The sequence below is a fragment of the Ipomoea nil genome, unplaced genomic scaffold, assembly GCF_001879475.1.
Source record: "Ipomoea nil cultivar Tokyo-kokei standard unplaced genomic scaffold, Asagao_1.1 scaffold2694, whole genome shotgun sequence".
NCBI classification, from domain to species: domain Eukaryota; kingdom Viridiplantae; phylum Streptophyta; class Magnoliopsida; order Solanales; family Convolvulaceae; genus Ipomoea; species Ipomoea nil.
The window spans coordinates 488,389-560,477 of NW_017619122.1; the positions used below are offsets into that span (position 1 = coordinate 488,389).

Sequence of the window (72,089 nt, forward strand, 5' to 3'; positions counted from 1 at the left end):
ATCTGGTGGATTCGTATCTTGCTGAGGTAGGACCATGTTAACCTCAAGTTCCCAAAGTTCCAGGCCCTGGCTATTGCAATCCCTAATTTGGTGTGAGAATATTCATGTGACATTTTGTGGAGAAATTTGGTGTTGAGTAGGTTGGCGATACTCTAATTGTGCAATACCACTCTCTGACGGCATCTATCGTGCAATTGATGTATATCTAAAGGCACATCATTGGCTTGCAGATGTAGAAAGAGACAAATCTGCAGACTGATGAACTGTCAGATGAGAAGCTTTGGTTAGAGGCAAGCACACACGCAGCGCAGAATCAAAACGATGAGTGGCACGAGCAATGCAAGGGAGGGACAGGAATGGAAGACATGAGGCATCGCGTTGCTGATCCCGAAAAGAATGCCAAAACATGAGAGAAGAGGTGCTGAAGCTGGCCAAAACTAAGAGGGGTTTGGAACATTTTTTCAGACGAAAATCTCAGGGATCGGGTGAATTATTGTTGGTTGAACCGAAACGCTCGAGCAGTTGCGGAAGTTCCGGGTCACAGGAAGGAGACGCGAAGTGGAACGTTTTGATCTCTCTATCGGGTATCGGGAATGGTAGATGATCGAAGCATAGTTTGTGATTTTACCGCGGTGGTTGCCGGAGCCCGGAGGTGGAGGCATAGTTTGTGATTTTAATCAATGTCATATATCATATGGACATAGATGAAAGGTGGTATTGCAGAAATATTATGCTTTAGCATGTAGCCATGGCACTAACGGGAGTTCTGATCAAAGCTTTTGAACTTATGAGCAATGGAGAAATCTTTGGGGAGAAACGTGTAGGGGAAGTGTTCACATAACAGATTGAGAACGTACGTGGTTTCCAGGATCAACAAGGAGGACACAGTTGGATGTTGTGACTTGTGAGCGTCAGCATCGCCGCTGGTGAATAGCTTCGTAGCTTCGTAACCTAGAGATTAGATAGGATGCAAGCTGATGCTTCAGTTTCTTGTGATATTGTTGCCGATTTAGAGATTATCTTTGCAGGGAGGAGTCCGGTGAGAACCTTATCTCCGGGGGTGCCGTTTGTCCAGATTATTTGATCAATCTTCCGTAATACCTTATTCCCTGCCCTTTCTTGTCTTAGAATACACAGAAAACTCTTGCTGCTAATCCTCTCTTCTGCACATGCATTTATTCACGCAAATAATTATTGTCGCATTCATAATGGTTGGTGTCGGTTACTTCTCTGTGGGATATGAATTATGATTGAAAATCGCAAAAGACACCATGGGATGTTCCTAGAAACATTGACTCTAATCCCAACCGAGCTAGAGAGGAAGAAAGTTGAGGAAAATGGCAAAAGTTATTACAGGAGTTTGGAGAATGCATGTGGACATACATTTTTACAATATGTTTACATATATATAATAATATCTCATGTTAGTCAGTGGATCACTAATCCACGTGAAGGGGCTCTGAATTGTTTATCTTGCCTATTGCTAGGTAAAATAATCAATTCATCCTAGTGGCCATGCGTCGGTCTCGACTTTGACATTTTTTAACTTTTATTGCAAAATTAGTCCGAGTTTGATAAATTTTACCCTTTGGAAAGGCGAGAAGGGCCGAGACCAAGGATTTCAAACCAACTGTACATGCTTGGATCATTACAAATTGCATCGTCCAAGTCACTGCGCACGGGCCAATTCCAATTAAAAAAAATAAACAAAAACAAAAAAAAAAAATCCATATATTGCTCGCTCAATGCATTCCTTAAGGCCAGCATGGGATCCGTACCCGCTAGCTACTGAACGGAAGAACTGTTGGGAACATTAATGAGGCAAAGGCATAAGAAAGTGTCTTTACCAAGTATCCCACATTGGAAAGCTAGCCTATCTTTTCTCACATTTTAAACACCAACTCCTTTTAAAGGCTTGAAGTGTTATGGAGGGAAATAAGGGGAAACCACGCGCGCGCCGCCGCCCCCCGCCCGCTCGGCCTTGTACACACTCCACTCTTTTCGCTTTGTCTCTATGGCTGAGAGGGGTTGGGCGGTTATAGCTATAACCGCCCTTCCGTTGAAAAACACACTTTTCTGAAACGGAAAACACCACTGAGCTTTGTTGTTCTGTGCTAACCTGTCGAAAACTTGCGATTCCCTGGTCGTAAAGGTTTTTAAGTTAGTGTAACAACACGACACAGATACCTACATTCCCATACGATACAGCCATATTAAACTTACTGCTACGTACAAACATTGTTGTTTTCGTACAAAAATCCAACAATTAAAAACCTTTACTTTGCGAATTCAACAATGGCTCAAGAGACAAATCACGCCTCTGATGTCACGCCCATTCAACCTCTCACTGGAGGTCTGAATTACAGAAGATGGTCCGCGAAACTGATGATGCTGCTGGAATCAAAAGACGTCGATTATGTTATAATCGATGATCCTGCAAAATTCGTCGTGGCTGACGTGCAGTCCCCAGCATCATCTGCCCAGAAGGATACTCAGGTAACGGCTTCTGACGACTCTACTGATCCAAACGCGACGACAGCAGTGTCCAAGGATCCCAAGTCGACATCCACAGAGCCTTCCTCAGTATCCCAGGCTGTTCGTGTGAAATACGAAAAAAGACAACAAGACTGCTCGCACTGCCATACTCCAACGCATTTCAGATCCTTTGTTTGACATGTTCTCAAAGCATAAGTCAGCAAAGGTAATCTGGGACTTAAGGAAAAGTATGGTGGTGACGATGCAGGAAGAAGGAAATATGCAGTAGGACGATGGCTGCACTTCATGATGACAGATACCAAACCAATTGTTGATCAGGTACATGAGTTTGACTCGTTGCAGACTTGAAGGCAGAAGGAGGTGAAGTCAATGACGTTGTCCTGTGTGATTCACTAGTTGACAAGCTGCCCGAGTCCTGGGTAGACTTTAAGAACAAAATGAAACACGATCGACGCAACTACACCTTGCAACAGCTAATCAGTAGTCTCAACATTGAAGAAGAGAACCGTCTGGTTCACAACACTGTAGCCCCTACAGGTAATTTTAAAGCAAATGTTGTTGAAACTAATGCAGGCTTTAATAAGCCTAAAGCAGGTGAAAACAGTAGAAACCAAAGGAAGAATTCCAAAACCAACAACAACAATAATCGTGTCAAAAGTGGCCAAATTCTGAAAAAAGGGAAAGGTTTTGGGGAATGTTACGTTTGTGGTAAACGTGGCCATCGTGCTGCCCAATGCTACCACCGCAAAGGAAGCACGAGCCAGAACGCTCAAAAGCCATCCACTGAAGGACCTAAAAGCCAAGCTCACATAGTAGAAGATGAAGAAAACTCAGACAAAATTGCAGCAGTAATAACCGAGGCTAACACGGTAGAAGATCCAGACGAGTGGGTCGTAGACACAGGAGCATCACGCCATTTCTGCAATAATAAAAACCTCTTCAAAGAGTTCGAGCCAATCACTGGAGGTGAACAAGTGTTCATGGGAAATTCCCGCGTATCCCAGGTATGTGGTAGAAGAAAAGTAGAAATAATGCTCGGGTCTGGGAAACAATTAATTTTACAAAATGTGCTCTTTGTTCCCACCCTTCGTAGAAACCTGATTTCTGTAGGCCTGCTTAATAAGGCCAGAATTAAATTGGTATTTGAGTTTGACCGAATGGTCATGACCAAACGTGGAACCTTTTTGGGTAAGGGATACTTGCGTGGAGGGTTTTTTGTGCTAGATGTTACAGTAGTTAGAAAGCATTCTGATGTAATTGGTATTGAAAACCACATCCCAGCTTGGCATGTTCAAAACGTTAATAATAATGCCTCTTCTTCTGCTTACATTACTGTTTCTTTAGATATGTGGCATGGTAGGTTAGGACATGTTGGCACAAAATGTTTAAACAGAATGAGAAGCATGAACTTGTTGCCAAATTTGTCTAATGATGCATGTACACAATGTGAAATCTGTGCTGAAGCAAAATTTTCCAGAAAATCGTTTTCAAATGTGAATTCTTGTGTTACATCTGTATTAGAATTAACTAGTATTTTCACCCGTGCGATGCACGGAATGGAATTATTGTAATATATTAAGAATATTTAAATCGATATATAATTATTTAAAAGTTAATTTCACCAGAGGTCGCTTATCTTTCCTGACAATTCCAAATTTAATCCTAGACTATAGTTATTAATTATTACGATTTATTCTATGTTATAATTCTTAAGTTAATATTCTTACTATTATTATTAACACTTAATTACTTTTAGATATTATTATTACCACTTATATTATTATTATTAGATTCTTTTCAAGTTCTGTTAGTATATAATGACCGTGAGGCACAATAGTAATATAACCATAATTAAATATTCTTGTATTGTATTCCATGAGTCACAATAATAATATAACAATAATTACATATTCTTCAATTCTATATTCTTCTAGGATTTCTATTACCATCATTAATTATTTCCTAATTTACCATAATTAAATAATTTGACCAATTATAAAGAAAGATTATTAAATAATGCATGAGACAATTTTTTAATAAAAAATTTTAAAAATTCATTAATAAAATATAATGTTCTCATAGTTTTTTCTTATAAACTATTTAATAAAGCATTTTTTTTTTAGAAATTAGTGGGTCAAACCACCTACGGCAGTTTGCAGTGGATAGATCTCGAAAAAATACGCAATTTCAAAAAATATTTGTCCAAAAAGGACAACCGAGTCAAAAGTTATGTCGTGCCGAAGTTTTGACACATTACAACTTAAAAAAAAAAAAAAATTAATCACCGGTTCACCCGGAGAGGTGGCCACGGAAGAGGCCGATTCCCACCTTCATCGCCGCGGCCAGCAACGCGATTTTTGCAACACTGATATATAGTATAGATATAGATTAGAATAGGAATAGTTTGCAGAATTATTGTACGAATGAGAAAGTAGAAATCAATATATTTTATTAGGAAGAGAGATTTTTTAGGAATTGGGCGGGAAGTTAAAATTTCAGGATTTTGTTATTATATATAGTATAGATTGATTTATTACAATATGAATTGTATTGCACTATTTTATAATATTAGAATAGAATTTTAACGCAGAATTATTGTACGAATGGGAAAGTAGAAATCAATATATTTTATTAGGAAGAGAGATTTTTTAGGAATTGGGCGGGAAGTTAAAATTTCAGGATTTTGTTATTATATATAGTATAGATTGATTGATTACAATAGGAATTGTATTATACTATTTTATAATATTAGAATAGAATTTTAACGCAGAATTATTGTACGAATGAGAAAGTAGAAATCAATATATTTTATTAGGAAGAGAGATTTTTTAGGAATTGGGCGGGAAGTTAAAATTTCAGGATTTTGTTATTATATATAGTATAGATTGATTGATTACAATAGGAATTGTATTACACTATTTTATAATATTAGAATAGAATTTTAACGCAGAATTATTGTACGAATGGGAAAGTAGAAATCAATATATTTTATTAGGAAGAGAGATTTTTTAGGAATTGGGCGGGAAGTTAAAATTTCAGGATTTTGTTATTATATATAGTATAGATTCACACCGATTTAGCTGACTTCAAAACTACTGAAAGTCGAGGTGGAAAACGGTATTATATTACATTCATTGATGATTTCTCCCGATTCTCAAAAGTGTATTTACTATTTACTATGAACAAAAGATGAAGACGAAGGAAAATTTATAGTCTTTAAAATTGAAGTAGAAAATCAGTTAGACAAGAAAATTAAACGGCTCCGCTCCGATAGAGGGGGAGAATATGAATCCAATTCTTTGAGATCTCTGTGTGAATCCTCGGGCATTATTCATGAAATAACTGCCCCTTATACCCCGCAACAGAATGACATTGCCGAAAGGAAAAATAGAACACTCAAAGAAATGATCAACGCAATGTTAATCAGTTCTGGTGCACCAGACTCCTTGTGGGGAGAAGCTGTTCTAACAGCAAACCATATCCTAAATAGGGTCCCGCACAAAGGGTTTGAAAAAACCCCTTATGAACTTTGGAAAGGTCACGCTCCAAATCTCAAATACCTAAAGGTATGGGGCTGTTTGGCCAAAGTAGGATTACCATCCTTCAAAAGGCCAAACTTGGGACCTAAAACTTTAGATGCCGTTTTTGTAGGTATGCCGAAAATAGCGCAGCATACAGATTTATGTGTTTGGAAAATCGTGCTATGTGTGAATCTAGAGATGCCATATTCTTTGAAAACATATTTCCGTTAAAGAATGCTAATGATTCACCTGTTGTTAGAATTCAAGATACACATAATATCTTTCCCAGCTTTCCAACCAACTCTCAGGAGCCAAGGAGAAGCAAAAGGCCTAGAGTTGAGAAAAGCTTTGGCTCTGACTTCTTAACATATGTAACTGAGTTGAAAGATCTAAATGAACTTTGCGATCAGCTCATATGTCAATTAGTCCTAGAAGAAGAGCCCAAGAGCTTCGAAGAAGCAATGCACTCAGTAGATTCCACATTGTGGAAAAAAGCAGTTAAAAGTGAGCTAGACTCCATTCAGTCTAACCACACTTGGGAACTGGTCAATAGACCTAAGGGCTGTAAACCAATTGGCTGTAAATGGATTTTCAAAAGAAATTTGAGACCAGACGGCTTAATCGAACGGTTCAAGGCCAGACTAGTAGCCAAAGGCTACACACAAAAATTCGGTGAGGACTATTGCTATACATACTCACCAGTAACAAAAATAGCAACCATTTGTGTTCTATTTGCTCTGGTTTCTTCTCACAGGTTGATAGTTCATCAAATGGATGTAAAGACAACCTTTTTAAATGGTGAACTAGAAGAAGAAATCTACATGGAACAACCTCCTGGCTGTGTTGATCCAGGACAGGAAGGGAAAGTGTGCAGACTTAAGAAGTCTCTTTACGACTTAAAACAAGCCCCTAAACAGTGGTATGAAAAATTTCATAAAACGTTGCTACATTTGGGTTATTCTACTAATAGATCAGATGCATGCTTATACTCAAAAGAGATAGAGTCAAGCATTGTGATAATATGTCTATATGTAGATGACATGCTGATCTTTAGCTCAAATCTTGAGGCTATAAATGAGAATAAAAGAACTCTTTCTAACAAGTTTGAAATGAAGGACTTAGGGGAAGCCGATGTAATTCTGGGAATAAAAGTTACAAAGACTGGTAATGGCTATTTGCTATCACAAAGCCATTATACAGAGAAACTTCTGAAGAAGTTTGACAATTATGAAGTAACTCCGCCTAAAACTCCCTTTGATCCAAGTGTCAAACTGTCGAAAAATCTAGAGAATAATGTGTCTCAAGATGAGTACGCAAAAATAATTGGGAGTCTAATGTTTTTAATGAATTACACTAGACCTGATATTGCGTTTGCAGTAAACAAACTGAGTCGCTATACTCACAACCCTAGCACTCCGCATTGGGATGCATTGAGAAGAGTATTGCGATACCTAAGAGGCACAGTGGACTGGGGTCTTAATTACAAAGGACATCCAGCAGTGCTAGAAGGGTTCTGTGATACAAATTAGGTAAATGACAGTGAGGATGTAAGCTCAACTAGTGGATATGTTTTCACTATGTGTGGAGCAGCCATCTCATGGAAATCAACCAAACAATCATGCATTGCTAGGTCAACTATGGAAGCCAAATTCATAGCTCTGGACCTGGCAAGCCAAGAAGCCGAGTGGCTGAGAAACCTACTGGCAGACGTGACATTGTGGGGGTGTCCAGCACCGGCTGTTCCTATGCATTGTGGTTCACAAACTGCCATTTGTGTTGCACAAAATAGTGTCTATAATGGGAAAAGAAGACACATAAGAGTCAAACATGAGTCTGTAAGGCAGCTAATATTAAATGGTGTAATCACAATGGAATTTGTGAGATCTGAAAGGAATATTGCAGATCCTTTCACAAAAGGCTTAAAAAGAAAAGCCATCCTTGATACTTCAAGGGAGATGGATCTGAAACCCAATGAGGTAAGCAATTTGTGATGAACCACTTTGGTGGCCAAATAAAGTCACAGAAAAAACTTACTACAAGAAAAACTGAAAAAACAATACGTACTCTGTATCCTGTTATGGGTGGTCTATATCGAGATAGACTTGACAGAGTTGAGGTCTAGGTTGAGCTAGACCGTACAGGGACTCTTTAAGAGTTAATAAGTGCATATAAGTTCAAAACTCAGTAAACCGACGAGTTCAAGATTCAATTCACTCTCGGGCGACAAGTTACTTAAATGTCACTTCATGGCAGTTCAAGTTTCATACACTGACATGGAAATTAGCTCTTGAGCTGGCTCAGGTAATCTTGGGTATAGCTTTGCCCCATGAAATGTGTGGGGGATTGTTGGGAACATTAATGAGGCAAAGGCATAAGAAAGTGTCTTTACCAAGTATCCCACATTGGAAAGCTAGCCTATCTTTTCTCACCTTTTAAACACTAACTCCTTTTACAAGGCTTGAAGTGTTATGGAGGGAAATAGAGGGAAACCACGCGTGCGCTGCCGTCGCCGCCCGCTCGGCTCGGTTCGCACGCGCGGTGTGGTGGGGTCAAAGTTTTGCACCCCTCTATACTTTTTAACCCCTATTTTCGTGGGATAAATGGTCACCTTGTCCGCTCTTCTTTCTATTCTTCAGAATGTGAGCGCACAAAGCGTTGGCCTTGTCCACACTCCACTCTTTTTTGCTTTGTCTCTATGGCTGAGAGGGGCTGGGCGGTTATAGCTTCCAGTATATAGACCGCCCTTCCCTATCATTGAAAAACACACTTTTCCGAAACAGAAAACACCCCTGAGCTTTGTTGTTCTGTGCTAACCTGTCGAAAACTTGCGATTCCCTGGTTGTAAAGGTTTTTAAGGTAGTGTAACAACACGACACAGATACCTACATTCCCACACGATACATCCATATTAAACGTATTGCTACGTACAAACATTGTTGTTTTCGTACAAAAATCCAACAAGAACCTTTCCGTGGTTAAGCCCCCGACTCGGGCACGGAAACGTTAACATCACCCTAAGGGGGCACGAGGCCCGACCTCATTTACCACTCGATGGAGAGGTTTTGGACCGAAAGTACCCTTGGCTAAATAACTACACACTACGTAAAAAAAATAAAAAATAAAAAAAAATCATGCGAACAAAAATCTAATAAGCGATCCCGCATCGTAGGGAAAGCCCGCTCTCGAACGCAGAGGACTCGGATCACAAAGCTAAAAGCTTAAAAGGTGTTGGAATAAGCGAAATATTTTTTCAAGTTGACTTTGAAGCATTCATCCAAACATGGAGCCCCGAGCAGTTTCAATCGCGCCAAACGTTTACTCTCTCTTGTTGTCGACTTCTCGCAACTCAGAGAGTGGGCGACTGATAATGGATATATTAGAAATGGTCCAATAATAATAGGGACCCGGGGTCTGGGAATGTATAACCCGAGCAGCCCAAGAAGAGTCTTGAGCTCGGAGCCTGTCTCCGGACCCAGCATGATGGACTTTGACTTAGTCTCGTGGCCCACCGTATGGACCTGAGTTAATCTCCTGGCCCACCACGAATTTAGCACTAGTTGGTTGGGATTTCTTTTGTATAAATAGCTTATACTTAAGTTAGACAAGACATGTTCAATTATTTTATTACAATCCACTTGTAATATCCTACATCAATAGAAGGAAATATTATTACAATTATATTGTTCTTCTATTTTACTACTTTTATATTATATGCGAGATTATTAACCCGTATAATTATATACCGGGGGTCTATTTTCTCCATCACTAGCAAACACTTCACTAGCGTTGAGTTATCATACAACAACTTTGTAGGTTCCGTTCGTGATGTATTTGGAGAAATGAAATTTATTGAGGGGATTAATTTTAATGAATTTTTTTTTAGAAATGGATTTCGAAATCCTTTGGGAATGTAACTTATTGCGAGTTATCTCTTTGGGTGATACTCAAGAACTCGAGCATCCCGAGCTACACGATCATAAATACATGGGTGTAGGCCCGAAGAGTCGTATTTATTTTTTCGTATTTTACATACATGATTAATGAATTCTGCAATGGTAGCTATTTTTGAAATTTCTTCATTTTCTAGATTTAAAAGATTGATTCCAACAATGTTGTAGCCTCAACATCATTTCAATGCGTCAAGTGTGTCACAATGGTCTATTGATATACATTGACATTTTTAATAATGAGTTTTAAATATAGCTACGTAAGATAATGATCTAATTACCATTTACATATTATTATCAGCATAAAAGCATACCAGTCATGTAGGTGTTCTGCTTGAGGTACTTTTGGTTCAACCATTATGGTTGAATGAATTCTTGTGGATAGAGAAATTCCTAGTTTATTTAAGGAATAAGATTAGATAAGGTAGTAAAAATTTATACGTTTTAAATCATATTAATAAAGAAATACAATTTACATTTAAAGTGAACAACTGTGATCTAGTCCAAAGATATTATGTGGTAGTTTCCCGCTTCAATTTATTAGGTTATTTGAATGTCTTCTTTGTCAACAAATATTCCCCAAGTAGTTAAAGAAGACAATGAACAGTGTAGTGAATATAATTAATTAATGAATTTGAAGGTAAGGAATCTTTGCATTGTAGAAAATAAAGACAATATAACTAATGAAATTATACCTCTTTTAAATTTTTTTTGAAAATGAATAATTTTTTTTTGAATAAAGACATTGTAGACATCGAATTCTAAATTAAAGAAATGCATATGTATCATTTTTTTTGTTGTAGCTACTAATTTATTTAATTGAATAAGAGTAATAGAGTGTGGTACTTACTTTTCAATAATATACTCTAACATATTCGTAGTATATGTTCAACAATTATGCTAACTTTGATTGAGATGAGTTCGAAGCTAAGACCTTTCTTATAGAAATTAATGGGTAAGTAAAAAGATAAATACTAAAATCAAAATAATATGAATCATTCATTTTATCAAATAATTTGACAGACATTTTTTAGTTCCCGTTATAGACCTAACTTTATTGGCTCTTATTAGTATATAATATAATATATGATATGATAAGTACAATTTATATCTTTAATTTAGATTAGATTTTATAATAAATTAGTTTTATTTATTTTACATTATATTTATTTTGTGTTTTATTTTATATTTTTGTAATAATATAATAATTATTTGAATAATTAAGTTTAAATATTATTTTGGGCCTTTGGGAATATATATCATAGATGGGTTAGGTGGATTAAAATGGGCTCTTTACTAAGTTAACTTAATTTGATCCATTGTAGTTTATTTATTTATTTTATTGATTAAAGCCCAAGATCAAATTAAACAATCATTTTTATAATTTTATGTTAGTTTTCCTTTGAAGCGCAGCTCTGTATGTGAGATTGTCGTAAGGACCGCAGCAGCAGAAAGAAATCAAAACGGCGACTCGGTAGACTTCTGCGATGAAGACGAATTATCGCGAGGTAGACTCAGTCGACTACAGAGAAGGTTGTGACTTCTACGGTCAAGATTTCGTCTGCGCACTCCGTTCGTGTGAACTGCTTGAAGGATGTGGTTTCGGCGACTCCGTAGGCTGCTGCGCTGAAGATTTCGTCCGCAATTTTACCGAGTGAAGCAGAGGTTGGAGCTTGTTCTACTGATTTTCTATGGTTTCTTAGCATTTAGGAAAATAAAAATTATTTATTTTATAAATTTTGTGTGGTTGAAGAAATTGATTTTATTTGTGGATGTTAGGAAATTAGGGCTATTTTTGGAAGCCTGAACTAGTATAAATAGGACTGGATTTTGTTCAGTAGAAGGAAGTCAGTTTTGATAGAACAATTTTATTTACACTGTAAACACTTCTGCAATGTACTGCTGAGTTCGAATTTTCCAACTCAAGGATTATTGAAGTTTGATTCTACAAGACCAGTGAGATTTATTTAGCTTAATTTTATTCTTGCACTTTATTATTTATATATCTCCTGTTATATGAGTTTTAATTATTGCTTGATTAATTGTTGCAACGGGCCCATTATTTAATTGTCAAGTCATTAAGTTGCTAATTAGAACCTTGAATCCGTAATTGTTTAAGTGTTCTAAAGCTAATAGCAAATATCACAATTTGATTATGTATAGATTTTTGGTTTGTGTTATGAAGATATATAATCTAGCTTAAATGAACCATGCTTTTGAGTTTGTTGGCTAGAATTGGTAATCTTTCTAATTCTTTAATGCTGTTAGTAAATTAAATCCTAAGAGCATGTTTAGGATTGTTTATTAGCTAAGGAAGTAATCAAAGAGCTTGTTTTGATTATCGACAAAGTAAGGAAAGATAGGTTATTAGAGCTTGTTAATAACCATAACCAATTTGGTAAAGAGTAGAGCAATTTATTTTTGGAAATCAATGATCTGTCTTGTTAGAATTAAATTGATATTATGCCTTGAGTTGGATACTAGTTGCTATTGATTATTATTATTATTTGACATTTCATATTGTTTGCCTTTTTATGATTGCTATTTAATTTCCAATTCTCATCTCTTTCTTTATTAAATCTTTGATTAAAAATAAGTCAAACCAATCTTTGTGGGTACGACCTTACTCATCACTATCGCAAATTATAGAACAAGTAATTTATTATTTGTTGGTTTCGACACCCATCAAAATATATATATATATATATATATATATATATATATATATATATATATATATATATATATAATATACACCACACTTTTTCAATAATATACTCTAACATATTCGTAGTATATGTTCAACAATTATGCTAACTATGATTGAGATGAGTTCGAAGCTAAGACCTTTCTTATAGAAATTAATGGTTAAGTTAAAAGATAAATACTAAAATCAAAATAATATGAATCATTCATTTTATCAAATAATTTGACAGACATTTTTTAGTTCTCGTTATAGGCCTAACTTTATTGGCTCTTATTAGTATATAAATATAATATAATATATATATATATATATATATATATATATATATATATATATATATATATATATATATATATATATATATATATATATATATATAGAGTGTATTCAAATGAGGACAAGTATATTATAGAGGACTGTGAGGACAAATTAGTGTGTGCCATTAGCCGGTATGTCATGTGCATGGCCGAATGTAGTCGTGTGCCACAGTTTGTATGTCGCGTGCTAGATTTGTTAATTTATAGAGCCTGGGTTCGAAACCTGATGTTTACATTTATTCTTGTGTGCCATTATTTATTAAGTTGTGTGCCTGGTATTAATTTGTTGTGTGCCCATTATTTATCCTCACAGTCCTCTATATATTGTTGTCCTCATTTGAACTCAACCCTATATATATATATATATATATATATATATATATATATATATATATATATATAGGGTTCCAATGAGAACACTTGCTTAAGTGAGAACGTGAGAACAAATCGTGTGCATCCATCTAATTGTTTGCACACATTTAATTCGCGTTCGCACACACTTAATCTAATCTAGACCATTAAATAATTTTAGATGGATGCACACGAAATCTAGACCATTAAAAAATTTTAGATGGATGCACACGATTTTTCTCACGTTCTCACTTAAGCAAGTGTTCTCATATGATCCTATATATATATATATATATATATATATATATATATATATATATATATATATATCTTCTACTATAATAAAGCAGAACCTTTTGGTAAATAAAATTCAATAAATAATTCCCGCCCAAACAAAACGGTGCGTTTTGGGCAAGTGGTGGGTAAAACTGTTCTGATCAAATATATAATGAATACGCCGTTTCGAATTTCAATCAGATGGAACTTAATACACATAATTGTGGCTTTTCGATGGAACTGATCACCATTTACCAATGTAGAATTTATTGGATACTGTACTCAAATGATATAAAATAATAAATAATACAATATAAATAATAAATATATATATTGTAGAAATCAATCGACTGTGATTAATTATAAGATTAAAGATTAATAATTAATAATAAAAAAATTAAAAGATAAAGGAACCGAATAGGTACATTGGCACCCGGCCGGACAGTTCACTCTCCAATAACAATTAATATCTAACAATTATTAATTTAGCTATAAATAGTTCAAACATTTGAAATCCTGAAATGAAAGGTACTCCCAAAATCCTCAAAATTGTTTTCAAAATACCCCATCTCAATACATCCTTGCAAGTCAGTTTAGCCTCTCCATACAAAGAGAATAATTTGATTTGGCTGGCCAAAATCTACGAATTTCCTGAGATGCCTGGAGGCACAACAAGCAAAAGCAAATAATGCCTCTTTCATGAGAAAGAGGTAATGTTAGTATCAAATTTTCTGTAATATTTTTCTGAATCCTTATTATCAGTAACATTGTTTTCATTATTGCTATTGTTTTCATTATGTTCTGTTCAAAGTGTGAAAGAAAATGGCAAAAGGTACAATCAAATATAGGTTAATTGTCAGGATGCTTAATAAAACTGGTGATGCTACCTTCCTATTGTGAGACAGGGAGATCTCAGAATTTGTTGCCATGTCAGTAACTAATGTGCTGTCAAATTACAAACAGGTAAGAAATTTGTTTTCCTATTTTGACAGCTAGAGCTCTACATTTAATGAGAGTGTTAACTGATGAAAGATTGTTTCTACCTATTGTTCTGCCTTGGATGAGTATCATTAAAGAGACCTTTTGTTAAAAATGATCGATGAAGATGGAGAGGATGACTCAGAAATATTAAAACTAAAATTCTACAATTATGTACTTCTATATTATTTTTAGCTTTATTTGATATTATAACTATTTTTTAAAATGTTTTCTACAACTTTTAGGAATCATCACAAGGTGATGAAGTTAACCGTCTAAACAATGGATTTCAAGAAAGGACAACAGGGACAACATGATTGTAGTACACAGAACTTGAAGAAAGGAAAGATAGTGTGCATCTCGAACTGTTTTCTTATGCACAGAACTTGAAAAAAGGAATGATTGTGTGCATCAAGAAGGAGAAATTGCAACAGTGTCAATTGACTATGTCATGTTTTGTTGTTGGTATTCCTTACTAGACTTTTGGTTTTAATCCTACTAGATAGTGGCAACTTTTATTTGTTAAGTACATGAACTTATTATCCCTGCAAGCATTCCATGAATTAATGCATTGTAGGCAAAATTGAACTATTTTTGGGAATTATCATTTGCTATATCCTATGTTAATTACTGTTTATTTCTTTGTATGCCGTTTTCTGTGTTCTTACACAAAGAAACAGTTAGTTCAAGCAACACAATGCAACGTGGATAACCACAAGTGATAAGAACTGACGAGCAGAAGTCAACAAAATTTTGAGCATTATTACCATTTAACCACAAGTGGTAATAATTCACTGTTATAAAAAATTTTCAAACATTTCAAACATATATATGTCCTACGTATGTATGTAGAAATATATTGATTTATATGTGCGTAGAGTTGCATGTAAAAATCGACAAACTAGAAGTTTTTTAGGGGTACAAAAAAGATAGATCTATACATTAGATTAGTGAAAAAACCTTATAATTACAAGTATACAGTTTAGCAGAAAACCCTAGCTCTATAATTTTGCCTATTTTTCGATATGAACTCAAGTTGTACAACTGATTGGAATATCTGAAATAGCAAACCCTAAATCGACAGAAAATTATTGTATAACCAACAGAAAATAGGGAAAGATGGTAAAGAAGGTATCTACCTTGGCCGGAGACAACTGATGTACAAAATATGCCACCGGTAGCAAAAAAAATCACTTCGATATCTGGAAATTAAGGAAAAATATTCCACGGGTAGGGAAAGTGATAGACAGATGAACTATGTAACTTAAAATCCGTGGATGTCTCCTCGACAGTGGCGGTTTCATTGAAACGCCACATCACCAGAATTTTTTTTTGGTTTTGGTTGATATCGGGCAGGTTTAGAGAAGGACGTTTGCGATGCAGACGGAGGAAGATGAACCGTCCGCATAGTATGTTGGTGTTTGTTTAAGGTGATTTTTAGTTGTAGAATTGGGCTCGGGTTTTGGGCTTATAATTATGGGAATGAAATGGTAGGGTTATATAATTGAATTTCAGCCCAGCATTCCAGTTTGTTCATTTCGGCCAAAACTTATTTTAATTCATTTCGGCCCTACTTCTTAAAAACTCCCAGGTCGAATAGTGAAACCAAAGTTTTCTTAAAAACCATCTTCCTAGACAGAATATTCAAGAACGATGACTTTTCCATGCTACCACCATAAATGTGAGTAAAGCCTTTGAAATTAAACTCAGTGCACAATTTAAATATTTAAGATTATGTGACTGTAATATAGTATGTATCTCATCAAATAGTGCAATGTTTGTAACATATCCACAATAATAACACATAATGTTGTAAATTGACATGTGCATAAGTACACAATTTATAAGCTTTATATCATATTGATGATTTAATCACTTAGTAGTAGTACTAAATCAACACCTCTAACACAACAAATTCATAAAGCTAATACATGTGAATAATAACAATTCACTTATCTTTGCGTACACCGTTGTTAATTTTCTCTATAATATTCAAAGCACTCACCATACAAAATATGGAATGGTGATTTCTAAAATGCTTGTCACAATATATATTTCACGTTTCACATGCTCTCAAAAGATAATAATCAATTGGATGCAAAGATATAGGCAAACCATCTTCTAAATTATGTCATTATGATAATTTTAAGGGACATGGTCAATGCCAATAATATATGACTACTAATGCTCAAGACAATCATTTGCATATGATAGTCTATTATCATATATGTATGCATGTGCCATATTAAAATATGAGGAGGCAAACCTCATTGGCAAAACTGAGCTACTATGCAAAGAGTATACATGAATGATGACTCTTCAATTCCATGCTACAAACAAATTGCAACCAAAGACTTTGATATATACTTATTATATCTTTATACAAATAATTTCAGTACATGATTCAAATTTTTAAAACCATGTGATAAAGATATATAATTATATAAGCATCTCATATTCAATTTGAAGGAACAAATAGCCCTCACTAATAAATTAATCATGCATCACTTAAATTTATGTTCCCCAGTTATCCAACACATAATCAGTTTTTGATCTCATTTTGTGAAGAACATCATATATAACATTTTCGAACAACTCTAAATCGAAGAAACACATGCCTACACATAGACATAACAATATGCATGAGATATTGATCATCAAGATTAACCATTTATATCTTGGATGTTAAGAGTGAGAGAACATATTTAAGTAATATAATGATCTTGCTATTTCAATTCTTCAAGACCAATATGCTATAAAGGATAATTATGTGATATATCATCATCGATCATAACTATATCTGCTTGCACTTTAAATTCAAGAGCACAAAATTTAATAATGACTAAGTCATAATATATACAGAATATTAATAATTTTGTGTGCTGAAAAGCATGTAGCTAATTATCTCTTAGTTATGTCAATCCTCATGTTGTGCACACTGAAGAGAACAAACCAAAAGATGAAATATAAGGTGGTGATGATGTATAAAAGCATTTCTAACACCCATTAAATGAATTATCACGTACACATGTATTAAAGAAATAATACTTAGCTCAGAGTTCGACATACTGAAGTGGATCATCTTCTTAATCGCCCACCGGCGGTAGTTCAGACCGGTGAGAGGTTCGAGCTTGGCAAGGTCAAAGGAAGGCTTGGTTGCCATTGACGACATTTTCACAAGAATAATTTGCTTTTAACTGTTGGGTTTTTGTACCGGAAAATGTCGCAGAAGCACTGCTTTTTATATTGGTTGATTAGGGAAAAAGTAAGGGAATCCTGTGTCGTGTAAATACACTACCTTAAAAGCAAATTTCCGGTATAACCGGGTGCTTTCAATTGGTTGCACACAGACTTTCTACGAGATACCGGCACAGGTATTCGCAGTCACAGTGGAACCCGACTTAGAGCTCAGACAGAAGGCTCAGAGAGAATAGAAGAAGAGAAGAATGAATTGTGTGTTTTTAATGAACAAGGGAAATGCCCTTATATACTAACACAGGCTTCACTTCTCAGCCATCCAAATCCAAAAACAGTGCTGGACCACTCTGACAGGATAATGGGGCTGGCACCCGACCCGGATCATCAACAGGTACTTGACCCGGTACCCAGTGGAAACCCAACGGACAAAAGTCTAACGGGCAGAATACCAACGGGTAACTCCACTACCACTTATTGCTACCATTGAAGCCACCATTGACGAGAGAGAATTAAAGGCCTCAGCTCCTCATTTATGACCCACTATGTTACCGTTAGGGCTTAATATAAATAGAAGCTCTCCTCAGCTTGAGGGGACACATTCTGATTCTTGTACTAAAATACTTAGCAATACAACTATTGTTACTGATTTACACAAAATAATATTATCCAGTAACATATTTACCGTCATTGGTGCTTTCATTGAGAGCCTGAGTCCAACACTCAAGCAGGCGACTATACACACAACATATTCTCTCTTTCAACAGCAAGCTTGAAAGAATGGTGTCCGGCAGCTCCCATGGTTCCCGCAACTTGAACAACGGCAATGCCTCAGGGGACCTCCGAGACCAACTCACCAACAATCGTGGAGGGAACCTCTGAGAGCAGCTCAACAACGGGAGGCCCGGGGACTTTCGAGAACAAATCAATAATGGAGGAACAAACCAAGCCGTGAACCTCCAGGCGACCGCCGAAGCCATCCGGCAAGCGGCGACAGCACTAACTCATGCAGCGGCGGGACTGCAAGGCCAAGTGCCCCCGTCGCGGCCCCAGGAAATAGAGGTAGAGTCCCCACAAAGGGTAGAATGTCAGCAACAACAGGACACAACCCGTGCGGCGAGGGACGCAGGACGTCATACCAGGACGGGGGTCCAGAGGAGGGGACCCAGAGAAGTGGACCGGCCAGACAGCGACCAGGACCCTCCCACTCTGCCCTTGAACGATTGGGACACAGGGCGCCCGTGCGGCAAAGATTGGGATCACGGGCCGAGGGGTCCTCTACCAGAGGCCCTCGCCGACACGAAAGCAGACCAACACAGAAATCACTCACTGAGAAAATGGGCGAATCGGATGAGCCGGCCGAGCGCCGGCACTTTGATGAGCTAGCCCCGTGTCGGCATTTGGATGAGTCGGCCGCGCGGCGGCACTTTGATGGGTTGGCCGCGCGCTGGCACTTGGGTGAGTCGGCCGCGCGCCGACACTTTGATGCGCGCTGCCAATTGGATGAGCCGGCCGTGTGCCGGCACTTTGATAAGTCGGCCGCGCGTCGGCACTTGGATGAGTCGGCCGCGCGCCGACACTTTGATGCGCGCTGGCCCCGCGCTACCAATTGGATGAGCCGGCCGCGCGCCGGCACTTTGATGATCCGACCCCGTGCCGGCACTTGGATGAGCCGGTCGCGCGCTGGCACTTTGATGAGCCGGCCACGCCAACACTTGGATGAGCGGCACATCGATGAGCCGGCTCCACGCCGACACTTGGATGAGCGGCACGTCGATGAGCCGGCTCCACGCCGACACTTGGAGGAGCGGCACGCCGACACTTGGATGAGCAGCGCGTCGATGAGCCGGCTCCACGCCGATACTCGGATGAGCGACACGTCGATGAGCCGGCTCCATGCCGACACATGGATGAGTCGGATCCGCGTCGTCGTTTTGGTGAACTGGCCCTGCACCGGCACCCTGACGAGTCGGCCCTGGTCGAGAGGCTACAAAGAAGAATTGAAGAGTTAGCGAAGAAGGTGGAGGCACGGGAGCAATTGCCGGAACCCGAGGTACGGATGGTAGCGCCATTTTCCCCAAGAATAATGGATGTGCCTCTGTCGAGAGACTTTAGGATGCCCGCCATAAAAGCATACACGGGGACCACCGACCCACGTGTCCACATGACGAGATATAAGGCTGCTATGGTAATGATTGGGGCGGGGGATGCCGTCATGTGCCGAGCATTCTTGTCCACCTTAGATGGAGCGGCCCAAGACCGGTTCAACACCATCCTAGATGGGTCGATCCAAAATTTTGGAGAGCTATCCAAGAGCTTCCTGACATACTTCTCCAGCAACATACAATGTAAGAAACCCTTCTCTCACCTCTGCGTAGTAAAGCAAGACAGAGGCGAGAGCCTCGAGGATTTCCTAAACAAATGGAAAAAAGAAGTCAATAATGTCTACGACTTTGACTCCAAGGCGGCGATCCCGGTATTTATCCATGCCCTAAGGTCAGGGTATTTTCACAAGCAGCTGAACGCTCATCAACCCCGCTCTTACGAAGATTTGATGAGGACAGCCAACCGTTATGCAGAAGCAGAGGACGTTGATAGGAAGAAGAGGGATGAAGAAGATGGTAGAAAAAGTTGGAAGCCCGAGAAAGCTAGTCCGCCCAGCCAGGCACCACGTGCAAACCACTCGTCCGCAGGGAAAGACCGAAACCACGAGCGACCTCGCCTGGTCCCCCTACGTAATTTGACCCCGCTTACCCATCTTGTCAGTATCATTGTAAAGCAAGCTGAGGAGATGGGAATAGTAGAATTCCCGGAGGAGTGCATGAAGGTCTCCCCAAAGGCAGACCAAACAAAGTACTGCAAGTTTCATAGGCAAGCTGGTCACGATGCGGATGAGCGTCACGTTTTGAAGAGACAGATAGAGGAGCTCATTTAAAGGGGATACTTCACTCAATTTGTGAAGCATCCAGGGCAACAACAACAGCATCGTCAACCCATGAACAAAACATGTGGCGAAAGGGAAAGGGCCCTAAGTCATCCTCCTCAGACACAAAGAGGGGGTACAATCAGATCATGGAAGAAGGAGACAAGGAACTAGAGGGGGAGCCCGTGCAGCGCAAAAAACATGTTATTCGCTAAAACACGACAAGATCAATAATATAATTATTGATGTAACTATTGTTCATGGTCTGCCCTGATCAATTGTGTTGAATAAAAAAATTCCATGGAGCCCTTGTGTTAGTAAAGTAGGAGGTATGTTCTCATCCACCATAACCATGACAGGAAACAAATAAGGGAGGCCACGCGCCTCGACCTCTACCATGGTCCTCGGCCTTGGTAGCGGAGGCGGTGTATTAATTACCGCACTCTATTCCCTAAGGGCCAGCATGGGATCCGATCCCACTAGCTACCCGACGGAAGGGCGCTTTCTTGGCCAAGCTCATAGTTTGGTTACGAAAACGATATTCCCTAAGGGTAGTACGAGGTATGACCTCGCTCACAACTCTACGGAAGCGCCGACCTTCGACCGAGCCTGCGGCCTATCGAAGTAAGCTATGAACAAACACGCAAAAAATAAACTAAAATAAAATAAAATAAAAAATGAGGCCAAGGCACACGCCTCGATCGACATCAGCTGAGGCGCCCGCCTCAGTCATCATCGGTCGAGGCGCACGCCTCGGCCGAGGCGCCCGCCTCGGCCATCATCGGTCGAGGTGCCCGCCTCGGTCAACATCGACCGAGGCCCCTCGCCTCGGCAAGCATCGGCCAGCAACATCGGCTGAGGTCCCGCGCCTCGGCTAGCATCGGCCGAGGCCTCGCGCCTCTACGAGCATCGACCAGCATCGGCCGAGGCCCCGCGCCTCGGCCATCATCAGCCGAATCCCGCCTCGGCCGACCTCCAGGACTGGCGCACGCCTTGGCTAACATCGGCCGAGGCGCACGCCTCGGCCAGCATCGGCCGAGGTGCCCGCCTCGGCCATCATCGGTCGAGGCGTCCGCCTCAGCCAACATCGGCCGAGGCGCATGCCTTGGCCCACATCGACCAGGCGCACGCCTCTGCCATCATCGGCCGAGGCCCCGCGCCTCGGCCAGCATCAGCCATCATCGGTTGAGGCGCCCGCCTCGGCCAACATCGACCGAGGCGCACGCCTCTGCCATCATCAGTCGAGGCGCACGCCTCGGCCAGCATCGGTCGAGGCCCCGCGCCTTGGCTAGCATCGGCCGAGACCCCGCGCCTCGGCTAGCATCGGCCATCATCGGCCGAGGCCCCACGCCTCGGCCAGCATCGGCCGAGGCCCCACGCCTCGGCCAGCATCGGTCGAGGCCCCGCACCTCGGCCAGCATCGGCCGAATCCCGCCTCGGCCGACCTCCGAGATTTTGGTTAAAAAATGATGAGGATCTTTGATTTAGTCTCACTCCCCAGCTAACTCAAGCACATCTGTAGACTCGGGAGTAGGGGGACTGGTGACAGGATAATGGGGCAGGCACCCGACCCGGATCATCAACAGGTACTTGACTCGGCTCCCAATGGAAACCCAACGGACAGAAGTCTAACGGGCATAATACCAACGGGTAACTCCACTACCACTTATTGCTACCATTGAAGTCACCATTGATGCCACCATTGAAGCCACCATTGATGAGAGAGAATTAAAGGTTCAGCTCCTCATTTATGACCCACCATGTTACCGTTAGGGCTTAATATAAATAGAAGCTCCCCTCAGCTTGAGGGGACACATTCTGATTCTTGTACTAAAGTACATAGCGATAGAACTATTGTTACTGATTTACACAAAATAATATTATTCGGTAACATATTTACCATCACACTCATTCTTAACGAATGAGATTCACTCATTTGAGTGAAAAGTCAACAACCACCCAAAAACAATTGGACAAAGTAGCTTTGGACCAACTCATGAATTTTCCAACATCACTTATTTGAATGTTATTCCCAACAAACTTGACATACTTCCAATACTCCGCAATGGAGTGTGTTGACCACACAATCTAAAAAAAAAAAAAAAAAAAAAAACAGAATATCTTAGATATGAAACAAACAATTGGAATATTATCTTATTAAAGAAGATAATACTCACATCTTTTTAAATTCAATGAACTCAGGCAATTTTTCATTGAAGAGTAACTGGGTAGCATCATAAGAACTTTAAATCTTTACTTCTTCAGCTATTAAAAAAAATGCTTTGAATATATGAAAAGAATATAAACACTAAATACATATATATTTTTTTAAAGCTTACAAATAACTTACTGTTGACACAATGCTTGGCTCTACAAAACTGCAAAATAGAGTACTATAACAGGACCATTAATCTTAGATTTGAAAAATGGCCCCATGTGCACATTGTCCACATGGTCGTCGCACACTGTACATTTCAACTACTCCCTCTGTAAAAATTCAAGAGTAAAAATTTTAAAAACAATTAAGTTTACAGTACACTCATAACTATAATCAGATCAACATATTCAAGTAATCTTACTTTGTATCCTTTGTATCCTCTATGACAAAATCAATCAATCCGGAATGCTTGCATCCAATTAGTTTGTCCAGTGGAGAATAAATCTCCACAACCCTACCATTACATTTGTAAAAAAAAAAAAAAAAAAAAAAAAAAGAAGAAATATGTGACACATAACTAAGTACTGTATACAATTATACATAATGTACAAAACCTACCAATTAATTCTTTCTCGTCAACACCTCCTGGTGATTTCAATCTTACTATATATAATAGTCATACGCCTAGGGAACAACAATGGCAAAATCTCCCGCTCAATCAAAAGGAGACGTTTCACAAGGTACAAATACATAGTAGTACTGATGATATATGGAAGGTTGGATACGAAATACATAGTACCACTTATTACACATCTAGGAAGCGGTACACTTTATTTGTCATTTCCAATGCAAAATTCATAGCTACCTGCAAAGTGATCAATTAAATCAAATAATAAAAAAAAAGGTCCTGAACAGCAATAATAAATACAAATATATTGAAACCAAGCACAATACCACTTATTACTCCTCTGTCATTTCCAAAAAAGAAGTGATAGACTGATATATAGCAACCTGCAATATAAATAGCCTCACATAGAATATCACTTATTACTCATCCACATAGAATACTCTCACATAGAATACCAGCACATTAATCCGGAGGTAAGCAAGTTAAGAGATAATGAAGAAGTTAACGAGTTCTACCGTAATTGGCAAAAAAAGGAAACAACAATCACAGGACACAGGTATGTTCACAGTTTCGATTTCTATACGGTTCAAGTATATTATGAGCATGTTTGGTTAGTAAATTTTCAAAACAATTAAAATCCCAAACCTTACACACTAAACCTTACACATTTCTCCAGTTTATACCTGCAAAAAAGACTACTAAATAGCAATAGTGAAGCTTTAGACAAGAACATGCTAAATAACATTCAATCCATACATTAGATACAGATAGCGAATTTCTTAGGTACCTAATACATAGATCTGAAATCCTTATAGCATGACCTAAAACAGATAAAAAAAAATTGAGAAATTTCCAGGCAAATTAGGATTTGCAGATGTTTTCAGTAGTTATATCGCGAACCAAAAATCAAATACTGAGTGACGAACAAAGCTGCATACATAGATCTGAAACCCCAAAGCTATTACGTTTAGAATTTCTCACCGAATGAGGTACAACATCCACTGATAACTTTAGTCAATCGTGTAGAGTCTGAAATTTGAACATGCACTTCACTTTCCAAATTGAACAACAATTAGGGTAGAGCGTGAAATTTCTCATCATCACTGTAATCTTATAGCGATTGGTCAGTAGAGAAGACTGAAAAATTAGAAATTTCAGACAGTAAGAATTAGAACAAGAACACATAGATTTGTAGAAACAGCAATAATACTCAAGATATAGGGATTTCGCGTACTTAGATGGCAGTAGATGAATGCAGAACGATAATGGTTTCGTCTCACCAGGAATGAGATTCCGGCAATGGGAATTACGCTGATGTTCCATCCCATCCTTTATTCCGGCAATGGCAAAAGCTACACATGTAGTGCTGTTGTGATTTAAACAATACGCGTGTCACTGTGGAATACATATATACATTAATATGTATATATATATATATATATATATATATATATATATATATATATATATATGGATATATTAATATATTAATGTATATATGGAAAAGAAAATTTTATTTAATGTAAGTTATATTGGTTATGCATGGTACATTATTGTTGTAACACTGAATGATGTATATTATTCTCTTTGCTTAGGGATCAAAGAAAATTTCACGAAAGAGACAGTTAGTTTACATTGTACTACAACTCAAAATTGTATGTATGGTATATTTCAAGCAAATTATGGTACTCCTATACGCATTGTACATAATAGTAAGTGTCAATTGTTAAATACATTTGTTTTTAATTTTTTAAACATGTCGTAGTTCTAAATACGATTGATTTTTTTTTTTATGCAAGATGGGAGTTTAGTCAAATCGTCAATAAAGAGTGTTAATCAATTGGGTTCATCTTCAAGTAACATGCACTTGCATTGTACTTTGGAAAACATACCAAGTTTTCAAACCCCGGATCATACTATTGGACGTATTGGTTAGTAAAGAATTTATTCTTTTTTTGTAGTACCATTTGTTTTATTTTACGTTTTTTTAATGTTTAATTTATTCATGACTTAACATGCATTTTAATTTTAGTCTAACTTCTAATTGTTCTTTCATGCAGGTAGTGAAAGAAATGTTAAGAAGAGTCATTTCTTGAAAAATGTGCAAATGGACTCAAAATCACATATACCACTCAATTCAACTATTCCCTTGAGTGATGTTACAAATTGTATGTATCGATTTGAAAATACAAACCTCATAACTATACATATGCTAAGACGATATTTTATGGTTTTAAAGGATTGTTAAATAAACACAGGCAACACAAATGGAATATCTGGAACTCCAATACATGCTGGTGTGTCTAGGAAGCATTGATTAGTCGTTCTATCATACATTTCTTTGAGAAAAATCAAATATGTACATAATTTTTGTTTCAAACATCTGTAATTATTATTGTATACTTTTTAATAATTTTCAAACCAATTTTTAAATATTTCTATTAGATCACTAATATATATATATATATATATATATATATATATATATATATATATATATATATATATATATTTCCACATTTTAATACCAGCTGAACAGGTAATAAGGATCTTTAATAAAAAGTCTAAGAGGCCAATTGATTGCGATATGGAAGTTGGTGAACAATCAGCATTCAGTCGTAGAAACCTAACTCTTGATTTTGATGATGCTTCGCAACCAACAGAAATGGAAGAAAATAGTAATAATGGTCCGTGTTAGACTATACTTTTGTATTTGAGTAGTATTCTTTATTAAATTGGTAAGAGCATGCTTATTAAACGTAATAGTATAACTTTGTTTTTTTGTATATTTTATGTAGTACAATATGCAGACTTAGGCGATCCGGAATACAGCTGTGAGCATTGCAATGCCATATTTTGGTACGAAGAAAGGGTTAACAAATCAATAGTTTGCAGGTCACCTAAATATTCAGCATGTTGCGCTCAGGGGAAGATTAAGTTACCGTTAATGATTGCCCCTCCAAAAAAAATGTTAGACCTCCTTTTTGTGATAGGTGAAAAAAGAACAAGTTTCTTGGAACATATTAGAACATATAATAGTATGTTCTGCTTCACTTCGATGGGTGGCAAAGTTGACAAGTCTATAAATTGTGGGAATGCTCCACCAATTTTTAAGATAAATGGTCAAAATTTTCATTTGATCGGAAGTTTATTACCCACGGATGGTAGTCAACCAAAATTTGCACAACTTTACATTCATGACACCCAACACGAGGTCAACAATCGTATCAACACATTCAGGTGTTGTGTCATAAGAAGTTATACATAATTTTTAATAAAGTTTATGTAAAATGTTTAAGTTTTGGTATTTATTTTTTAAAGTACAATGTTTTGAATATTTTGTAGGAATGCGGATGGAAAAAGTAATATTCGTGTTGACGTTGTTGCAGACATAAAAGAAGTATTAGATAAGCATAATGTGTTAGTTAAATCATTTTGGATGGCTAAGGGTGAGATTGAATCTAACCCCCGTGTTGAGGTTAAGATGAGGCTTATTGGTAAAAGGAGTACTGATGCAAGAACTTATAACTTACCAAATGTTTCAGAAGTTGCAGCTTTAATAGTTGGTGACCTTGATCCAACGTTAGGGGAACGTGATATTTTGGTTGAGTCCAAATGCGGAGATTTGAAACGTATAAGTGAATTGAATCCATCATATCTTCCCTTACAATATCCTATTTTGTTTCCATACGGTGAGGATGGTTATCGAGAAGATATACAATTCTCTGTACCAAGCTCAAGTTCTAACGTTGGGCAGAAACGAATATCCCAAAGGGAGTTCTTCGCTTTTCGTATACACGAGAGGCTTAATGAGGTAAACACGTTGTTGTTTTCAAAGCGTCTATTGCAACAGTTTTTAGTTGATGCATACACTATGGTGGAATCCAGTAGACTCACATTCATCAGGCAAAATCAAAAGTCTTTGAGGTGTGAAGCGTACAAAGGTTTGTCAGATGCATTAACACGGGGTGAAGTTGATCCTACCACTCAAGGTAAACGAATAGTCTTACCATCAAGTTTTACAGGAGGGGCTAGATACATGATACCGAATTATCAAGATGCCATGGCTATTTGTCGTTGGAATGGATACCCGAATTTGTTTATTACATTTACATGTAATCCAAAGTGGCCAGAGATCCGACGTTACATACATAAACGGGGTTTGAAAGCTGAGGACAGACCAGACATAGTGTGCCGGATTTTTAAATTGAAACTGGATTCGCTAATTAGAGAAATCAGGGTTGGTCAAGTATTTGGAGAGGTCAGTTCAGGTTAGTGATTACTACTTTGTACTTTCTCTAAATTTTATATATATATTTTTTCAATTAGATGATGTGTACTAAGTTGGTATCTTAATTTCCACAGTTATATACACAATTGAATTTCAGAAGAGAGGTTTGCCTCATGCGCATATACTTCTCTTTCTGTCAAGGCAGAGTGCAATGTTATCCACGACATGCATGGATAATATTATATCAGCAGAGATCCCCGACAAAGATGGAGACATCCAATATTACAATGCGGTCGAGGAATTCATGATTCATGGCCCATGTGGTGTAGTAAATAAAAAGTCTCCATGCATGATCAACGGAAAATGTTCAAAGCATTTCCCCAAGAAATTTGTAGAAGCTTATACTTTAGATGATAATGGGTACCCAAAGTATAGGAGACGTGATGATGGTAGAACAGTGTTGAAAAGTGGTACACAGTTGGATAATCGATATGTTGTGCCTCATAATAAATACCTTCTTCTTAAATATAATGCACACATCAATGTTGAGTGGTGTAATCAATCAAGGTCTATCAAGTACCTTTTCAAGTATGTGAATAAGGGAAATGATAGGGTGACTGATGAGTTCTATAAGAGTACAGTTGATGAAAATTCTGCAGAAGTGATAGATGAGATAAGAATGTATTATGATTGTCGTTACGTGTCTGCTTGCGAGGCGACATGGCGACTGTTTAGTAATGACGTGCAATTTAGGATGCCTTCGGTGGAGAGATTGAGTTTTCATCTACCCGACTGCCAATCTGTGATTTTCGATGATGACGACAGTATTGAACATGTGCTAAGTCGTCCTACGGTAGCCCAAAGTATGTTTACTGCTTGGTTTGAAGCAAACAAGAAATACCCAGCTGCAAGACTTTTGACTTACATTGATATGCCAACTAAGTTTGTTTGGAAAAATACAGTCCGAGAATGGCATCCTAGGAAGAGGAGATTCTCGATTGGTCGTATATTTTATGTTCCGCCAGGAAGTGGCGAAATATATTACTTAAGGTGTCTTTTGAACATAGTACGTGGTCCTACCAGTTTCGAAGACATCAAGACCTTCAATGGTGTAACACACTTGACATTCAAAGATGCATGTTATGCTCGAGGGTTGCTAGATGATGATAAGGAGTATATTGATGCAATCAACGAGGCAAGTCAATGGTCTTCTGGTCATGCAATGAGAAAACTTTTTGTTATATTACTAACATCAAATTCAATGGTAAGACCTGAATTTGTTTGGAATGCTACATGGCAGTACCTTTCAGAAGATGCAGAATACTACCATAGACGAATAGCAAAATATCAATGTTTATTATAAATTTAGTGAAACTCTATTATTATTTTGCTAGCCATTTAGAATTAGTTTTCTTACATTGTTTTCAAATTTTTCAGATTTGATTTTGTCAGAGGAATCAAAGAAAAATTTTGGGTTGATGGAGATTGAGAAATTGTTACAAGTCTATAATAAGTCTTTGAAAGACTTTGCACCAATGCCATTACCAAACCTAGCTGATGTATCATTGCTAAGTAATAGGTTATTGTTGGAGGAACTTTCTTATGATCGTGAAGCCATGGCTAAAGAGAGTGAGATGTTAACTTCACAACTAACTGATGAACAACGTGTTGCATATGACACAATTTTGGGAGACGTGCAATGCAGTAATGGTGGTTTGTTCTTTGTATATGGTTATGGTGGCACTGGAAAAACATTTCTTTGGAAGGCTTTATCATCAAAGTTGCGGTCTAAAGGTGACATTGTGATTAATGTAGCTTCAAGTGGAATCGCTTCTTTGCTGCTACCAGGTGGGCGTACCGCGCATTCTAGGTTCTCCATACCCATAATAGTGAACGAAGATTCAACATGTAACATAAAGCAGGGTAGTCACTTAGCTGAATTGGTTATCAAGACAAATTTAATTATATGGGATGAAGCTCCAATGATGCATAAACATTGTTTTGAAGCTCTTGATAGGACGATAAGAGACCTCCTTAGATTCAATAATCCTTTAAGTGCTGACAAAACGTTTGGTGGGAAAACAGTCGTATTTGGTGGTGACTTTAGGCAAATATTGCCTGTGATTCCTAAAGGCACAAGACAAGATATTGTTGCCGCAACTATCAATTCTTCGTATTTGTGGAATAATTGTAAAGTTTTGCGGTTGACAAAGAACCTCCGTCTAAATAGAATAGAACATGATGTGCATCAGTCTGAAGTTGAGGAGTTTGCTAATTGGATTGCATCTATTGGTGATGGAACAATTGGGGGTCCAAACGATGGTTACGCAGAGGTTGTTATTCCAAATGATTTGTTACTGCCATGTATTGGTGACCCGATTCAGACAATTGTTGATAGCATTTTCCCGGATTTTATGAATGCTAGGTGTGACCCCAACTATATGCAAAGTCGTGCGATTCTAGCACCAACTTTAGAGGTTGTGAACTCAATAAATGAGTATATGAGTGACTTGCATACAGCTGAGAGTAAAACATATTTCAGTTGTGACACTGTGTGTAAAGCAGATTCAGACAACGGTATACTTAGAGATGTGCACACTCCAGAATTTCTTAATGGGTTGCGATGTTCGGGGATTCCAAATCATGCATTAACATTGAAAGTTGGATCACCTGTAATGTTGTTGCGAAATATAGATCACTCTTTGGGCTTATGCAATGGTACAAGGTTGGTCATCACAAGATTGTCCGAGCATGTGATTGAAGCCAAAATAATGACGGGTGACAATGCTGGGAGTTCGGTTTTGGTACCTAGAATGTCTATGACTCCATCAGAAACAAGATTGCCTTTCAAATTCCAACGAAAACAATTTCCATTGATGTTGTCATATGCAATGACAATAAATAAAAGTCAAGGTCAAAGACTCTCTCATGTTGGGTTGCTACTAAAGAAACCAGTGTTTGTACATGGCCAATTGTATGTTGCTGCGTCTAGGGTTAGCAATCCTATGGGTTTAAAAATTCTAATTTGTAATGATCTTAATAATAGTTGTACTTCTACCACTAATGTCGTTTATCACGGAGTTTTTAACAATTTGTAAATATAATTATAATTTTCGGACTTATTACTATTATTATGTCATGTATATTTTATTATTATCATATATACAATCCATTTTGTTTATTACAATAACACTGTAATTTAAAATTTTATTTGTAGACCGTGCATCGCACGGGTACAATACTAGTTTAGAAAATGACCTTAATCGATACATGTGCACGAGAAAGTTTGGACCCGTTTACTAACTGTAAATTTTCTCCTGTTTTCTGGAAAACTGGAGAATTTAAGAACAGAACACAGAAAACATGTTTACTAACACGGTTTTTCATTTTGAAAACAGGAAACAATTTTTCAATTTTCTAGAAAATTAGAAAACTATTAAAAACTGTTTTCTAAATGGAAAACAGAATCATCTATAATCTATTTGGCTATATGTCACTATAACCACATTTTCACCATTATCTATTTACGTATTTATTCATTACTATGGTTATATTCATTATCATCTTCTTTTATTTATCACCATCTTTTATTTTTTCTACTTCCATTACTTATTTAAACATAACTTAATTACTTACACTTAAAGTTAGTCATTATTCACATTATCAAAATTAAAAATTAAACATATGTAAGTCTATACAAAGTTTTAGATTTTAATTGAAATCAATTGATTAATGGTTTAGATATTCTTAATTATGTTATATCGTAATACAAGTTTGGTCCGGATATCAAATATTGAAATTTCACATATATTAGAATTCAAAGTAAAAATTATATATCTATATACATGTCTTTCAAATGAATATATCAAAAAAAAATATTTTAAAATATTAGCTCAAAAAGTATTAATATTATCTAAATTAAATTTTATGTGAACTTAATAGGTTATTGGTTCAGGTATATTTTTAGTTATATTATGTATAGATATAAATTTGATTCGGATATGAAATGTAAAAATCTTACATATTTAGAGTTAATTCCTAAAATGGTCCTTCGACTATGAACTTTTCTCAAATTGGTTTCTTGACTTTTAATTGCACTCAAAGTGATTCTCTGACTATTGATTTTTAAGCCAAAATGGTCATCTTTTAGTTTTGGTGTTAAATGAGTGTTAAAATGAAGGGTAAAATTGGTCATTCAGGTTTTGCACTTCAAATTTAAAGCAATTTGTCACCCTCACTTGTCTGTTGCTGGTATAAAATGTGGAGTAATCAAATTAGGATATATGGAGATGCAAAAGCTTCAACAAAAGTAAGTTTTTTTTTTTTTTTTTTTTTTTTTTTTCAACTTTGGATGGGTAACTTGTTTTTGCGGTTTTAGGATATTCTTTTAATTTATCTTTTTCAAAATGATCAAAATCCCATTTCACCAGTTGTAATGTTCTATGCCAAATATTGCAATTACTTTCTGCTTCAAAAACATATCGTAAATGATGTTCTTCAACACCATCAATATTAATTAAGACAAAATGAGCACTTTGAAGTTTGAAATAAGAAATCAATGGTAATATTACTGTTCGTCCTCTTCATCATTCTCAGCTATGTTGAAGTACCTCAATTCGTAGACACTTCTATCCTTGTTCGAAGATATAACACGCAGCCAATCACGACACATTGTTCTTCTTTAGATACTTCTTTGTCAAGTATTTCAAAAACCTCTTGTAAAAGTTGGAGTCTGCCGTGACGGTGATTTTGGCGGAGGGAGTATTATTTTTTTTATGTAATGAATCATATATTAATTAATACTAGTACAATATCACGCATCACACAATTGGATAAACACCCAATAAGACAAAGAATTAATAAAATTATAAATAAAAGAAATAAAAAAATAATTAGTACATCATCAACAACAAAATCTGAATTACTAGTTTTACTCTTCATTTTAACACTCACTTAACACCAAAACTAACGGATGACTATTTTGGCTTAAAATTCAATAGTCAGAGGACCACTTTGGGTGCAATTAAAAGTCAAAGAACCAATTTGAGAAAAAAGTCATAATCCTCTATTTTAAATATAAGGTCTAAAAATTACTCAAAATTAAACTTGGTTTAATTTTATAACGTCAATCTTAAAAAAAATTGAAAAAATAAGTTTTAGTAAACAAGTTTTCTAAACAAAAAACAGAGAATGAAAACTGAAAAATTAGAAAAAAGAAAACAGAAAACAGAAAACAGTTTCTGTTAGTAAACGAGCCCTATATGTTTTTGTACTCTTTAACTACAGTTGCATAATTAAATTTTATCATAAATCTATTATTGCTAGTATTATATGTATATAAGTTGGTGATAACTAAGAAATTCTTAATACAATAAACTTTTCCTTCCTTGAATCTAGACTGAAATTAGACATATGCTCCCTGAGAATATGAGCATGAATAAAGCTTCCATGTAATAAAGAAAAATGAGAGGAAATTTTGATAAACAATTTCAACTCTAACTTTTGCATATAGGTATATCTTTACACGAATTAACACAAATAAAAAATAAATAAATCATATTCACGATTACCTCTTGATCATGGAATACGCATTCTTTACATTTGATAGTTTCGCTGTCTCTCCTTTCTGGTATTTCATATGTACAAACACATCTAACTCTTATAGCAATGTTAGTTTTTAGAGGATAGATTTCACGGCACGGAATATATAGAGAGGCCATGATGATGGGGCTTTGAAGTTGTACTGTATTTGTAAATAATATATATCGTTTCCCGTCTCTATATTTGCTATGAACTGCACATTTTGTATACCTATAAAGGAAGTATTTATAGAATAGGTAATTAATTATAATCTCTTGGATACCAAAGAGTATGAATGAATGTGATAAATATACAACTCTCAAATAACCAAAGGTTGTATATGAAAATTCAAAAAGTCGTCATAGAATATTAAATCTGGTGCGATCCGTTGCATTTCTTAAAAAATCCTAAATAGGGCAAATTCCTACTATTGTTATACTAGACCTAAACGACTACGTTTTAATTGAACGGGAAGAATTTTAACAATTATATTTTTCAAAAATTGTGACTTTATTATAGTAGAGGAGTAGAGGATTAAAAATGTATTTTTTATTGATGATCCATGGAGCTATGTAGACCATGGTCCACATAAAAATTTGGCCAATCATGGTCTAGCCCATCCCCATAGGCCACTGGGCCCAGCGTTGATTCACGCTTGCCAAGCTCAACAAATCTCATGGGCTGGCCAATTTGGTCAGCCCATAACCATTGACTTGCGGGCCTGGCGGCCAAAATCCATTAATTTGTGAAACCCTAGCCTTTATTATAGCGGCGAAGGTCACCTTCTTCTCCTTTCTCTCACCCTCTCTCAGCTCCGATTCAGGTTCACTCTTCCTCTAAGTCTCTCTTGTATTCCTTTCCATCCACTTCTGTTCGTTTACAGGTGTTCATTTGTGTTTGCTTATGAATCCTAACACTTTATGCTTTTGTTGGATTATGCAGATATTTTGAAGGGAAAGAAAAATCTTTCGCCATGAGGTGAGTTCTGTAAATTAACTTGTGTGAACTTTATTTCTCTGATCGATTTGTGTTTGCTGCTCATTTGTAGAGTCGGTTTTGATTGTATAATGTTTATATGTGATAAAGTTCACTCTCTAAGTATGTATGTATATATATATATATATATATATATATATATATATATATATATATATATATATATATATATCAATTTTGATGTGTTATGCTTATCGTTTTAATTTTGTCTGATTAAGGGGTGTTATTCTTGGTATTATGGCTATTATATTTATGATGATGAAATGTTGCTTTGTTTTCGTGTATTTGGCATTTTTATTGGTTGGAGTATTCATCTCTGCTGCACACAAAAAAAAAAAAAAAAAAAAACAGTTTTACCTGGTTTTGTTAGGTTGATTGTACTTGAACATTATGCTATTGTCTGCTTGGTTTTGTGATGTTTGTTTTTATTTTACTTATCAGCAAGTTGCAAAGTGATGCCGTGAGGGAAGCAATCTCCCAATTAATGGGGGATTCTAAGGAGAAGAACCGCAAGTTCACTGAGACCATTGAGCTTCAAATTGGGCTGAAGAACTATGATCCCCAGAAGGACAAGCGTTTCAGTGGTTCAGTCAAATTGCCTCACATTCCACGCCCTAAGATGAAAGTATGCATGCTTGGTGATGCTCAGCATGTGGAGGAGGTATTTTCCAGCACACTTTATGCTTTATTTCAATACTTGGTTTTGGTTTTTGGGTATTAGTACTTCTGTTGGTACTTATAACAAAAAAAATTGAATTTTTGGTATTATGGTTGTTACTTGTCTGTTATGTCATAGCTGTATTAGTGTATGCATACTCTGTTGGGGATAAACTGTTTTGAATTGGTGTTGCTGTTCCATTTTCCTCTGTAATATGTTCTTTTGTGTTATGCTGTTACCTTTAATGACCAACTATTCCTCATCCTGGTTCATATTCAAATTATATCCTGCAGGCTGAAAAAATTGGCATGGAGTATATGGATGTTGAGGGGTTAAAGAAGCTCAACAAAAACAAGAAGCTGGTGAAGAAGCTTGCAAAGAAGTACCATGCTTTCTTGGCATCTGAAGCTGTAATTAAACAGATCCCTCGTCTCTTGGGCCCTGGTCTTAACAAGGCAGGCATGTACAAAAAGCATCCTTTAATATCTTATTTAACTATTCTCTTTTTGGAATAGTCTCTCGAGTGGATAGCAAAATATTTGTTCATGACTGCCCTTTTAAGGATTTCTGAAATTACTGAAGCATCTCTGATCTTCCTATTGATATCAGGCAAGTTCCCAACCTTGGTGACACATCAGGAGTCCTTGGAGACGAAGGTTAATGAAACAAAGGCTACTGTAAAATTTCAGCTTAAGAAGGTCCTCTGTATGGGTGTTGCTGTTGGTAATGTTGCCATGGAGGAAAAGCAGATCTTCCAGAATGTTCAAATGAGCGTGAACTTTCTGGTATCATTGCTGAAAAAGAACTGGCAGAATGTAAGTTTACTTAGTCTGCTCAACCAACGGTCATTTTCATATCTGCACCTGGCTCCTTATGGTTAGTTATTAACATATGTTTGAAATATGTTAAACAGGTGAGGTGCCTATATCTCAAGACAACAATGGGAAGGCCTATTCGGGTCTTTTAACTTGGAATTGTGTCTTTTGTATTCTTTATTTAAGCTCTATAGGTAGACATTGCACAATCAGTCTTGTACTCTGCCATTGTCTAGAACCATTTTTGTTTCGATGTCCTCGTGGATTTCCCTGTTATTGTTCAAGGCTTATCACTGGGTATTTGGATTTGTTGAGATTTTTGATATCAGTCTCTCTTTGATTTCATTTTTGAAGAGTGTAGGACGAGTGGATTAGATACCATTTTACTACAACATACTTAATCCTGCACACTTTTATCTAATCCTTGTTTGCGTACTGTAGTAATGTCTTGAGAATATTTTTTGTTGAATTAAATTTTTGCTGAAATTGAGATTTTATATATTTGATCTTTTATCTTTTATTATGTCCTGTTTTATAACATAGCTTATTAGTCAATTTTGATTTGTTTGACTACTATTAGATGTTTGACTTTGTTAATTAGTTTGAGTGTTGGTTAATCATATACTTATTTTGATTACGAATCAATGGTTAACCAGAATTTTTTAAATAATTTAATTTTTAAATATAATTAATTATTTGAATTTTAAATTTAAATGAAAGATTGAAATATAAACTAAATAAATATGTTAAATTTTATATTTTAAAATTTCTATGTAAGTGTTGATTATAAAAGTATCACAATTTATTGAAAAAGAAAAAAAAGTGTGCTTAGTTTTATCAAGATTAAGTTGTCTATATAATGTTCACACATAACATAAATAAATTATTAGCTGCACATGTATTGTAAAGTAGATTGTAGCAATTTAAAAGTAGAATTTCAATGTGTAAAAACATCTTGTGAAAACGTTTTGGTCGTTCGGTGGGTTCAAGCGCTAGTCAAAGATCTGAAGTCTTGCGCCAGGCATAGCACCATCATTAAAGCCAGTTCCGTTTGGGTGAAATGGAACCCCCCGGTTGATGGCGCCTTCAAGTTAAATACCGACAGAGCTGCTAAGAGCGCTTCAGGGCTAGCTTCAGCCGGCGGGTTGGTCCGAAACAGTGCCGGCGAGTGGCGGGTTGGTCCGAAACAGTGCCGGCGAGTGGATTTGGGGCTTTATAGCGAAGATTGGAAAAATGAATAGTTTCATGTCAGAGTTATGAGACCTAAAGGAAGGTCTACGACTATGCCTTGAAAAAGGGATTAATCGGGTTTGGGTGGGATTATACGCAAATGGTAACGATGGGAGAGAATCATACTGCCTGCTCGTGGACGACTGCTTCTTCTTGGTTGATAAGTTTGATTGGATACCTTTCACACACTTTTAGGGAAGGAAATCAATGCGCAGATTTTTTGATAAATCTTGCGCAAAACAAGAATTGGGGGACATGGGTCCTCAACGATGTACTTGAGGGTCTGGCGTCTCCTCTTCGACAGGATGTCGAGAATGCTTGCACCCAGAATTAGATAATTTTGAGGCTTAGCCTCTCTTTATTCAAAAAAAAAAAAAAAAAAAAAATTTAACTTTGCAGTATCTTGGCCATGCTTTTGTAAGATTGTCATGTTGACATTACATTAAAAAAAAAAAAAAAAAAAATTGACATATTTTTTTTAGTACATGGGAGGGGAGCGCCTCAACATGGAAGCACTAATCTATAATGACACGTTTGGTTTGCGGAATAGGTCTGAAATAGCAAACATTCCTATTCATTTGTTTGGTAAAAATTTTTATTCCCAAAACAATATTACTGGGGATGACATATTCCCCTGCAGGGGGAAGGACTATTACTAGAGGCCCCCCCGGTATTAACCTATTCCTGAGTTCACAGGAATAGATTTTATATTTTATTTCGGATTTTATCCTTCCTCTCTTTCTCTCGGCACCACCACTGCGTTGGTCGGAGTCTCCAAATCATGTAATGCCCCAGCATTAAGTTTGAGACTACCCGACGCCATTACTGGATCACCCGCAAGCCTCCGCCACCAGCAACCTCCACCGACGACGGAGACTCCACCACCGGTGTCCCCCACAATCAGGGACGGAGCCAAAGGGGGGCAGGGGGTCAGGTGCCCCCCTCACCCCACCCCACCCCATATATAATTTTTGTATGTATATATGTATATATAGTATATGTGTTAGTATTAATAAAATAAAACTATTAAATGTAAATAAGAGTTGATTTAGATGAGTTGGTTGAGCACATGTTGAGTCCTAATATAGAATAAGGGTTTGAATCTTGGAATTGACATATTTGTTTTATAGTTGGCTTCAACAGTTTTTTTTGACTCATTCCCTATGGTAAATTTCTGAATCCTTCCCTACTTCTTCGCCCCCCTCAACCGAATTTCTGGCTCCGTCCCTGCCCACAACCGAATTTCTGGCTCCGTCCCTGCCCACAATGCCGTTTTCCATACCGACAGAAAGGCCAGCAAGGCCACAAGCAAGACCGGAAAGGTGAGCATAGCCATTAAACAGTTTTTTTTTACTCATTCCCTATGGTAAATTTCTGAACCCTTTCCTACTTCTTCGCCCCTCTCAATCGAATTTCTGGCTCCGTCCCTGCCCACAATACCGTTTTCCATACCGACAGAAAGACCAGCAAGGCCACAAGCAAGACCAGAGGAAAGGTGAGCATAGCCATTAAAGAGATAGTACGATTTGGTCTTGGAATTGATCCCGGTACTGATGATCATAGCGATAATCAATCCGTAAATTGCTTCACCTATAATAGTTAAGGGACCAAAATGATATTTTCTCAAAAATTAAATTACAAGATGGACCGGGTCCACATAATAATTTTGTCCAATTCCCCTTCCTGGAGAAGCTCGAAACAAGCCTCTGAATCAGTTTCCATAGCCACCCTTCTATAAACGTCTCGCAAAAATCGATCACCAAATTAAGGTGTACACAATTGTTTAAGAGCAGGAACAACAACAGCAAAGATGCAAAACCCTAGTCGCGGAGATGCGGAAAATTTTCGTATTCGAAGACTGGAGATCGCAGACAAAGGCAAGGGCTTTCTCGAACTGTTAAGTCAATTGACTGTGTGTGGTGCTGTGTCGGACGAAGAATTCACGGAGAGGTTTGAAGAAGTGGCCAAATACGGGGATGAGCATATGATATGCGTGATCGAAGATGTCCGATTGGGGAAAATTGTTGCGAGTGGGAGTGTTTTTGTGGAGAGGAAGTTCATCAGGAAGTGTGGGAAAGCTGGTCACATTGAGGATGTGGTTGTTGATTCCAGCGTCCGTGGATTGCAATTGGGGAAGAGGGTTGTTGAGTACTTGGTGAATCATGCCTGTTCAGTGGGGTGTTACAAGGTGATTCTTGACTGCAGTGAGGACAACAAGCCATTCTATGAGAAATGTGGGTTCATGAAAAAGGAGGTTCAGATGGTGAAGTACTTCGTTTGATTCATTCATTTATTTTGGGTGACGAGGGAACTCGCATTCACTATCTGAGGGAGGGTGTGCATTAGTGTATATTCAGTAAACCCGTCTTGTGACCCTAGTCGGCAAAAGACAACAAGGATGTATAGCTGACGGGCTCAAATCAAGAATATGACCTTGGTTACAAGTTTTGTTTTTTTCTTGTTAGCCTTCTTGGCTGGGTTATCCCCAACTTCGTTTGATTTATTGTTTCTTACACAAAATGGTAGTTGAACTCAAAGTTTTGCACTTATTGCCATGGTTTTGTAGTCCTTCATATTCATCAACCCCATCAAAAGAAACATCATAAGTGCATGTAGTAGTATTATCTGTTTCTTGCTAACCTGTCAAATGGATTAAAGGCTGTAATGTTTCTTGCAAACTTGTGCTTCATTTGATTCATCCACTTGTTTGCCCATTGTTTCAAGTAGAAAATCATAGTTGAACTCATTGATGTGGTTTTGTATTCATATTCATCTGCTCTATCAAATGAAGCATAATGTATGCCAACTGAGTGTCGATTTAAGTGCATCTAGAGTAGCATTATCTGTTTCTTGCTAACATGTCAAATGGATTAAAGGCTGTGCAAGTTTCTTGCAAACTTGTGATTCATCCACTTGTTTGCGCATTGTTTCTCGTGGAAAATTATAATTGAACTCAAAGTTTTGTACTTGTTGACGTGGTTTTGTAGTCCTTCATATTCGTCTGCTCCATCAACTGAGTGTAGATTTAAGTGCTTCTAGAGTAGCATTATCTGTTTCTTGCTAACTTGTCAAAGGGGATTAAAGGCTATCAAGTTTCTTGCAAACTTGTGCTTCAATTTGGAACCCATTTTGGTCAAGAGAGTTGCATTGCTGTTCTGCACTATTGCAGGATCTGTAACTTATCAGATGTATGCAATGTAACAGTTGAAAACTTGAAATGCTGCTACCCAGTTGGTTATGGTGTTATCATGATGCTATTTTGCTCTTATGACATCCATCAATCGATGAATGTAATAATTGCTTAAGAGTTGATGTTTTTCTATAGGCCAAGGGATTATTACCAGTACTAGATGTGTTTCTATTCTCTTCAATTATACAAAAATGTACTCAAGAAACCTGTCTTAAAATGAAGCAGTGTTTTACCCATTTCATTAACCATATAATATAATAATTTATGGGAAGGGCTATGGTTCTAATTGGCACTGTGTCTTTGGTATCCAATGCAAAGTTTTACAACTCTAGAAAGACATTGAGTTTATACATGAGTATAAGAATTACCAATATGAATTGACACTTAAGAACCAAGAATGGTTGGTTGGTTGGTTCAACCCATTAGCATATTCGAGATAACCGACTTATTAAAATCTACCATTGTGCCTTCAAACTTGACCAAAAAAAATCAAATAAACACTCGAACTCGTAAAGAAAAAAAAAACAAAAAAAAAAAAAAGAAGAAGAAAAGATTGAAGCATGTGCTCCATCTCAACTAAAAGCCTAAGCTGATAGTTGGATACACATTAATGGATATATGCTCACAGAAGAAGAAGAAGGGGGGGGGGGGGGGGGGGGTATATTGGCTTATTCTGACCTTTTGTTCCCAATAATCATTACATAAATTCCATGTAATATGGCACATAATCATGTTGTACATATCAAATGTCACATTTTGTTATATTCTTACTTTTTTTTTTTTAATAAATTTTCCTTCTGGAAATCATGACACCACAACTTTTTCCTGATCCAAACTTAAATCCTTCGTCTAGATGAAGTCGAAGCTAGCTTTGAGATGAAGGCAACACTTTTCATCTTTGTTTATTTGTCCCTATAAATATCTTTTGTCCAAATCTATATAAACGACAAGTAAAAGTAAGCAAGTTAGTGTTGGCAGATGATTCTAGTTAGAGTTTAACAAATATATATATATATATATATATATATATATATATATATATATATATATATATATATATATATATATTATTGAGGCTCGAACCCACAACCTCCCATATGGTAAATCTAAAATCCAATAAAACATAAATTATAATTTGTTAATGCATAAGACAAATATTCTCTCCCTTCTAGGGTTTTTTTGCTATTCTCTCTCCCTTCTAGGGTTTCCCCTCTTTCGACGCAACGCTTTGTTCCGGCGACAGTAGCAGGACCTGTTGTTCCGACAGAACCATGGCAACGACGGCAGCGCAGCACGGTGATGAGGGTGTAGAACAATTGTCTGATCGTTGGGCGGATATCACGCTCGAGGCCGAGGAAATTGGTGTGGAGGCGGATGGACCGTATTTGCCGCCGGACGGGAATGACTTGCAGGTGTTCTCTGTTGTGGGGCGTTTTCTAACGTCAAAGATGATCAGGGTAGAGTATATGAGACAGGTAATGGCATCCGTATGGCAGCCGGTGATGGGGATGCGAGTAACTGAGATGCATGCTAATTTGTTTCTGTTTGCGTTTTATCATGAAACTGATATGAAACGTGTATTGGAGGATGGACCATGGTCGTTTGACAATCATACACTGGTATGCCGACAGGTTTGTGATGGTTACCTCCCAGGGGAAGTCAAGTTAGATACACTTGATATGTGGATTCAGGTATACGATTTGCCTATGGGATATACTTCGAATCACATTCTGGAGCAGGTTGGAAACTTTGTTGGAACTTTTATCAAGTGTGATGAGCGCAAGGTGGGGGGACCATTGAAAAAATTCTATCGCGTGCGTGTGGCGGTCCCGGTAGACAAACCCCTCAAACGGCGGATGAAATTGGTACGCAGGGATAAGTCGTGGAGCTGGGTAAATCTTAAATATGAACGGCTCCACAATTTCTGTTATTGTTGTGGTATGCTAGGGCATCTGGTTAAATTTTGCAGAACAGCTCGTCTATCAGGAATTCAGCCTGAGTTTTACCCATATGGTGCATGGATGAGGGCAGGGCAGTCCAAGGGCCCACGGCCGATTGGAGTGGCATGGTTGTTACCGCCTGAAGACAAGCCGACAAGGTCGAATGTGAAACAGACTTGTGGAGGGGATATGGCGGTGGTGGCGGACCGTGGGGTGGGGAGAGTGTCTGATGATGTTGTTATGTCTCAAACGGATGATGAATTGGAGGAGGGTGTACTAGCTTCTTCCAAGCGTCACCGTGCAGCCGAGGATGGGGATGGTAGTGAGGTGGCACCGAATAATGGGGAAGCAACTGACAATGATGTGTCAAAAAACTTGTTTGTGGCTGGTCTTGGTTCTCAGACCCGCCAGATCCAATGAGTACTCTAAGTTGGAACTGTCGTGGATTGGGCGACCCACGTACAGTTCGCGAGATAGTGGACACGGCGTCCCGCAACAGGCCTGATTTTATTTACCTCATGGAAACAAAGGTGGATCAAAGTCATGCAGAGCGTATTCGTGTTACACTAGGGTTTGATGGATTGTTCTATGTTGATCCAGATGGTCTAAGTGGTGGTTTAACTTTATTATGGAGGAAGAATAACACGACAAGACTTATCAAATATTCAAAGAATCATATTGATGTGGAAGTGAATATGATGGGTTTCCCTAAGTGGAGGATGAAATGTTATTATGGCTATCCACAACGGCATAGGCACACTGAAGCGTGAGATTTCATTAAATCATTGGCACACCAGTCTGATCTGCCATGGGTTATGATTGGGGATTTTAATGAACTCTTATTCCAATATGAGAAGAGAGGTGGAAATCCACACCCGGATAGACTGCTACAGGGATTTGGGGAGACTATTGAGTATTATGGCTTATCTCAGTTGCCAATGAGTGGGTACCAGTTTACCTGGGAAAAGGGAAAGGGCACATCTCGGTGGATTGAGGAAAAATTGGACAAAGTATTAGCTACCGATGCGTGGCGTGATATTGTCACTAGAGCTAGGGTGACTAATATCCTATTGAGAAGGTCTGATCATTCTGCCCTCTTTATGGGAATACACGACCCTATGGGGAGGGGGAGAGTACAGAGAAGGTTCCGCTTTGAAATGGCCTGGCTGCATGACGAGGGGTGCAGAACTGTGGTAGAGGAGTCTTGGAGAGAAGGGAGGAACGGTGGTTTGCAGGAGTGTATTGTGCATTGTGGTAACCGGTTAGCTCGCTGGGGGGGGGGGGGGGGGGTGTGATCGGTATCATAAGTTTGGTGAGCGAATAGAGCAGCTTCGTAAGGAACAGTTATATCTGAAGGGGCGCACGGACCCAGTATCATTAGCTGAGTTCCGCCGCCTGGAGGAGGCTCTATGCCGAGTTGAGGCCCAAGAAGATGCATACTGGAAACAGAGAGCCAAACAGCACTGGTTAAAGGGTGTCGACGCCAATACGAAATTCTATCACAGGTACGCCTCTAATCGCAAAAGGAAAAATAATTTATCTAAAGTTATGAATGATGATGGGGACTGGGTGGAAGGTGTTGATATGAGAAAGATTGTCCAGGATTATTTTGCAAATATCTTCTGTACTAGTAATCATGCTAATGGTACTGAGTTATTTGAAAAGGTTATGCCCAAAGTTACACCTTTACAGAACGAATTACTTCTGCAACCTTTTAATGTGGATGAGGTTAGGGAGGCTCTTTTTGCAATGTTTCCAGATAAAGCACCAGGACCGGATGGAATTAATCCAGGATTTTACCAGCATTTTTGGGATGTGGTAGGTGTGGATCTTTCGAAATTTATTGTTGATTGTCTGAATACCCGAAATTTCCCTGCTACATTGAATGAAACGAATGTTGTATTAATCCCAAAGAAATGTACGCCTGAGCGGGTCACTGATTTGAGACCAATAGCCCTGAGTAACGTGGTTTATAGAATAATGGCTAAAATGATCCCAAAGGATGAAGCCTCTGATGGAAAGTGTTATATCTGAGTCACAGAGTGCGTTTATACCTGATAGGCTCATCACTGATAATATCTTGATAGCAGCAGATGTTGGTCATTATCTGAATAGGAAGCAGTGTGGGGTGGTAGGATGGGGAGCTCTCAAGTTGGATATGGCAAAGGCCTATGATCGTATGGAGTGGCCTTTCTTACAATGAATGTTAAAGGCCTTGGGCTTTGATGAGAGATGGATAGAGCTTATAATGTTATGTGTGACTACTGTGTCATACAGGATCTTGGTAAATGGTTCCCCCAGTGAATCGATCATACCTACCCGGGGACTCAGGCAAGGGGATCCATTATCTCCCTATCTATTTACTATATGTGCGGAAGGGCTATCTGTTTTGTTACAATAGGCACAAGATAATGGTTTAATACATGGCTGCAGAGTTGCGCGTGGCGCACCCCCAATTTCTCATTTATTTTTTGCTGATGATAGCCTGTTATTTTTCAAGGCAAACCCACAAGAGGCTACCTAGGTGAAGAATTGTTTGGCAACTTATGAGAGATTGTCTGGACAAATGGTGAATTACCACAAGTCTAGTATCTGTTATAGTAAGAACACAAGTCAGGAATGTAGGGATGTGGTGGCGCATATTTTAGGGGTAGACCAGGCCCCTAATTTTGGCAAGTACTTGGGGTTACCACCGTTTGTGGGGAGGAATAATAAGGCGACCTTTGCATATATTGAAGACAAAATCAGACAAAGAATTGGGTCGTGGAGCAAGAAATTACTATCACAGGCAGGAAATGAAGTCTTGTTGAAAAGTGTGGCTCAAGCTATGCCAACTTTTTCAATGAGTGTCTTTTTGTTGCCTATATCTATGTGAACAGCAATTGAACGGGTCATGAATCGCTACTGGTGGGGCTCAGGGATTGACCGTAGTATTCACTGGAAGGCATGTGATAAATTGTGTGTTCCAAAACAGTATGGGGGGCTGGGTTTCAAAGATCTGAGGGCATTTAATTTGACAATGTTGGGTAAACAGACATGGAGATTGTTGACCAACACTGACTCACTTGTCTCTCGAGTATACAAAGCCATATATTATCCTAAGAGTTCTTTTTATGAAGAAGAGATTGGAAATAATCCAGGTTACTGCTGGAGGAGCATTATGGCTGCTAAAGCATTGATAACAAATGGAGTAAGACGTCGTATTGGGGATGGAAAATCTACCTTAATATGGGAATATCCCTGGCTTCAGGATGTGCTGGAACCAAGGATCCAAACGGAAATGCCACATCAACTAACTGGTGCGAAGGTTGTGGGATTAATTGATCAAAATACTGGTACATGGGATCCTCACATTTTAACAGACATTTTCCACCCAAATGATATACCAAAAATTTTAAATATCCCGGTCTCACCTGGTTATGAGGATATATGGTATTGGTATGGGGACCCAAATAGATGCTACTCAGTAAAGAATGGATACAGGCAAATGGTGGGAACTTATGAGAATGATACTGGTTTTGATAAATGGCGAACTCTATGGAATTTGAAAATCCCCCCTAAATGGAAGACCTTTCTATGGAGAGCTATAGGTGACATTCTCCCTACTACCACCAATTTGCTTATAAAGAGGGTGGATGTTAGCCCGATTTGTGCCATGTGTGGAGTTATGAATGAGAACACAATGCATGCCCTTGTGTTGTGTGACTATGCTAAGTCAATTTGGGATCAATCTAACCTTCCAATCCCCCATATTGTAACGAATATTTTTCAAGAATGGTTTAGAATAATCCTAAATGTTCTAGATGCTAATGGAATATTATTTGCAGCTGGAATATTATACAATATTTGGAGAGCCCGGAACGATGCCGTTTGGAATGCATGTTTGCCAAGACCAAAGAGGATTATCGCCACGGCCCTAGCCTCTGTGCAAGCGTGGCAGCGTGTGAGTTCGGCAGCCCCCCCACAGCCAGCCGGTCTCACGGCTACCGTCCAGATGCCACCAGCGACAGAACAACAAACCGCCCTCACTGCCCAGATGCAGCCAGAACTGCCACCGTCTCCCATTGCGACGAATGGAATGGAAACAGGGCCGCAAATGCGGTGCTTTTTCGACGCGGGATTCCGGCCTCTCTTGAAGACCGCCACAGTTGGAGCAGTGCTATGCGATGCGTATGGTGGATACGTCTCAGCCTATGCCAAGCCCTTACAAGCCTGTATTTCACCGCTTATGGCCGAGACGCGTGCGTGCAAGGAAGTTTTATCATGGCTCAGGTCACGGGGCGAGCTGTCAGTTGAGTTGTTCACGGACTGCCAGACGCTTCAGGCATATTTGACTACTTCGGCAATCCAATCTAGATCCTATCTTGGTTATATCCTTGATGACTGTAGGACTACTATGACTATGTTTACTTTTTGCTCAGTTAATTTTATTCCTAGATCGCAGAATTATTTAGTGCATATGTTAGCATTTAATCACGATATGACTATGTACTGGGATGAGATCCCATCTAACTCAATTATGAGTTACTTATAAATATAACCACATTGGTTGTTTTTCAAAAAAAAAATAATTTGTTAATGCATGTTAAAAGAGTTAATACCCAATTTGATCCCTTGACTATTAGGATTTTATTAATTTGGTCATTGACTTCCAAAGTTGCTCGATTTAGTCCCTAACTATGCAATTTTTTTTACCTAAAATGGCCCCTCAACTATTGAGATTTCCCCACTTTGGTCCTCGACTACTAAAGTTGCTCAATTTAGTCCCTAACTATGCAACTTTTACCTAAAATGGTGGAACATTTGCCCCGCATTGCCTCGGACCATGCTCCGCTCTTGTTACGGTTGCAAGGGAGACATCGACCTAATAGTTTGAATTCTTTCCATTTTCAGGCGGCATGGATTACCCACCAAGACTTGCCAATGGTGGTCCGAAGGACATGGAATTCTGACAACAGCATGGCAGAAAATATTCGGCTGATAGCGGACGGTCTCACAGTTTGGAACAGGGAAGTGTTTGGAAATGTCTACATATGAAAACGAAGCCTGATGACCAGACTTGGCGGCATCCAGAAGATTTTAACTAATGGTCCCCATGCTGGATTGCGCAGACTAGAGAGGAAATTGCAATCACAACTAAAGAACACTTTATACCAAGAGGAACTGCTGTGTTTCCAGAGGTCTAGAGAAGAATGGATAAAGTCGGGGGGCAGGAACACCAAGTTTTACCACGCTGTCGCCACAGTGCGCAAATCGAGAAACAAAATCTCGGGACTTAAGGATGACACTGGGGTGTGGCTGCCTGAGGGGAATGAGCTACGGGACCATGTCAGGTCTTTCTACCTCAATCTTTTCACCGAGCCAATGGAGACCTTGGATGGACCAACCATAGGCGCTACCTTCCCGAGCATTGACCAGATGGATTGGAGGGTCTTTAATAGGGAGGCGCCAAAAGATGAAGTTCAAGCGGCTGTTTTCGACATGAAACCTTTAAAGGCCCCGGGCCCGGACGGCCTTCCAGCGGGTTTCTACCAACACACGTGGGAAACTACAGGGGATAGCATTTTCAATTTGGTAAGGGACGCAAAATACACCGGCAGGCTCCCAGAAGGAGTAAACGACACCCTTGTAGCGCTAATTCCAAAAGTTCATGCTCCCGAGACGATTAAACAATTTAGGCCAATCAGTTTATGCAATGTGAGCTATAAAATCCTGACGAAGATGATTACAAACAGACTAAAGAGGGTTCTACCTAAAGTTATCGGGCCGTACCAAAGCTCTTTCGTCCTGGGGCGACGGATTTCGGACAATGTGATCGTGTACCAAGAAGTAATGCATACCATGCGAGAGACCAAGGGGAAAAAGGGTTACATGGCTATCAAGCTGGATCTAGAGAAGGCATATGACCGGTTGTCCCGGGGTTTCATCAGGGACACTCTGGTAAAGTTAGATGTGACACCCCAAAAATCCACACTCCAAACCATGAATTAATTGAGTAATTAATTCTATTTCTTTTGAGGAATTGATTCCTAAAATCCTGATTTTTGATACTCAAGGACTAGTATTTGACTAGTCAAACTTTAAGTGGTGTTGTACCTTGTGCTTTGAGAGGAGTTCCCTTGTTCCTTACACTTTCTAAGAGTTAGTAAGGGTATCATTGTCTTTTCACCAAGAGCTAGTTTTGTAACCTAAACCTAGAAGACTTCTTCATTTCATTCCCTTACATTTCCTAGAAAATATCTCTACCTTCTCTCTAGAAAACAAGAGTAGCTTGTTCTTCAAGCCAAAAGAAGCCTTTGTCAAGATTCCAAGTTTTGCTTCCAAGATTCAATCTTTCCTCTATTTTGGCATTTAGAAGGGTAAGATCTAAGCTTGTCTAGTCTTTTTGGTTCCATCTTAGTTGTCTTTTTGTAAAGGTTGGATCTTTATGATCTTTTGGTTTGATCTTGAAGTGGGTTTGGCTAGTGAGCTTAGTGGAGAGCTTGTTGTGGTGTAAGAGAAGAGTCTTTTGGTCTTCAAGAGGTAACCCATGCTCTACAAAACCTATTTTGCTTACCTATATATGATTTCTTGGCTTCTACATGTGTTTTGCTATGAAATGTGAGAGTTTATGCATTTATCTTGTGATATTGCATATCTAGAGCTTGTGTTTAGGTTTCCTTTGTGCCATTGCTTGGCATTTTCCTTGGTTCAAGTCATTTTGTTGTGCTTGGTGAGATTTGGCATGTTTTGGACTTGAATTTGTGTTTGGAGGAGAAAATCCCCGAAGGGATTTGTTGTGGTACAGGGACGTACCCGCGGGCGGAACGGCGGGCGCGGCACCACCCGCCGGCCTACCCGCGGGAACGTATGCCTTGTGGGTGTTGTACCCGCGGGCGGGACCACGGGTGGGGCACTACCCATGGGTCCACCCGCGGGGAACACGTTGGAGTTGGAGTGGGATTTGTTCCCCGTGTTTCGTTTGTCTTGGTCTTTGATCTTTTGGCTTCCCGTTGTTCTTTTGTGGAACTATTTGAGCGTCTTCTTGATGTTTCGTAGGTCTAGAGCTTTATGGTAGGTATCCATGTAGGATCTTTGGTGTTGTGTATCGTGCTAAGTGTTCAATATTGTGTTTCGTTGAACCGTGTGGTGTCTTGTGTGTTCCTCGGAACTATCTTGAGTTTCCTCGTTGTTGAGCTTGCTAGTTATTATCTTAATGCTAGCGTCGTTGTTGTCGATGGGTGGTGACCTGTCTCTTGATTGAGTATGTTTCATACCTTCTTTTGCAATCTGTTGCTTGTTTCGTGTGAGTGGTGGTGCGTGTGTGGCTTTACCTGGATTGCACGATTAGTGGTATGGGACGCTAGTCACCAAGGTATTGCAGTGGTCCTCGTGGTGGCCGTGACGTGATTTCATGGAGTTGTGGCTGAGTCCACGTGTTTGGGGGATAACATTGTGTTATCCGGGCATGTGTTGCCGTGAATTGGTGGGTTTTCGTTGGTGGTTATAGGTGGGGGACGACGGTCCCGGAGGAATATGGTTGGACTTGGCTGTACAGGGGCTTTCTGGAGGTAATGGTTGGCACCGAAGGTACAAGGATGGGGGTAGCCATAAGGTTGGAACAGGGCATAAGGAAGGCATATCAACTCGTGATGGGTGATGTCACGAGGGCTTGTGAAGTCGTTGTTGTGGTGAGTTCTCTTCTCTCGTGACGTGTGTAGTCACGGAGGCTTGTGGTGTGGTGTTTTGGCATGTGTTGCCGTTGGGTGAGTCTTTATCCTTGTGTGTGGTTAACCTTTGTGGTTTGGGATGTGTTCCCGGTTTTATCCTTGTGAGTGGTGAGTCTTGTGTTGTCTTTTGATCTTGGCTTTTGACTTATATATATGTATTCCATTTCGAAAATGGTTTTCATATTATATATCTACCTATTTATGATACTTAACGATATTGGTGGGTTACCAGCATCTTTCGCTGACCAGGCGTCGCCCCGATGTTTATCTTTGTATCTTTCAGGTGATGCGTAGTCGAGCGCGATGTCTAGAGCCGGTAGCTTAGCACCTGTATCTTTAGACAGTGTTGTTGAGGCCTGTGTGCCAATGTCTTTAGATTGTTCTAGTTTGGTTGTTTTTGGGATAGTGTTACACTTGCAGATTGTCGCCGTAGCGTATACCTAGTGTGGTATACGTGGCATAACACCCCGTTTTGGATTCCTTTTATCCAGTTATCTTTTTATCTTCCGCTGTGCTAGTTTTGTGCTTGATCTGCAGGTGTTAAGACTCGTTTTAAGTAGTCTTGTTTGGGGGGGGGGGGGGGGGGTGTTACAGTTGGTATCAGAGCCTAGGTTTGAACCTTGGTTTAGAGCCTAGGAAGAGTTGAGTCTAGACTTTCTAAGTGTTTAAGTGTGTTTTGAGACCTCTAAGCGACCTTAAGGAGCTAAGTGTTAGGCTTAGGACTCTAGGTTGTGCGGTGAGATGTGTGTTGTTTTCTGCCCTGCTTGCTTGCTTTTTGTGGTAATCTTGTTGTTGTAGCAGAAGTGCGATGCCTCCTCGTCCTCGCGCCCGCTCCCCAGAGACCCCGACCAACGAGCAGCTCGCCCAGAATCTCCATCAGTTGACGCAGACGATGCAGTCTCTCAGTGAAGCTCTGTTGAACAACAATCAAGCTGCGCCGCCTCCGCCTCCTGTTGGGCACCGTGATGTGGGTCGCCTTGTGTCTGGGCATCGACCGCCTTCCTTTGCTGGTGAAGAAGACCCTGTAGTCCTTGAAGAGTGGCTACGGGTGTTTGATAAGATTTTTATCGTGGTGGGTTGTCCCGAAGAGAGGAGAGTAGAACTGGCAACGTTCTACTTCTGCTAAGAAGCTGATCTGTGGTGGGTTCACGAGAGTTCGGCCTTTCTTGAAGAGCCTGGGTTTGATTGGACCGCGCTCAAGGACAGAATGCGCGAAAGGTTCTACCCAGCGCACGTGCGAGCCGCCATGTTTGATGAGTTCCTTCATCTGCAGCAAGGACCCCTATCTGTGGTGGAGTACCACAAGAAGTTCCTAGAGTTGGCGCGCTTCGCGAGGGTGTTGGTGCCTACAGAGCTTGCCAAGGTTGAGCGTTTCGTTGCCGGTCTGAATTATGAGGCACGAAAAGCGTTGACGGTGAGTAGACCCAGTTCCCTCAAGGATGCGTATCTGTGTGCCGCGGATCTGTTTCGTGTTCAGCAGCTTCATAAGAGTTCGCTTGAGTTGGCTAGGAAGAGAGTTGAGAGTGGTGGTTCTTTTGCTTTCAAGAAGCCCCGACCGAGTTTTCCGACTAGAGTTGTGTCATCTTCTTCTCAAGGACCAGTTAGGATGGAGCCTCCGGTTCAAGCTAAGTCGGTTGGTTGTCGCAAGTGTGAGAAGGTGCATCCGGGTCAAGTTTGCTCTGGCCAGGCGTTTAAGTGTTTTCGCTGTGGGGTTGTTGGTCATAGAGTTGCGGAGTGTCCTCAGCTTGTTGGTCAGAGAGTGTTGTCGCCACCCCCGAGAGCCGGAGGAGCATCAGGAGTGAGTTCGAGTCGCGGAGCTGTCGGAGCTAGGCCGCCGGGGAGAGTTTTTGTGATGGCGCGTTCGCAGGCGGAGTCGGAGGGTCTGGTGGAAGAGGAGCTAGCAGGTAACCCTTGTTTTGAGCCTATCCTTGTGTCCCCGAGAGCTTTGTGTTCTTTGTTGCCTTCGGTGCTATCTTGTGTTTCGCAGTGTTCTTTGTGTCCTTTGTTGCCTTGGGTGTTATCTTGTGTTTCGCAGTTGTCTTTGTTTGGCAATCCTTGGCTTGTTTCCCTTGCTTATTTTTCGTTGAGGTGCTTAGTATAGACTCTTTTCTTGCTAAGTGTTCTCTTTAGTTGGCATCTTGTTTGTGGTAGCCATCTATCCTTGAGTTATCTTGTGCTTAGCCCAATTCTTTCACCTTTAGACTTGGTTGTTCTTACACCAATTCCTTGAGCTTTTCCCTAAATTTTCCAAGTATTCTTTGATTTGGAAAAAAATAGCAAATCCCTACCAAAATCTTTCCTTGTGTAGCCTAAAAGTTGAACCTAATGTTTCTTTGTAGCCTTTGAGTTTCAAACCTTAACCAACTTCTTTTCTACCCAACCTCTAAACCACTTGAGCCAATTATCTTTCTTGAAACTTAACCAATTTTAATTCTTTCTAAACCTTGAAATCCCACTTTGTCCAAAATCCCCAAATTCAATCATCTTTTTCCCAATCTCACCCAAATCCCTAATTTCTTTCCCCAAAATCTCTTCATCTTTTTCCTTCTCCCTACCCGTGAGCTACCCGAAGCCACCCCACCCCGTCGCCCAGCGCCACCTGCCCGTCGCCGTTCGCCGCCGCCTCGCCGCCGGAGCTTCGCCGTCCCGTCGCCGCCGCCGTCTGCTGTGACGTGTCGCCGAGCAGCCGTGAGAGAGAGAGAGAGAGCTCGAGAGAGAGAGAGAGAGAGAGAGAGAGCCGTGAGAGTGTGGTAGAAGAAGAAGAAGTTGTGGGCTTTGTTTGTTGAGCTTTGGATCATCTTTCACCATGCCTAGAAGTTCAAGCTTGGCTAAGAAAGCGGAATGGGTGGATACCCACTACCTTGTGCTTGAAGGTAAAGCTTTTGATCCGGAATCTTTTTCAAGTTCCTTGTTGGATTTGCTTAAGTTTCAAGGTTTGTTAGATGGTTTTCTCGCCATAAGGGTCGAGACTTACCCGAGTTTGGTGAAAGAGTTTTACCGTCACATGGTTGTGACGAAGGATGGTGAAAGGCTTGAGATCACCTCTAAGGTGAGAGGTGTGAAGGTTGTGTTGTCTGAGAAGAGGTTAGCCCCATTGTTGAGTTTGTCTGCTTTTGGAGTGGCTTAGTACAGTGGTCATTCTTGGATTAGTACGGATACCATGGGGTACCGTGACTATTTGAGTTATCTGTTTGGCCGTACGAGTGGTTTCACTCAAGCTTCGAGGCTGGAAAAGAAGTGGTTGTCTGCGGAAGAAAGGATCTTGGTTATGTTGGTGTCAGATTGTTTGTTGCCTAACAACAACAAGAGCAGTTTGTTGGGTAAGTTGGAATGTACCTTTGCTTTCTGTTTGAAGAATATGGTTAAGTTCAATCTGCCTGCTTTGATGATGCAACACATGGTGTTTTGCTGGGATCACAATCGGAAGAGTTTGCCGTATGGCATGGTGTTAAGTTGGATTTTGGTTAAGAAAGGTGTTAGTGTGGATGGTTGTCTCCCGAAGGCTGTGGGAAAGATGGTGTTGGATACCGCCAATCTCCGGAGTTGTAATCTTTTTCAGTTGGATAGTGGTGAGTACATCACGCTTGAAGAGGTTGCTAGGAAAGCACCTGTTGAGAGAGCAGAGTTAGCTGCTGAGCTTGAGATTCATGCCGGGAAGTTGAGCCTTGCAGTCCAATGTTTGGGTGGTGACGAAGAAGTTGAGGAAGAAACAGATTAGGAAGAAGAGGAAGGAGCACCGGAGACCGCTGAAGTTGAAGTAAGTGAATCAGACGGTGAGGAACGCCGCAGAAGGGAAGAAGTTCGCACCAAGAGAGGGCAGGATGTCGCCTCTTTGCTTCGTCAGCAGAACAGTTTGATTGCCGAGGGTTTTGCGTTTGTGAGGTCGCAGTTTGCCGCAGTGCATCAGAGGCTGGATCGGTTTGAAGCTAGTTCTAGTCACAGAGTTGAAGCCGAAAAAGAAGAGTCTGAAGAGGCCGAAGAGTCGGAGAATGAAGAGTTCTAGTGGTGTTGTGGTAACCCCGTTCGTTTCTTTCTTTGTTGTTTCTTAGCCTTTGTAGCTTGGTGTTTGGTTGTTGTGTGCTTTGTGTGCTTGCTTGCTTTGTTTGTTGCATTGTTGTTTAGCTAGTGTGTTAGTTGGTGTTTGGGTTAGTTGTTTAGTTCTTGGTTGTTGTCTAGAAGTTGGTTGTTGTGTTGAGGTTAGAGTTCTTGATGCCAATCTATCCGTTTGTTGACCTCTTGCCTATCCTTGAATTCGTAATGTCTTTCTCTTTGCCTTGGAACCTTGTGAGAACTTTTGGAGTTTTTGACCAAAAGGGATATTCTTGGAAATTCTTGTCACAATTTTGTTTCCTTGTTACCTTTCGTTCTTAATTCGTTGTACCCAAGTTTCGGGGACGAAACTTCTTTGAAGGGGGAGAGGATGTGACACCCCAAAAATCCACACTCCAAACCATGAATTAATTGAGTAATTAATTCTATTTCTTTTGAGGAATTGATTCCTAAAATCCTGATTTTTGATACTCAAGGACTAGTATTTGACTAGTCAATCTTTAAGTGGTGTTGTACCTTGTGCTTTGAGAGGAGTTCCCTTGTTCCTTACACTTTCTAAGAGTTAGTAAGGGTATCCTTGTCTTTTCACCAAGAGCTAGTTTTGTAACCTAAACCTAGAAGACTTCTTCATTTCATTCCCTTACATTTCCTAGAAAATATCTCTACCTTCTCTCTAGAAAACAAGAGTAGCTTGTTCTTCAAGCCAAAAGAAGCCTTTGTCAAGATTCCAAGTTTTGCTTCCAAGATTCAATCTTTCCTCTATTTTGGCATCTAGAAGGGTAAGATCTAAGCTTGTCTAGTCTTTTTGGTTCCATCTTAGTTGTCTTTTCGTAAAGGTTGGATGTTTATGATCTTTTGGTTTGATCTTGAAGTGGGTTTGGCTAGTGAGCTTAGTGGAGAGCTTGTTGTGGTGTAAGAGAAGAGTCTTTTGGTCTTCAAGAGGTAACCCATGCTCTACAAAACCTATTTTGCTTACCTATATATGATTTCTTGGCTTCTACATGTGTTTTGCTATGAAATGTGAGAGTTTATGCATTTATCTTGTGATATTGCATATCTAGAGCTTGTGTTTAGGTTTCCTTTGTGCCATTGCTTGGCATTTTCCTTGGTTCAAGTCATTTTGTTGTGCTTGGTGAGATTTGGCATGTTTTGGACTTGAATTTGTGTTTGAGGAGAAAATCCCTGAAGGAATTTGTTGTGGTACAGGGACGTACCCGCGGGCGGAACGGCGGGCGCGGCACCACTCGCCGGCCTACCCGCGGGAACGTATGCCTTGTGGGTGTTGTACCCGCGGGCGGGACCACGGGTGGGGCACTACCCGTGGGTCCACCCGCGGGGAACATGTTGGAGTTGGAGTGGGATTTGTTCCACGTGTTTCGTTTGTCTTGGTCTTTGATCTTTTGGCTTCCCGTTGTTCTTTTGTGGAACTATTTGAGCGTCTTCTTGATGTTTCGTAGGTCTAGAGCTTTATGGTAGGTATCCATGTAGGATCTTTGGTGTTGTGTATCGTGCTAAGTGTTCAACATTGTGTTTCATTGAACCGTGTGGTGTCTTGAGTGTTCCTCGGAACTATCTTGAGTTTTCTCGTTGTTGAGCTTGCTAGTTATTATCTTAATGCTAGCGTCGTTGTTGTCGATGGGTGGTGACCTGTCTCTTGACTGAGTATGTTTCATACCTTCTTTTGCAATCCGTTGCTTGTTTCGTGTGAGTGGTGGTGCGTGTGTGGCTTTACCTGGATTGCACGATTAGTGGTATGGGGCGCTAGTCACCAAGGTATTGCAACGGTCCTCGTGGTGGCCGTGACGTGATTTCATGGAGTTGTGGCTGAGTCCACGTGTTTGGGGGATAACATTGTGTTATCCGGGCATGTGTTGCCGTGAATTGGTGGGTTTTCATTGGTGGTTATCGGTGGGGGACGACGGTCCCGGAGGAATAAGGTTGGACTTGGCTGTACAGGGGCTTTCTGGAGGTAATGGTTGGCACCGAAGGTACAAGGATGGGGGTAGCCATAAGGTTGGAACAGGGCATAAGGAAGGCATATCAACTCGTGATGGGTGATGTCACGAGGGCTTGTGAAGCCGTTGTTGTGTTGAGTTCTCTTCTCTCGTGACGTGTGTAGTCACGGAGGCTTGTGATGTGGTGTTTTGGCATGTGTTGCCGTTGGGTGAGTCTTTATCCTTGTGTGTGGTTAACCTTTGTGGTTTGGGATGTGTTCCCGGTTTTATCCTTGCGAGTGGTGAGTCTTGTGTTGTCTTTTGATCTTGGCTTTTGACTTATATATATGTATTCCGTTTCAAAAAAGGTTTTCATATTATATATCTACCTATTTATGATACTTAACGGTATTGGTGGGTTACCAGCATCTTTCGCTGACCGGGCGTCGCCCCGATGTTTATCTTTGTATCTTTCAGGTGATGCGTATTCGAGCGCGATGTCTAGAGCCGGTAGCTTAGCACCTGTATCTTTAGACAGTGTTGTTGAGGCCTGTGTGCCAATGTCTTTAGATTGTTCTAGTTTGGTTGTTTTTGGGATAGTGTTACACTTGCAGATTGTCGCCGTAGCGTATACCTAGTGTGGTATACGTGGCATAACACCCCGTTTTGGATTCCTTTTATCCAGTTATCTTTTTATCTTCCGCTGTGCTAGTTTTGTGCTTGATCTGCAGGTGTTAAGACTCGTTTTAAGTAGTCTTGTTTTGGGGGGGGGGGGTGGGGGGGGGGGGGTGTTACAGTAGGCTTTAATGATTTTTGGACTAACATTATAATGACTTGTATCTCCTCGTCCAGGTTGGCTATCTTTTGGAATGGCGAACGCCTGGAGCAGTTCAGACCAACGAGGGGAATTCGCCAGCGTGATGCCATGTCCCCAGCTATTTTTGTTCTTTGTATGGAACGGCTAAGCCAGTTAATTGTGTCCAAAGTGAACAATAAGACTTGGAAGGATATTAAATTGGCTCAGGCGGGGCCTGTTTTGTCTCACCTTTGCTTTGTCGATGACATAGTGCTGTTTACTGAGGCTTCATGTGAGCAAGTGGATATTGTCCAGGAATGTCTAGCCTCGTTTTGCAGAGCCTCGGGGCAGAAAATTAGTCTAAACAAGTCTCAAGTCTACTTTTCAAAAAACACACCACCAGACCTGGCGCAGGCAATAGCTGCTAAACTGGGTATTGCAGAGACGAAAAATCTGGGGAGATACCTTGGGGTGCCATCTCTACACGGTCGGGTAACATGTAATACTTATTCGGGGCTTTTGGATCGTATTTCAGCTTGATTGGAAGGGTGGAAAGCCAAGACACTTTCGTTAGCTGGGCGAGTCACCCTGGCAAAAATCAGTTCTCAACGCTATCCCTATACATACTATGCAAACAGCAGCACTTCCAAAGGGTGTTTGTTCCGAGATAGAAAAGAGGACTAGATGATTCATTTGGGGCCGAAATGATCAGACAGGGGGGGAACAAAATGATCTTGGTAAGTTGGGATGTAATTACTACAGGAAAAGCGTGTGGAGGCCTGGGCCTGAGGAAAATGCATGCCATGAACACTGCATGTATGACGAAGCTTTGTTGGAGGCTCAAAATGGAACCTAATGCGTTATGGGCACGGACGTTAGTCATGAAGTATAATAGAAACGGGGGCTCAAATTTAGTCAGTGTCGGCAGAAGAAATATTTCAAATGCATGGAAAGGGATTAGTGCGGCCAGTGAAGTCCTGGAGAGAGGTCTCACGCATATTGTTCGAAATGGAAGGTCGACGCATTTTTGGATGGATTCTTGGCTTACAACAAAACCTCTTTATGAGAATTTGCGTGGTACCTTGGGTCTCATAGACCTCTACGCAAATGTGGACGAATATTGGGATCAGGCTAGGGGCTAGAAGTGGGAGAAGCTACAGCAGTGTCTTCCCAATGACGATCTGGAACGGTTGGCAGGGTATTGTTTAGCGGAGGAAGGCGCTCAGGATGAGTGGGGATGGGGTCCGGACCCCTGTGGGCGATTTTTGGTGAAATCAGCTTATGGCTTGGCAGCCCCATCCGGAGACATGGAGATAGACAAACTCTGGGGGGATCATTTGGGCGCTAAGAGTGCCGGAAGAATCTCCATGTTCATATGGCTTGTTAAACACGAGAAAATTTTGACCAATTTCGAGCGTTCTAAGAGGCATCTTACATCTAATGAATGTTGTTATCGTTGTGCAGGTCAGCGCGAGGACCTGAACCATTTATTCAGACGGTGCAGTGCGGCGAAGCAAGTTTGGGAACAGTCGCTTCGTTGGAAGATGGTGGAGGCCATGCGAAACCTTGACTGGTCGGCCTGGCTCAAGATGAACTTGCAAGGAAATATGAAGTGCGGCTTTGAGGAAGGGTGGCCAGAGCGATTTGGAATCAGACTCTGGTGGCTATGGAGGTGGCGAAATGAGGAAATTTTTAATGGTAACGTAATGTCCATCGACCACAAGATGGACTGGCTGCGTCGATGTGATGGTGAAACTGCGAAGGCATTCCAAGGCAAAAGATAGCCGCTGCCTAGGCACAACCTGGAAGCAGACGCTAGGATGGTTTGGGTTAGACCGGGAGAGGGATGGCTGAAGTTAAACGTCGATGGCAGCTGCAAGAAAGATGGCCAGGCGACTTGTGGAGGTGTTCTCCGGGATAGCAATGGCGATTGGCGGAGAGGCTTCATGTACAGAATTGGACGTTGCTCGATCGAAGTTGCGGAAGCATGGGGTGTTTTGCAGGGCCTACGCATGGCGAGGGAGTACGGAGCCAGACGAGTCATTCTTGAATGTGACTCGAAAACGCTAGTGGAGACTTTACGTAAGGAAGAAGGCTGGCGGCATTATTCCAACAATATTGCCTGCCTGTGTACCAGAGAAGCAGTGAAGTTTATAGAGGTGCGCCTAGCACATGTCTACAGAGAACAAAACCGAGTTGCTGACAAGCTGGCGTCCATGGCGGCTTTACTTCAAAGTGGCCTGCATATCCTAGAGTCGCCACCATGGGAGCTTGAGGAAATGGTTGCCCTCGACAAGATTGGAGCCTCATCAACTACAAGAATCGCTCAACATAGAGTTGTGAATGTTATTTAGATGTGCTAGGTATCCCCCTCTCTCCTGATCAAAAAAATAAAATAAAATCCAATAAAACATAAATTATAATTTGTTAATGCATGTTAAAAGAGTTAATACCCAATTTGATCCCTTGACTATTAAGATTTTATTAAGAGATAATGCCACATGGGGTCCTCTGATTATAGTGGTTTTGCCACGTTTAGTCTTAAATTTTCAAATTGACCATCTGTGGTCCTTCGACTTTCAAATTTAACCATCCGTAGTCCAAGTTAACCACCCATGGTCCTTCAACTATTAAATTTTAACCAACCATGGTCCTTTCAAGAGGACTACGGCTGGTTAAATTTTGAAACTTGAAGGACCATGTGTGGTTAACTTGGACCACGAATGGTTAAATTTGAAAGCCGAAGGACCACAGATGGTCAATTTGAAAGTTTAGGATTAAACGTGGCAAAACCACTATACTCGGAGGACCTCAGATGGTATTAACTCTTTTATTAATTTGGTCATCGACTTCCAAAGTTGCTCGATTTAGCCCCTAACTATGCAATTTTTACCTAAAATGGCCCCTCAACTATTGAGATTTTCCCACTTTGGTCCTCGACTACTAAAGTTGCTCAATTTAGTCCCTAACTATGCAACTTTTACCTAAAATGGTCCCTCGACTATTAAGATTTCACCACTTTTGTAACACCCCCCAAACAAGCTAGATAAAAAGCCTTAACACATGCAGATCAAACAACAAAACTAGCACAGTGAAAGATAAAACGAGAATTGGATAAAAGAAATCCAAACGGGGTGTTACGCCACGTCTACCAAACACGGTAAACGCTACGGCGATCAATCTACAAGTGTATACATCTATCCCAAAGACATCAGTCTAAAACTACATTTGGCGCACAGGCCACAAAACAAGGATCAAGGTACTAAGCTACCGGCCACTAGACATCGCGCTCATCTAGACATCACCTGAAAGATACAAAGATAAACATTGGGACGACGCCCGGTCAGCGATAATTGCTGGTAACCCACCAATACATGTGAAATATCATACATAGATAGATATAAGTTGTAAAACCATTTTCGAAACGGAATACATAAGTATATAAGTCAAAAGCCAAGATCGACAGTCAACACAAGACTCATCACTCACAAGGATAACACGGGAACACATCCCAAACCACAAAGGTTAACCACAACGCAAAGGATAAAGACAAGACCGATGACAACACATGCCAAAGCAACACATGCCTCCGTGACTACACACATCACGAGAGAAGAACACACAACACAGGCTACACAAGCCCTCGCAACATCATCCATCACGAGTTGATATGCCTTCCTTATGCCCTGTTCCAACCTTATGGCTACCCCCAACCTTATATCTTCTTCCAACCATTACCTCCAGGACCCCTGTACTTCTTAGTCCAACCTTATTCTCCCGGGACCGTCGTCCCCACCAACGACCACCAACGAGACCACCAATTCATAGTACACAAGGTACCGTACACGGCAACACATGCCCGGATAACACATGTTATCCCCCAAAAACGTGAACCTTACACAAAGGCCACAACTCCATAATCACGTCACGACCACCACGAGGACCGCTGCAATACCTTGGTGACTAGTGTCCCATACCACTAATCGTGCAATCCAGGTAAAGCCACACACGCACCACAACTCAACAAGAGTCAAACAAAAGATCACAACGAAGGTATGAAACATACTCAATCAAGGAACGGGTCACAGCCCAACAGCAACGATGAATAACACAAGTTATCATCAACCAAACGGAAGGTACAAACAACACACACACGCTAGCATTTAGACAACAAACTAGCATGCTTATCAACAGGGAAACTCAAGATAGTTCTGAGGAACACACAAGACACCTCTTGGTCCAACGAAACACAATGTTGAACACTTAGCACGATTCAAGACACCAAAGTCCTATATGGATACCTACCATATAGTTCTAGACATACGAAACACCAAGAAGACACTCAAATAGTTCCACAAAAGAACATCGGGAAGTCAAAAGACCAAATACTGAGTCAAACGAATCACGGGGAACAAATCCCGGTCCAACTCCATTGTGTTCCTCGCGGGTGGACCCACGGGTAGGCCCCTACCCGTGGTTCCGCCCGCGGGTACACTACCCACAAGCCTATGTACCTGCGGGTGGGCGGCGGGTAGGGCTCTCCCCGCCGTTCCACCCGCGGGTACATACTCCTGTGCAAAAAGATCCCTTCGGGGATTTTCTTCTCCAAACACAAATTCAAGTCCAAAACATACCAAATCTCACCCAACACAACAAAATGACTTGAATCATGGAAAATGCCAAGCAATGGCACAAAGGGACCCTAAACACAAGCTCTAGATATGCAATATCACAAGACAAATGCATAAACCCTCACATTTCATAGCAAAACACAAGTAGAATCCAAGAAATCACATATAGGTAAGCAAAATAGGTTTTGTAGAGCATGTGTTACCTCTTGTAGACCAAAAGACTTCACTTTAAACCTCAACAAGCTCCTTACAAGGCTTACTTTTCAAACCCACTTCAAGATCAAACCAAAAGATCATAAAGATCCTACCTTTAAGAAAAGACAACTAAGATGGAACCAAAAATACAAGATGGACTTAGATCTTACCCTCCTAGATGCCCAAATAGGTGAAAGGTTGAATCTTGGTAGCAAATCTTGGAATCTTGACAAGGGTCTCAACTTGGCTTGGAGAATAAGCTATACTTCTTTTCTAGAGAGAAGGTAGAGCTAATTTCTAAGAATTGTAAGGAATGAAATGAAGAAGTCTTCTAGGTTAGGTTACAATACTAACTCTTGGTGAAAAGTTAAGGATACCCTTACTAACCTTTAGAAAGTGTAAGGAATAAGGGAACTCCCCTCAAAGCTCAAGGTACAACACAACTTTAAGGTTGACTAGTCAAATACTAGTCCTTGAGTATTAAAAATCAGGATTTTAGGAATTAATTCCTCAAATAAAATAGGATTAATTACTCAATTAATCCATGGATTGAATGTGGATTTTTCGAGTGTCACAACTTTGGTCCTCGACTACCAAAGTTATTCAATTTAGTCCCTAACTATGCAAATGTTAACCTAAGATGTAAGTTTAGTGTGGATTTGTGGACCTTTTTGGAGAGTCGATGACCAAAGTGGTGAAATCCTAATAGTCTAGGACCAAACTGGTGAAATTCTAATAGTCGAGGGACCATTTTATGTAAAAATTGCATAGTTATGGACTAAATTGAGCAACTTTGGTAGTCGATGACCAAAGTGGTAAATCCTAATTCTCGAGGGACCATATTAAGTAAAAATTGCATAGTTAATGACTAAATTGAGCAACTTTGGTAGTCGATGACCAAATTGGTGAAATCCTAATAGTTGAGTAACCAAATTGGATATTAACTTCATGTTAAAATGTTGCGCTTAAGAGTGTTTTGCACTTTTGGTCCCACGACTATAGTGACACTATTAGAATTGATCCATGACTTTCAAACTTTGCAATTTTGGTTCACGAACTATTGTTTTTTTGCAAAAATAGTCCTTCCGACTTATTTTCCGTCAATTTCTCACGGGAGAAAAAAACTATCCTTTCAAGCAGGGATAAAATGGACATTTTACATTGCGCTTTTAACCTTTTATTCTGGTGACCAAATTGCATGGGTGAAGCTTTCTTGCCTAAGGTTGCCTCCCAAACCAATGGTAAGAATGGTCCTTTCTTGTTCAAGTACTCCCTAACAGCTTTCTCATCAAGGTAATAACCTTTTTGCCTCAGTGTTTGAATCATGTCCTGGGCATCCTCCAATGTTTTCTCCTTTCAATACCCATCAACCAAACTAATGAACGTTGCTAAGTTAGGTGAATGTCCTGCCTCCAACATTTCTAGACAGAACCCAAATGCATCCTCCAATCTCTTTCCTTGACAAAGCCCCTGGATCAAGATGCTATAAGTGGAAAGCATTAGGAATAATGACATTGCATTTTCCAAAAAAAAAAAAAAAAAAAAAGGAATAATAATGCCCTTGCTTTGCATTTTTCGGAAAATTTTAGCATCATGATTATAAACTAAAGTTTTTTTCATTTTTTTTTTTAAATATCTCATCTGCATCTTGTGGTGGAGTTGGTGATTCCTCAGCAGAACTCTCAGTAGTCTCTTCTTTGAGAGGATTGGTATGATTTGTGTCGCTTTTTTCATGGTCAAACCCAAGCTAAAATCTCTTGAGAAAATCTTCGTCACTACTAACCTGTGGACTCTGATTTCTATCTTGCCCATCAGGTCGGTTGAAACTAACAGAAGGCCTCCTTGCCTGCCGTTGGCCCTGGGGAACAAACGGGGGTCTTCTAGACTCATCTCTCAATGACCTAATGGGTATAGGCTCAGGAGGAGAAAAGTTTGACTGGTGTATTTGGGTTAGGAGAGTTGGGAGTATTATTGTAGTGTTGATGATCATCAAATTTGACAGAACTACAGTTTACAGCCTGAGCGTAATTTCAAGAGCTGAACACAGCAAAGTGATTCATTCAGCAAGAAGGAACTACTATGGCCCTGGTTGGTATAGGTCAATTTTGGCTTATATGACCACTATTAATTGTTTGATTTAATTAAAATATCAATATAAATGTTTGGTTAATTAGTTTTTTGCAATTCTAAAAGGTCAAAATTCAAAAATTTACTCTAAGTAACTTTTTCAATTAGCTTTTTGAGAAAAATAAATTATATCAAACAGTTATCAACTAACAGCTAATTTACCAAATACTTTTCTACCATCAGCTAATGTTATCAACTATTTATACCCTCTAATTAACACAATCAACTAACAGCTATCAGCTAACAGCCATTCTATCAAACATGGGCTCTGTTTGGCAAATCTAGCTGAAAAGCTATAAGCTAGGAGCTGAAAGCTGAAAAGGAACTGAAAACTGAAGAGCTGTTAAGCTAGCTGTTATGATTGAAATTGTTTGCTAAAATTAGCTTTTTGATAAGCTGATAAATGTAAAAAGACTAAAAAGGACATCTTCATAAAATTTAAATTAGTTTGTTTACATATTAAAATTTAACATTGTGTCTTTAAAAAAAAATTAACATTTTGAAATAAAACTATTAGCATAATCATGATCTAGCATCTCATAATGAATTAGCAATATTGTTGAAAATCTTATAATAATAATAATAATAATAATAATAATAATAATAATAATAATAATAATAATATTTGTGGTGAAAGTTGCGGATAAAGGAGAAGAGAAAAGGGTTTTAATTGGAAAGGGTAAGTTATGTCATTTTTTTTAAAATAATAAGGATAAAGATGAAAAAAAAAAAAAGTTAGGAAGCTAGGAGCTTATTTTGAAACGCTACCTAAGGTAACATTCCAAAATAAGCTCTTATGTTAGCTAAGGACTTATTTTGGAAACATTACCAACCAGAGTTTATAACTTATTAGTAGCTTAAAATAAGCTATAAGCTCTGCCAAACAGAGCCATGGCCTCTCATTCTCAGCAATGTTGCCATGTCTATTACCTGCAAAGTCTTGACCACGTTACAAACTCTTTGAACCCAACCAGGTAGCAGAAACTACTATGGCTTTTACCCAAAGAGATTACCACTCTCTGTGACACCAAATAGATGGAAATACTCTTCACCCATGCAATTTGGTCAGCAGAATAAAATGTCAAAAGCGCAATGTAAAATGTCCATTTTATTCCTGCTTGAAAGGATTAATTTTTTCTCCAATGAAAAATTGACAGAAAACGAGCCGGAAAGACTATTTTTGCAAATAAAAAAAAAGTCGTGGACCAAAATTGTAAAGTTTGAAAGTTGTGAATTAATTCTGATAGTGCCACTATAGTCGTGAGACCAAAAGTGCAAAAAACTCTTGTCCTTAATTAGATCCCCGACTTTGATGGTTTTACACAATTAGAATCAAAAATTAAATTGAGAAAAATTAATATAGTCAGGACTAAATTTGGTAAAACCACAATAGTCGAAGACTAACTTGGGTAAAATTAGAGTTTTTTCACAAAATGGTCCCTCGACTATCGCTCATTATCAATTTTGCATTTCGACTTTTAATTGCACCCAGTGTGGTCCCTTGACTTTTAAAAACTTCCCCAAATTGGTCCTCCGTTAGAAATTCTATCTATTGAGTGTTAAAATGAAAGGCATTTTCTTCCGTTTACCTATTATATGCATAATATACTCTAAGAAATAGTCGAGGGACCATTTTGGAAAAAAAACCCATTTATTTATTTCATTTTTGTTTATTTTCATTTTTTTAAAACTATCAAATTAAAATTTCTATACATTTTTTCCCTACAAATATAAATAGTTAAAATCCACAATCAAACCTCAAAATTTTAAACTTTCTCTACAAATTTTTTTCCTTCTGTCTAAACATACAAACTTCCCTCTATTCCTATCCATAAATTTCAAAAATATAATACTAATATACTTTTTATGTTCATACATATATATATATATATATATATATATATATATATATATATATAAATATATATATATATATGTATATATATATATATGTATGTATATATATATATGTATGTATATATATGTATGTATATGTATATATATATATATATATATATATATATATATATATATATATATATATATATATATATATATATACATACATATATATATATATATATATATATATTTATATATATACATACATATATATATATATATATATATATATATATATATATATATATATATATATATTTATATATATATATATATATATATATATATATAGGGAAGGTTTCAGGTGCGGGTATAGCTTCCCGTGCGGTTAGATCTGAGCCGTTGATCAAATTTAGATCAACGGCTCAAATAAATGAAAATTTAAAAAAAAAAAAAAACGCTTGTCTGGAAGAAAGAAGCATAAGCTAAAAATGGCGCACCTTAAGTGATAGAAACATGCACCTTAAGTGTTAGATCTTAAGCACAAACTCACGCACATTAAGTACAAAACCCACATACATTAAGCACAACATCACGCACATTAAGCACAAAACACACGCACTTTAAATATTAACTCACATACTTTAAGTTTCAACAACTATTGACATTAAGCACAAACTCACGCACACTAAGTACAAAACCCATGCACATTAAGCACAACCTCACGCACATTAAGCACAAAACTCACGCACTTTAATTATTAACTCACAGACTTTAAGTTTTAACAACTACTCACATTAAGCACAACCCCACGCAAATTAAGCACAAACCTCACACACCTTACGCACAAACCTCACGCATCTTATATACAAAACTCACGCATATTAATCACAGATCCGTTCACCCTTAATTTTGACCTAGATGCAAAAATTACAAAATTATCACCGCGTTTTTTTTTTTTTTTTTTTTTTAATTTTGGTAATCCTGGACGTTGATTTAAGCGAGATGAATGGCCCAGATTAAACCGCACAATCGCACATGCTCACCTTAACCGCACCAGAACCTAATATATATATATATATATATATATATATATATATATATATATATATATATATGTATGTATGTATATATATACTAAAACTCTAATAGACAATCAATCACTATGTATCACATTAAATATCATTTTTACCACTGAAAATAACATTACTATTTTTATCAGTATGCCTTTGAAAATAAAATTATTATTTTTACAATCAATCACTATGCTTCTAGCCATTCTTGGAACTGAGAATTGATGTACGCGTCACTTCTCGGTCAACGACAAAATCTTAGAAAATATTTTTGGGAAGTTGGCTTAACTTAGCCTGCAAGGCCATCAGTTTCATTCCAAAGTTAGTACAAACCATAGCTACCATTTCCAAATGCCTATCTACCAAGAAGTACATCATGCTAAAGAGAGTCTACAACTATGTCTATCAATTTTATGTGTTAAAGACAAGTAAAATAAACCAAATTCAAAAATAATTAGCACAAAACAAACAATTCTAAACCTAAAGCCTCACCATTTGCCAATATTACAAGTTCTTGTCATTTTGAAATTTGTTTGTATTTTATATATGAATATTAATAAACTTAAATTTGAAAGTTAAACTTGTTTACCAAAGTACGTAAAAAAATAATAATGTTATTTTAATTATAAAAACAATAAATGTAATATATAGTGATTGGTTGTCTGTTGAACTTTTAGTATGATTATATATATATATATATATATATATATATATATATATATATATATATATATATATATATAGGGAAGGGTTCAGGTGCGTGTATAGCTTCCCGTGCGGTTGTGCGGTTAAATCTGAGCAGTTGATCTAATTTAGATCAACGGCTCAAATCAATGAAAATTAAAAAAAAAAAAAATACGCGTGCCTGGAATAAAGAAGTATAAGCTAAGGTGCACCTTAAGTTTTAGATCTTAATCACAAACTCACGCACTTTAAATACAAAACCCACACACATTAAGCACAACCTCACGCACATTAAGCACAAAATCCACACACTTTAAATATTAACTCACAGACTTTAAGTTTCAACAACTACTGACATTAAGTACAAAACACACACACATTAAGTACAAAACTCACGCACATTAAGCACAAACATCACGTACATTAAGCACAAAACTCACACACTTTAAGTATTCACTCATAGACTTTAAATTTTAACAACTATTCACGTTAAGCACATCCCCACGCACATTAAGCACAAACCTCACGCACATTAAGCACAAAACACACGCACATTAAGCACAAAACTCACGCACATTAATCACAGATCCACTCACCTTAATTTTGACCTAGATGCAAAAATTACAAAATTGCCACCGCATTTTTTTTTAAAAATTTGATAATCCTGGACATTGATTAAAGCGAGATGAATGGCTCAGATTAAACCGCACAATCGCACCTGAAGCCCTCACCCGCACGAGAACCTAAATCTATATATATATATATATATATATATATATATATATATATATATATATATATATATATATATATATATAAACATAAAAAGATAAAAATAAAAAGTATATGAGTATTTATGAAAGTTACGAAATTTATTGTAAAACTTGATAGGGATAGATGAAAAGTTTGTATGTTTAGATAAAAGGAAAAAAATTGTAGAGAAAGTTTAAAATTTTGAGGTTTGATTGTGGATTTTAACTATTTATATTTGTAAGAAAAAAAATCTATAGAAATTCTAATATGGTAGTCTTAAAAAAATGTAAATAAACAAAAATGAAATAAATAAATGAGTTTTTCCCAAAATGGTCCCTCGACTATTTCTAAAAATATATTAGGCGTATAATAGGTAAATGGATGAATTACCTTCATTTTAACACTTAGTAGATGGAATTCTTAACGGAGGACCAATTTGAGGGAGTTTTTAAAAGTCAAGGGACCACATGGGTGCAATTAAAAGTCAAAATGTAAAATTGAGAATGTGTGATAGTAGAGGGACCATTTTGGGAAAAAACTTGTAAAACTATTATAATTGAAGACTAAATTACGTATTAATAGAGGTGAAATTACCAAGTTATTTTAACATAGGACTCAATTGATAAAATCATCAAAGTCGAGGACTTAATTAAGTACAAAAAGTTACTTAGGACTAAATCGAAAAAAAAAATCACTATAGTCGAAGATTAAATTAGGTGTCAACTCATTATTTTGACAAAAGATAACAAACAAATAAATTAATTTACATTGTTAATAACTAATGAACTTAAACTAAAAAGTCAATAATTTTCAAAAAAAAAAAAAAAAAAAAAAAAAAAAAAACTAAAAAGTCAATAAACGACTTCTACAAACTGTACTCTTATTTGATTTGAAAAATATTAGATGTACTCCTATTTTTTACTCCCACATATAAAATTTTAAAGTAGATACTTATTGAGACTTACATGAAAAAAATAAAATAAAATAAAAACTTATCAAAATATCTATCACACTACATCAAGAATAAAATAAAATTTAAGAAGTAAGATTTGAGATTTGGGACGACTAATATTAGGTAGTAGAACTCATTTGATTTATTAGTTATCCCACGAGGAAATAAAGTGCGCCATCGTCTCAATGTTGTAAACCAAGAATCCAACAATATTCATTCATTCTCTCATTCCTCTTTAGAAATCCTCCTCAAAGTGCCACTGAGTTTAATCCTTTACCGGTAGAATTCATTCATTTCTATTTCCAGGTTCTCTGTTACTGCAAAGCAGCGTTGGATCCATGGCCTCTTCGGTTCTAGCCAAGGCAGCCGAGAAGATTGGAACTGCCGTCCGCCGCCAGGCCATTACCTTGACCGACTCCGCCGCCGACAGGATACGCTACCTCCTCCAGCAACGCCAACGCCCTTTCCTCAAGCTCGGCGTCAAGGCTCGTGGCTGCAACGGTCTCTCTTACACCCTCAATTACGCCGGTAATTCGTGTTTATTTGATTAATGTAAATTTCCGTATTAAAATTTGTATTACGTTCTGTGGTTCTCTATTTTCTGCTCTAAGTTGTTGGATTTCTCTGTTCTGTTACCGGAAATTCTAGCTTTATTAATCTATCAAATGCATAGATTGAAGTTTGTGTTTCCCTTTGAGAAAATGAGTGTATGATCTTGTGCATTTAATTTATTGATTGAAGTTTTTTAATTTGAGAAAATGAGTGGATGATCTTGTGCATTTAGTTTTGGATTGAAGTTTTATTCAGACTATAATATAATATAAGCTCTGATAATAGTTAGGACATAAAGAATTATAACAGCAGAATCAACACACTGTTGAGACAAAATCATAATCTTATGTTCTTCTAGCATTTAGTTGAGCTAATTTGCTATCAAGAAAGCAGTGTCAGAGGTGATGATTATTGAGAAAATCATAGCAGACTGCAATTAATTCTATTGAAACACAGAGGTCTTTGAATATGCTGATCGTGATATAAACTCTGATTTTAAAAATGAGGCACATAGTGTTGAAATGTTTTGGGCCTCCAAAACTAAATCAGCTTCCCTGTTGATACTTTTTGAAGGATATATATGCAATAGATTGTGAATGGGGATAGTAGCTAATATCTTCATTTGTTGCTTGGTAATGCATATCTAAAGGATAGATAGCTATAATTTTGGGGAAGGTGCAGCTTTGCCAAACTTAACTCAGAGTCAAGATCCTATCTGTGCAGAGTGCAGACACTTTGAAGGGCTTGCACATTGTTGTTCCTTCTATACTTATACCCCCACCCCAACTTTAGCCAAAATATTGTTTCTACACCTTGTTCAGAAGTTTAAAATTTGCTTTCAAACTGGGAGTTGTTTATCCCATATATATTATCTTCATTTGATCAGTTATTTGCTTCCAACTTGCTGAAAGTAGATCTCGATGCATAATCTTCATTGATATAATCCAACAATAGTGTCAGTATGACAGTATCCTATAGAAATTTGGTTGACCCCCTTTCTATAATTGGTTACTAGATTAGTTTTAAATTTGATTCATTAGAAAGGGTGAGTCACTTAAATCCTAGCTCAAGCATATACTTGAACACATGCATGAGAATACTCAAAAGGAGGGAGGGATTATGGCATACAATGGAAGAAGATGCATAGGAAATAACCCAACTCAAAAAACAAAAGAAGATTCTTGAACGGTCCAAATGTTGATAAGCAAAAGGGTGGATAGATTAGTCTGATGGTCTGAGATAGATACTGTATTAGCACAGGCTTGCTAAAAAATACTTGAACAATTCAAATTTCAACTTCTGGGGTACGTATAATAAGTCAAAGAAAAATTTGTAGGTAAATTTTAAAAAAAAAAAAAAAATAGGTTGATGGGGGATGAGAATAAAACATCTTTTTTCCCAAGGAAAACAAGAAAGACAGCTAATGAAAAGTCTCTTCATCCTTGAATCAGGACAAAGATATGGTAAATAACAAAATAATCGGCATCACAGAACAAATATATTCACAATGAGTAATTTTTAGTTTCTTAAGAATGCCAGAAAAAAGAAAGTTAGATTGCTAACCTGGTATGATTAGAAGTTCGTTTCTAGTTGGGGCCGAAAGAGGATTTGATGTCTGACTAGAGCTCATCGAATTGTTGAGTAGAAACAATGGTCATGAGCCTTTATATTGCTAAATCCTCATTGGCCACATATGACCAATACTGTTTACTGCTACTTGCATTCTCGTGACAAGGATGATATAAATGAACAATGACTGCTTTACTCAAATACAATTGCCTTTTCCTTTTTTGATTTTGTCAAATATCTTATTGGCTGATTAGTTTTCTGTTCTTTTTGCAATCTCATGTGTGGGAGGGTTCCTATCTCTACTGTCAGACAATTAATGTCCCTGGTCCCTGGAGATTGACTGATACGATCAGTAGTTTCTCCAATTCTAGTTGTGCACCTGAGTTTTATAGAGATATCAAATGTTTATTCTTAGAAATTGTTTAAAATTCAGTGTGATGTGTGCCATGCTGCAGCCCATGTTTTCATCATTCAAAATTTGAATGTGATTATCTATTTTATTTTGCGATGCTGACTGATTATAATTACAAACTTTTGAACTGGGTAGATGAGAAGGGGAAATTTGATGAAATGGTTGAGGAGAAGGGAGTGAAGATACTGATTGACCCAAAGGCACTCATGCATGTTATTGGTACTAAGATGGATTTTGTTGATGATAAGCTGAGGTAATTCCCTTTTATGTACCATGTACCAAATGATCACAGTTAACACATTTACGTGGTGTCCAAAAACGCAAAATGAAAGGAAATTTGTTCAATTAAAGTGAAGAATGCTTTGTTCCTCTGTAGTCCATTTGTCTTTCTGCATCTGTTACTCTATAAAATGACATCTGTCTGATGAGGAATCATCAAAACCCAATACATTAGTACCAACAACACTATTTCCTAAACTATCAACTGTGATCACTATCTATTGCATCTTTCACATAGTGAGTTTCTGATACGAGTTTGCTTTTCGTTCCTTCTTTTTTCCTGGCTTCAATCTTCTACACAGATCAGAGTTTGTATTCATCAATCCCAATTCTAAAGGTCAATGCGGTTGTGGTGAGTCGTTCATGACTTCATCAAGTAGTGAATCCAAAAGGC

The 72,089-nt window shown here is 38.6% G+C and overlaps 4 protein-coding genes across 4 annotated transcripts in view; all 4 read left to right on the plus strand.

The window, feature by feature from the left end:
* The first annotated feature begins 7,654 nt into the window (after positions 1-7,654).
* LOC109155147 lies at positions 7,655-30,826 on the plus strand. The gene is made up of 9 exons (XM_019302880.1): positions 7,655-7,993; positions 17,852-17,858; positions 17,944-18,182; positions 20,307-20,409; positions 25,558-25,665; positions 26,296-26,356; positions 26,843-27,768; positions 27,863-29,080; positions 29,166-30,826. Exons 1-9 carry the CDS (start codon positions 7,655-7,657, stop codon positions 30,824-30,826), a joined length of 4,662 nt encoding a protein of 1,553 aa, XP_019158425.1.
* A 3,233-nt stretch (positions 30,827-34,059) lies between these two features.
* On the plus strand, positions 34,060-36,124 carry LOC109155229 (60S ribosomal protein L10a). Its single transcript, XM_019302949.1, has 6 exons — positions 34,060-34,131; positions 34,251-34,286; positions 34,746-34,965; positions 35,256-35,421; positions 35,572-35,777; positions 35,876-36,124. The coding sequence occupies exons 2-6, from the start codon at positions 34,282-34,284 to the stop codon at positions 35,927-35,929; spliced, it is 651 nt and encodes a 216-aa protein (XP_019158494.1). The 5' UTR covers positions 34,060-34,131; positions 34,251-34,281; the 3' UTR covers positions 35,930-36,124.
* A 2,554-nt stretch (positions 36,125-38,678) lies between these two features.
* LOC109155131 (glucosamine 6-phosphate N-acetyltransferase-like) lies at positions 38,679-39,685 on the plus strand. The gene has a single exon (XM_019302866.1). It carries the CDS (start codon positions 38,818-38,820, stop codon positions 39,286-39,288), a length of 471 nt encoding a protein of 156 aa, XP_019158411.1. The 5' UTR covers positions 38,679-38,817; the 3' UTR covers positions 39,289-39,685.
* A 29,339-nt stretch (positions 39,686-69,024) lies between these two features.
* The window catches only part of LOC109155126 (iron-sulfur assembly protein IscA-like 1, mitochondrial), a 3,406-nt gene continuing 341 nt past the window's right edge, over positions 69,025-72,089 (plus strand). The window contains exons 1-3 of the mRNA XM_019302860.1: positions 69,025-69,411; positions 71,552-71,669; positions 71,998-72,089. The exon at positions 71,998-72,089 is cut by the window's right edge and continues 341 nt beyond it. Of these exons, the coding sequence (XP_019158405.1) occupies positions 69,222-69,411; positions 71,552-71,669; positions 71,998-72,089 (400 nt within the window). The 5' untranslated portion in view covers positions 69,025-69,221. The remainder of the gene's footprint in view (positions 69,412-71,551; positions 71,670-71,997) is intronic.

Coding starts and splice junctions, on each gene's coding strand:
- LOC109155147 (XM_019302880.1), top strand. CDS start 7,655: ATGGAAGCCAAATTCATAGCTCTGGACCTGGCAAGCCAAGAAGCCGAG. Junction 18,183..20,306: donor CCGACCCGGATCATCAACAG/GTACTTGACCCG, acceptor TTTCACAAGCAG/CTGAACGCTCATCAACCCCG. Junction 27,769..27,862: donor ATTTGGAGAGGTCAGTTCAG/GTTAGTGATTAC, acceptor TAATTTCCACAG/TTATATACACAATTGAATTT.
- LOC109155229 (XM_019302949.1), top strand. Junction 35,422..35,571: donor CCCTGGTCTTAACAAGGCAG/GCATGTACAAAA, acceptor TATTGATATCAG/GCAAGTTCCCAACCTTGGTG. Junction 35,778..35,875: donor TGAAAAAGAACTGGCAGAAT/GTAAGTTTACTT, acceptor TATGTTAAACAG/GTGAGGTGCCTATATCTCAA.
- LOC109155131 (XM_019302866.1), top strand. CDS start 38,818: ATGCAAAACCCTAGTCGCGGAGATGCGGAAAATTTTCGTATTCGAAGA.